The sequence below is a fragment of the Bubalus bubalis genome, chromosome 14 (genome assembly GCF_019923935.1).
Source record: "Bubalus bubalis isolate 160015118507 breed Murrah chromosome 14, NDDB_SH_1, whole genome shotgun sequence".
Lineage (NCBI taxonomy): Eukaryota > Metazoa > Chordata > Mammalia > Artiodactyla > Bovidae > Bubalus > Bubalus bubalis.
Window position 1 is genome coordinate 22,000,873 of NC_059170.1, and position 71,540 is coordinate 22,072,412.

The window sequence follows — 71,540 nt, forward strand, 5'->3', positions numbered from 1 at the left end:
TGAGGTGCCTGTTTAGGTCTTTTGCCCACGTTTTAAATTGGGTTGTTTGTTTCCATATTGTTGAATTTTTAAAGAATTCTTTGTATATTTTGGCTATCAGTCCTTTATCAGGTACGTGTTTTGCAAATATTTTCTCCTAGACTAGAGCTTTTCGTTTTCTTTAAATGTTTTAGAGCAGAGTTTTAATTTTAATAAATTCCAGTTTATCAGTTTTTTTCTTTCATGGAGAATACTTTTGGTGCTGTGCCTATCCCTATGTTTTCATCAGTCTTTCCTGTGACCAAAGGGATAAATCAGAGTGTAGGCTAGTGGGGTTCAGAGGGCAGTGTAAACAGAAAGCAGGTGGGCAGGAATTGATCCCTTGATCTTGTCCATTTAGATTTTGCCTTTTGAGATCATGTCTCAGTCATATATTTCTATAATAAGGCCACATAACAAAACAACCCCAGAACTCAAAGGCTTATAATAATAAGCATTTCCTTCTCTCTCACATGTCCACAGGACAGCTGGGTTTCAGTTGATCAAGGCTGTTCTCAGCTGGGTTTAAATCCAAGCCGCAGGTTGGGTCCAGATCTTTTCCACATGTTGCTCATCTTCATTGGACTTTGTTTGTTTCAGGTCAAAAGGCTAGAGGGCAAGCCTAGCCACACAAGCACATTTCTAGCCTTTGCTTAATCATATCTGCTAACATCCCACTGGCTAAAACAAGTCCATGGCCAAACTCAACATCAATGGGGTAGGGAGGGACGTAAACTCCTCTTATGGATTACTGAACAGCAATCTAATATGCCACCAATCATATTTGCAAATTCCTATCACAGAACCCTGGGCTTTGCTTTCAGAGACCCAAAAACACATTCCCAAACCAGGAAGCAAGAGAGAAATTCAGTTATGAACTACGTAAGTTAAAACATTTTATTTTCCACTGTTCTTACACCCAGTGCCTAAGGTTAGACTCTGAGCTACTCAAGGGTACAGAATCAAGTCGGTACAGGATTCCATGGGACTCTGGTGGGTGCATCACAAAAGGATATAGATCCTTCAGGAGATACAAGAATATAGATGGATGTCACTTGCTCCCCATCCCATGGTCTAACTCTTCCTATCACTCCCTCTACAACAAGGCTAACCACTGGGGACTTTCAACTAAGACAACATGCAGGAAGGCCCCACTGCCTCCTTGTCTTCTCTGCCTCCTTCTTACGTCTCCTCCCACCCCTCCCCTCCTCTGAGAGCTTCCCACTCAGGGTAGAAGATACTTCTCAGCAGCCACATTTCCACTGTAGGACTGTAGGATTCCATCACAATCGTGATGGCTGCTGGACCATGGGAAATGCAGGAGCTATAGGCAGCCCCCAGCCCTGGGGGAGATCCAGACCAACCAACTTGCATAAAAACATGGCTTGGTAGGAGAGTCATTGTCCCAGATCATGAAAAGTCACTCCTGTCATCCTGGCTCATGCAGCTTCTTGGAGACAAAAACCCATCCAGTGTGACAGGTGAATAATAGTGTGCCCCCTCCAAAAAAAAAAAAAAAAAAAGATGCCCACCTTCTAATTCCTGGAACTTGTGAAGATGTTATCTGGTGTGGCAAAAAGGACTTTACAAATGTGATTAAGGAATTGAAGATGGGAAAATTAGTCTGCATTATCCAGGTGAAAGTGAAAGTTGCTCAGTCATGTCTGACTCTTTGCGACCCCATGGACCATACAGTCCATGGAATTCTCCAGGCCAGAATACTGGAGTAGGTAGCCATTCCCTTCTCCAGGGATCAAACCCAGGTCCCCCAAATTGCAGGCGGATTCTTTACCAGCTGAGCCACCAGGGAAGCTCAAGAATACTGGTGTGGTTAGCCTATCCCTTCTCCAGCAGATCTTCCCAACCCAGGAATCGAACTGGGGTCTCCTTCATTGCAGGCAGATTTTTTACCAACTGAGCTATCAGTGAAGCTTATCCAGGTGAGTCTAGTGTAATTACAGGGGTTCTGACAAGTAACAGAGGGAGGCCTCAGAGTCAGAGTCGGAGTCAGAGAAGGAGATGTGATGACAGAAACAGAATTTGGAGTGATGAGCAGAAGGGAAGCAGGAACGTGGGCAGCTTCTAGAAGCTGGAAAAGGCAAGGGAATGATTCACCCCAGGAGCCTCCAGAAAGCACACAGCCCTGCCAACCCATCTCAGACTCTGACCTCTGGAACTGTAAGATGATACATTTGTTTTGTTTCAAGCCACCAAGTTTGTGCTAATTTGTTACAGAAGCCATAGGAAACTAATACAGCCAGCAAGTATTCAGGGGGCAGTTAGAAAACTGGGAGCATTGAACCCCACTTCTCTTTGCTAGTCCTTCCCCCTTTGACTCGTCATCCACCAAAGGCAAATGTTCCAAAACTGGCAAGACAAGAAAAACTAACCTATTAGTAAAACCTTTAGCTGTCAGATCTTTTATTTAAATATTTATTTCATCATTTTAAAAGTTTTCTATCCAAACCACAGCGGTAACTAGAATCCAGCTGTCCCAGGCAATAGAGATGTCAACTGGAAGTGTCCTGAGAATCACAGATTGTGGATTGCCAGAGTCAAAAAGAGAGTGTCCAGTCTGACCCACCCACTTGGCAGATGAGGAATTGTGGCTGGAGAGAGGGTGGGTGTCTGAGAACAGGAAGGGTGAGCTGGGTGCCGGGAGCCACTGCACAGGCATGGCCTCAGTGCCTGGCCCCGCCTGGCCACCCCCATCACGGCTGCTGTTGGTACTGGCTCTCGGTGGCCGTGTAGAAGTCATCCAGCACACTCTGGATGTATTCAAAGGTGGGCCGTTCCTCAGGTCGGTTCTTCCAGCAGCGAGTCATGATGTTGTAGAGCTCTTCCGGGCAGTTGTCTGGTCGAGGCATCCGGTACCCACGCTCCAGTGCACGGATCACCTCGGGGTTTGACATCCCTGAGAAGGAGCCACGGAATTAAAAAGGGAGGGACTGGGGTCAGCCTGGCAGACAGTCACTGCCTCCCCAACAACCATCCCTCCCCACCTCCTCATGGGAGCCAAGCTGCTCCCATGATGCAAGCCAGGCATCCCTTCCCCCACTTCCCCTGCAGTGAGGGCGGGGGCCGGGTGCCCAGTTTTGGCCACACCTTCCTCCTTTCTTTGGACACTGACACAAAGTGGTCTGTGGAGCTGCAGCAGTCATCTGACCACATGGGGAAGACAATCACAGAGGAACCAACCCAGAGACCTGAGAGTCATTGAGCAGCTGAACTGACCTGTCTCCAGTGTCAGGCTCCTTAGTCTGGGTTGTAACAATTTACCTATTGTTTCCACCATTCAGTCTGTTAATTTGTTACTTGCCGCCTGCAGGGTTCCATAACCCCCTGCCTGGTTTTTATTGGTGAAGCCTCAAGATAAAACAAGTCAGGTAGCCGACACAGTGTCACCCTATGAGTGGGAACATTTCTTTGTTCAGTTAAAGTTTATGTTAGTTATCCTCAAGAACAACCATTTAAACATCTATGATCCCCAATTTTATATTACTAGTCTTTCTTTAAAAAATTACTTGGCCATGCTGTATGGCATGTGGGACCTTAGTTCTCTAGCCAGGGATTGAATCCTTGTCCCTTGTATTGGAAGTGGTATTGTTAATCACTGGACCATCAGGGAAGTCCTATATTACCAGTCTTGAACTCCAAACGTATTCATATATTCAAGTGCTTCCTTGAACATCTTGGATGCTATGCTAAGTCACTTCAGTTGTGTCTGACTCTGTGCGACCCTATAGATGGCAGCCCACCAGGCTCCCCCGTCCCTGAGATTCTCCAGGCAAGAACACTGGAGTGGGCTGCCATTTCCTTCTCCAATGCATGCAAGTGAAAAGTGAAAGTGAAGTTGCTCAGTCGTGTCTGACTCTTAGCGACCCCATGGATAAGCCACCACAAATTTAACAGGGCTAAACAGAACTCTTAAATTTTTATCCATAGACCATCAGGCATCCAGTTGCTCAGTCAAAGCCAGGAGACTCATCCTTCATTCTTCTCTCTCCCTCGCTTTCCACATCAGCAAGTCATAGCCTTTCTTCTTTTAAAACACAGCACCAGCTCATCAACTTATCAGGTACCATCACCCCTGTCTGTGCCACAGCTGCAGCTCCCGCCGCCTCCCCAGCCCTGATCCACTCTCCACACTGAACCAAAGCATCACTTGCATGTGGAAATGAGACGATGCCACTTACCCGCCTATAATGCTCCAATAGCTTCTTGACACTTAGACTAACACCCACAGTCTTCACCATGACCATGGATCCCGCCTGATTGAGCCCCTGCCAAGCCCTGCTTCACATACCATCTGCTCTCATTTCTTGTCTGCATCTACCTTGCTTGTTTAATATTCTTCAGATACAACTCAGGCCCTAAGAGCTGGCAGTGCCTTCTATCTGGAATCCTTTCCCTAATCCTCACTCTGCTCACTTTCAGCTCAGATATGACCTGCTCTGACAGTGCTCCATGCCCACAGGAGCCCTGGGTCACTCTCTCTCCTATGCCCCTGCTTCATTTTCTGTTCCAAGTGATCTCCACTGAGAAATGCATCTATTTAGTGTGTGTTCCTTCAGGCTATAATGTGAGCTCCTGCCAAGCAAGGGCTTTGTCTCCTACTGTATACTCCATGTCTAACACACACTAGGAATTTGATACATACTGATGAGTGAACCAAGTGTCTGCACCTTTTATTTCTAATTTTCAGAACCACTTCTGCAAGGTGGTTGACTTCATTACCTATATTTTTTACACAGGAAGAACTGGGGTAGAAGTCAAGTGAATTTCTCAAAGTGTTGATTAAACAGGAACAGGATTAAAGTTCAGGACTATTTACTTATAAAGTCAGAATTCTTTTTATATCCACCTTGCCTCCCGCCCCAGGGTTCTGGCTACAGATACCCTAGGAAACATCCCAACTGAAAAGGAACAGAGAAAAACTTTATCTGTTGAGTCCCAGGCACTCTGCATGCCAGATATATCTTTGTATACCCCATGGTCCACTCAGTGAGAGTGCCGCCCACAGGCATGGGGATAAATTCATCCATTTGACAAATAGTTACTAGGCACCCATTACTGGCCAAGCACAAAGGTAGCAGTCCAGATGCACCAGTAAGGAATACAGACATGATTTCTGGCCTCACAGAGCTCAGAGTTTGATGGAGACAATACCAAACAAATATAGTTATAAATGGTGATAAATGCTGTGAATGAAATGGCAGAGGGTATTGCAAACGAGAAGCACAGGGACGTGTATAGTACTTTAGATGACTGGGTGGTGAGGTATAGCATGACATGAAGGGAGAGGAAAGAAATAGGCAGGGGCTGGATCATGCCGGACCTGCAGGCCACAATTAGGAGTTTGGGATTTTGTCCCAATTATGCTGGGAGGCCTTTAAAAAGTTAGAGGTGGAGAAGGGAAAAGTTCTGATCCACAATTTTAGAAAAATCTCTCTGGCCTCAGGGAGAGAATGGCCTTTAGGAGAGAAGGCAGAGTGCTTAGGAGGCCACTGTACCAGTGAGATAATGGAGGACGTTGGTCTGGTGTGGGTGGAGGCTGTGGAGTTAGAAGTGGACAGACTTGGGATGCTTTGTAGTCCAATGGCTAGAACCCTGTGACTCCTTGAACATGGAAAGGGATGAGAGAAGAGGAAGGGCCAAGCAGGCTTCCAGATTCCAGGCTTAAGAAATTGGATAGATAATGGTGTTAATAACTGAGAGGCTGGGGGTGAGGGTCAAGAACTCACTGAGGGTCAACCAACTCAGGCTGGTGGTTGCCAAGGGGAAGGCAGTTGGGGGAGGGATGGAGTGGAGCAGACATAAACTTTTATGTAGAGAATGGATAAACAATAAGGTCCTACTTTATAGTACAGAGAACTATCTTCAATATCCTATTAATATGTATATATATATATAACCGAATCACTTTGCCATACAGCAGAAATTGATACAACATTGTAAATCAACTGTACTTCATTTAAAATATTGATAAAAAACAAACACAATAACAAACAAACAAAAACTCAGTCTGAATGGACACAATGACAAGAGAAAGGAGCCAGGCTGCCCTGGAAGCAGCCCCAAGCTGATGCCCTCTCTCTTACCTGGGTAAGGGATCCGGCCATAGGTGACAATCTCCATCAGCAGGATACCGAAGGACCAGACATCTGACTTGATGGTGAAGGAGCCAAAGTTGATGGCTTCAGGAGCTGTCCACTTGATGGGGAACTTTGCCCCTGTGGTTTGAACAGAGCAGAGTCAAGGAGAGTCTGGGGAGCAATCAGAGCTAGGTCTCTGCTAGGGGGAGGGAACAGGACATCAGTACAGCTGCCAACATCTGTCCCCTGCAGCACTGTGACTTCCCTCAATCTGGCCCCCGTGGAAGCAAGGAGCATCCATTCTGAGGACCAGTGGCTAAAGTAGGGAGGAGTGAGCCAGGGTACCTGGGGTGTGGCAGGGGATTCGCCCTCTTGGGGCCACCTCATTGATTCAGCTGACGTCCTGATAAACTACAACTCCTGAAGAGTGGAGTCCTAGAGGTCACAGGACCTTTGGGGACAGCAGAAATTCAAGGGACTTTGAGTCCAGGTCATACCTGCTACCTCGACCCCCTAACCCCTGTGGGGGAAGGGAAGATTTCGGTTTCCCCCAGTCACTGGGTGTCTCTCCCTCTGGTCCTCCTCTCCTTCCATCTGGTCTGGGATAGGTTGAGTTAACCTTTAGTGAGTAATTTCTACTGCAATTCCACTGTCATTGGGAATGCAGTGTAAAGGATACATGTTCTTTGGAATTTGTTGAGACTTGCTTTACCATCTAGTACATAGTCAAGTTTTGAAAATTCTTTATGTGTTTCCTGCTCACTGCATCCCTTCCTCCCTTGGGACTGAGAGAGTTTTCTTTATTTCTGCTTATCCTCTCCTGGTTTGGAAATTATACATTCTATTCTTATGCTTTTAGTGGTTCCACTTTTACTGTGTCATACGAACATGAAATAAAATATACAAATCTTTCCTATACAACTAGATGCCTTTTATATATGTATCCCCCCTTGTAATCACCGTTCAGATTAAGATATAGAAAATTTCAGCATCTCAGAAGGCTTCCTCCTGCCTCATCTCAGTCAATACCCCTGCAATCCAGGTTAAGTATTATTCTGACCTTTAGCGCAATAAATGAGTTTTGCCTGTTTTTTTTTAAAGTTTTATTGAGATGCATGCACAGACCATATAATTCAGCCACTTAAAGTATTCAGTTCAATGGTTTTCTTAATATATTCACAAGGTTGTGAATTCTAAAATACTTTCACCCTACCCTTCCCCAGACCATAACAGTCAGTACCCATTTTTTTCTAGCTCCCCACTCCAGCCTTGGCTGGAGTTAATCTACTTTCTGTCTCTATAGATTTGCTTATTCTGGGAATTTCGTATAAATGGAATCATACAATACATGGTCTTTGTGTCTGGCTTCTTTCACTGAACACAATGTTTGCAAAATTTGTCCATGTTTAGGGTATATTAGTACTCCATCCCTTTTATGGTCAAATAATATTCCACCACATGTCTAGATCTCATTTTGTGTATTTGTTTATCAGTTGATGGACTTTTGGGTTACTTCCACTTTTTGGCTGTTAAGAATAATGCTGCTGTCAACCTTCGCACACATGTTTGCCTGTTTCTGAATTTTATATAAGTGGAACTATCCAGCATCTACTTTTTTGGTCTGAGTTCCCTTATTTTGATATTATGTCTGTGAGAGTCATCCATTTTCTTTTGCGTTTGCATGTGTCATTGGTTTGTAACTTCTCATTGCTACATAATATTCTGTGAATAAACCACAATTTAAATATCATTGTACTCTTTATGGACATTTAGATTCTTCCCTATTTTTGTCTATCACACCTAAAGTCGCTCTTGCCCTTACCCTTAATTCTAACATGACTTGACTGACCCAATCTACAATTGATCCCACTTACTGAGGGAGACTGGAGGCCAGAACTCAAGATGGAGCCCCTCCAGCTTAATAACAGCTGATACTGGGACAAACCTTTGCATTTTGATTAATACCACTTTCACAGGTCCTAATGCTCAGTACACACGACCCACCCCAGTGGGCCCCATGGGGCCCTCGACACCATCCCCTACCTTCCCGTGCTGTGTACTCGTTGTCCTCGATGACCCGCGCCAAACCAAAGTCAGCAATCTTGCACACCAGGGATGCAGACACCAAGATGTTGGCAGCTCGAAGGTCTCGGTGGATGTAGTTCCTCCTCTCGATGAAGGCCATGCCTTCTGCGATCTCCACCCAAAACAGAGACACCCTTACCCTCAGATTTGGCCCAGCCCAAGGTGGGTCTCACCCAAAAGCAGAAGACGACTGTCCAAGTGTGAGAAAACTGGAAAATATGTGTGCTGGCCTGGGTCCTGGTCTCAGATTGGCATTTCTCTGTCTACCTAACCAGGTTGGGGGGATCCTCATAGCCTGGGCCAATTTGTAGCTTCTCTAGGGTTCCAAGACTTCCAGAAAACACTTTAAGGAAAAAGCATTATTTCTCCAAGGACCTACACACACACACACACACACACACACACACACACACACACACACACACCCCAGGATACTTTGAAGGGCTTTCATCCCCAATCCCCTTACTGGGAACAACCTAGGTTCACATCACATTTTGTTGTATCTCTTACGCCTGCTTCACTCCCAAGCCTGGGTAGGGAAAATTCCTTTACTCATTCAACAAACATCTACTGAGTGTCTTGTGGGCACCAGACATGTTACTTGGACAGGTCGGGAGCCAGGCAAAGCCCCCACAGGTGGTGATCAGCACCATAAAGAAAGGGGAAAGCAGGTGCTAGGACATGAAGTGTAGAGGGCTGTTTTGGATTGGATGATCAGGAGGTGAAACTTCAGCAAATGCTCTGTCAAAGAAGAGCATTCCTGGCAGAGAAGATCATGTGCAAAGGCCCGGAGGTAGGAAGCAGCTTGGGTACTCATGAAACAGGAGACTGAGCAGAAGTTGCCCAAGGCAAAGTGGGGAGGAGAGAGGAGGTTGTGGGAAAGGCTGCTGATGGGGAAGAACCTTGGAGGTTATGAGAGGGGGTTGGGTTGTATTCTGAGCACAAAGGGAAGTGGGAAGTCTTAGAGCAGGAGAGTGACATGGTCTGATGTATATTTTAATGTCATCAGGGCTTCTGAGTGCATAGTGGACTGTATGGAGAGTTCTTATTCACAATGGGACCTGGGAAGCCCGACAGAAATATGTGGGATTTTTCTGTAAAGACGTTTTCCTCTTACAATAGTTTGTGCATTACCCCTCATAAAGAGGTTTATGATTAACCCTCAGAAACTCAGAAAATAGCATTTATAGTTCATAAACTGGTCTTTGATGTCCTTGAACCAGGTGTTACCACCGTCTCTTTTGTTCAGAGGAGGGACACCTTTGTCAGATCACACCCCCAGGATTTGAATATCCACCCCAAGGGCCTCCGTGCTGCCTTTAATCGCCGAGAACGCCAACACTTTGGAGGACTGCATCTGGCTGCAATCTGGTGAGATTATTTGAGGAGATAAATTGTCTGGCCAGACTAAACCAAGGTCTGTTCAAGGTCTGAGGCAAGTGGATGGTACGCTTGTGGAAAGTGGCCAGCAGGGGGCACCCATGGCCATTAGAACCGAGGTCTGAGCCTCCAGACTTTTCTAACGAAACCAGGAGACTCTGATTTTGCTTGTCATCGCCTGCCAGGAGTGGGTGAGGCAGTCTTGGCCTCATGGGTGTGGAAAATTTATAAGGAGTTCAGATGAACAGTTAACAACAGCCATAACATTAACTGTAGACGTTGTAGCTTATTCATTAATCATAATATGATATTTAATACTTAAATAACATTTGCTCTCTGCTTTGGGGTAGGTACTGTTGCTTCAGCACTATTATTTCACAGGTGATAAAACTGAATCCCAGAGAAGTAACTACCTGGTCCAAGTGGAGACCAGGACTGGAAATCTGACAGCCCTGCTTAGGGTCTGTGTCCATTACCCTACCTGAATTTTTGGCACAGAGCAGGCACTAACGCTGGTAGTTAGCATTTTTCAGTGCTCAGGGGCAGACACTCAAGTTATGGATTTGCACATGAGCACATGGGCTCAAGGGGGCAAGTGGGACTAACCCCACTTAGAAGACAGCAGATAAGAATGCCTAAGTGACTCCTGGGTTGGGCCAGCTCAACTTGAGCCCCACATCTCTGTGATCTCCAAGCAAACTACTTTACCCTCTGTGCCTCACTTTTCTTCTCTGTAGAATGGGACAATAGAATCTTCTTCCGAGGGTTCATGTGATGATTAATACTCTAAATCTACATCAAGTGTTTAGAACAGAGTCTGGCATATAAGTATTCACTTCAACAGTCCCTGTTGAGGAAAGCAGCCCTCAGAAAGGTTAAACTATTTGCTCAAGACTACACAGGCAGCCCTGGGCTCAACAGCAAAACTGTACGATCCCTAAGTCCATGTGTATACAGTGTTGCTTCTCAAGGGTTTGTCAACTGAACGAATAGTGGATAGGTTGGCTGGGTTCAGGGTTGGTCTATAAATTGGGAGTTGATGAGGTGGTGAGATTTCATAAGCACCAGATGGTCTGCCGTGATGTCAGTCATTGGCACATGGGTTTGCTTCTGAGAGAGTACCAGGGAATCACAGAATCAGCTGGAAGGGCCTGTAAGGATATTCCAGCTCAGGGCTCTTCACATTGAATCTGAGGGGCAAAAGAAAGGTCACCCCTTCAATCAGAGCAGCTCTGTTTTAATCTATTTTAAAATGATCAGCTGCTCCATAAGATTCATTTGACCAACATAGTTGTAGCTAAAAAAAAAAAAAAAAGCTTTCAAACTTGAAAAGCACAAAGATGGTCCAGTTCCTTCATTGATAAATGGAGGGACCCAGGGACCCAGAGTGGATCTGAGGTTACACAGCCGGGTGGTGACGGGGCAGTCTCTGCTGCGCCCACCTACCTCTCTAGGACCGGAGGTGAAGACCAGGCCCCAGGGTGGCTCCTTTCTGTCCCTGGGCTCTGAGTCCACCTCTGCTCCTGGATGTACAAGGGCCTGGCACCTCTTTCCCTCCTGTGGTTTCTGTCTTTACCGTTTGTACCACGGGGAGAATTGTTCTTGCCCTGGTCCATGACCCTCCTCCCAGCAAGGTTTCTGCCAGTGTGATGGTTACAATTGAGCAACAGGCCATACTCCTGTTTCACTAGGAAGAAGGGCTCACTGAAGAGAAAATGCCTCTTTGGATTTCCATATGCCTCTGGTATTGGAAGACTCTGAAAGGCAAAGCCTTTTATTATACTCTTCCTTTATTATACCCTTCCCAGGATTTGCATAGTCAAATGAAAATTGACTGAAATAGTCAAATTTCTGCCTTCGGCATCTCCTGAAGGCCCTGCCCTGGGCCCAGGTGCCCCTCCCTCTCCCTTAACACCTTCCAGGCTGCAAGCCACACCCTCTTCATTTTTGCCAGGTTCAGGCTCCAACAGACCAGGTTGAGCTCTGGTTTTGCCCTTTAGACTTTGGCATAGACTGTTTCTTCTGCCTGGAATACCCTTCCCTCTCATCTTCACCTGCCCAACTTCTATTCAGGCCTCAGCCTAGTGACTGCTTCCTCTGGGAAGCCTTCTCTGATTGCTCCTGGACTGGGAGAAGTGCTCCAGCCGTGGGTTCCCACCAGTACCCGTTTCCTCCCCTGTTTTCCCACAGACAGGAGAGAATGAATGAGAGAAGACAGAAGTGAAAAGCACTCAGGCTGGGAGTGAGAAGAGCTCCATAAAGTGAAGGGAAGATGAGAAAGAAAATGGAGTTTTAAGAAGCGTTTCTGTGATTTCTGGACATTATTAATTTTGCTGGATACTGCATTCTTTTGACACTGAGCCAGGACTACTTGGGTCATGGCTCTCTAAGAGATTTAGTTGTTTAATAAGTGTAAACCCTAGGGGATAGCAGTACTTTCCATTTTGTTCACTGCCATATCCCCCCAAAGTAACACAGTCACGTAGGCAAGCTACTTCACCTCCCTGGGCCTCAGTTGCCTCATCTCCTCTTTACTTCCTCTCTAAGCCTTAACTTCCTGTTCTGTAAAATGGGATGACAATTACCCATCTGTGGCCAGACTGTCACATCAGTGGTTCCCTGTGAACCACACCTCCTGGGACTCACGCCTTTTTGCAGTCCCTCCTACACTGACTCTGGGCTAGGTCATGTGACTTGCTTTGACCAACAGGACATTAGCCTGCACAAAGTGAATAGGAGCTTGCTCATGATGGCTTAGTCCCTTGGAAGACTCCCTCTTGGAACCTTTCTGCCATGATGTAAAGGAGCTCAGGTTAGGCTGCTGAATGAGTGATGTGGAGTCACTGGAGACAGACCCAGAGGATGAGCCACCATCCCAGATATTCTAGCCCCAGGGAAGCTCTCAGCAGAATGCATCCTCAAGAGGGGGCTGGGTTTCACCACGCTGAGCAGAGAAATCACCCAACCAACCCCAGTCAACCCCACAGAATCATGGGAAATGATACATTGTTGTTTCAAGCTACTAAACTTTGAGCAGTTGGTTACAAAGGAATAGATAACAAAAATCTCACCCTAGAAGGCTGATGTGAAGACTATATGAGTTAGGACTTGTGTGCATGCTTAGTCGCTCAGTGGTGTCTTGCAGCCCCAGGGACTGCAGCCCCCCAGGCTCTTCAGACCATGGGGATTCTCCAGGCAAGAATATTGGAGTGGGTTGCCATGCCCTCCTCCAGGAGATCTTACCAACTCAGGGATTGAACCCAGGTCTACCCGCTTTGCTGGTGGATTCTTTACCTTCTGAGCCACCAAGGAAGCCCAAGAATACTGGAGTAGGTAGCCTATCCCTTCTCCAGGGGATCTTCCCAACCCAGGAACCGAACTGGGGTCTCCTGCATTGCAGGTGGATTCTTTACCAGCTGAGCTACCAGGAAAGCCCCGAGTTAGGTCATAGAAGGCACAGTTAAAAAGAATACTTTTATCCTGAGCACTCAATATGTGTTAGCTATTATTGTTATTATGATAGCATGTAATCAATAAACACGTGTTGAATAAATAATTGACTTCCCCTTCCCCGACTTCCCCATTAGACTCTCACCTGGGCTGAGAAGTCGATGAGTTTGGGCAGTGGCTGCCTGCTACCCTCTTCACTTTTCAGGAAGTCCAGCAGGCTGCCTGTGTGGGCGTAGGGGGAACAACATTTACTACTCTTATGACTTTAACAAGTGGTTAACACGGTTCATAGTAATGAATTAAATAGAAGTATTTATTTACTGTTCCTAGCATATGAGAAATAGAATCTGAGCATTTTGAGAATGACTTTGTGCTTGTCAGACTGGTTGTTTGATTGAGACAAGCTTTCTGAACCTGGGGGACTGGGGCCATGGTTTTATAAGGCTGGCATAATTGTGTGTTTAGAAAATGATAAAAGCTTTGAAATGTCAAATCCTTCTAAATGGATGTCATGTGAGACGTTTCTGTATGTTGAGAAATGGGCAGGAATTGAACATTATTGAGAAATGATGGCCTAAAAAAATATCCCTGAGACATCCTGGACTGTGTGCCGGCAGGATGGGAGCAGCCTGGAAAGGATGCTTAGCCAATGCATAAGGAATGCTTTGCTGAGTCTCCTGGAGCATTGGTCCACCCAGGGAAGATGGCTGGTGGGGGGCGGGGGTGGTTGAGGGAGTCTCCCCAGCCTCAAGGGCTCATGGTGAACCCATAGAAGGCTCTTCTCCTATCACCCAGAGGGGTTCTGGCCCCACCCCCTCTCCTAGAGGCCCATGTGCTCCCCTTCTCCTGGCATCCCCCTAACATGATTTCACTCCCCTTAACCAGAAGAGTGGGGCAGTCAGATATGAAGGTGCTCAGCGAGTTTATGTCAAAAGAGTTCCTGGCCAGGCTGGGGGCATCTTGAAGGCCAAAGAACCATGTCAGAGTCAACTCTGACTCTGCAGGTGACCAGGAGGAGGCATAGTTGGTACCCCAGCTCCCAGCATGTGGCACCTTTGGCCATGAACTCCGTGATGATGTAGATGGGCTCCTCTGTGACCACAGCGTGCAGCTTCACCAGCTTGTCATGCTGCAGAGTCTTCATCAGGTTGGCTTCTGCCAGGAAGGACTCCACGGACATGCTCCCAGGCTTCATCGTCTTCACGGCCACCTTGGTGTGCTTGTTGTAGGTGGCTGCAGAAGGACAGGAAGCAGAAAAGGTGGTTAGGGCCCACTGCTCTTTCCTCACAGGCCTCAAAGACCTGGCTGCAGACCTGCCTCCTCCAGAGAGCCTTTCATGCCTATCTCAGCCCTTAGAAAAGGAAGGGGAGACATGTGCTTTGCCCTCAGGTAGATGTGGTTTGGAAGGCTGGTCCACCACTTCCTAGCTGTGTGCCCTTGGGCAGGTCACTTAACCTCTCTGAACTATGGTTTCCTCATATGCAAAGGCTCATGCAGGGGTTAAGGGATTAAAACATCACTCTGATTATGCCACTCACTCACACACCTACCTTTGTTTTGTCACACATTCACATACACACCATCTTTGCTTTACATGTTTATTTAATCTTAACACTGCTCTCAAAATAAATATGTCTCATCATGGTCCACAAGGCCCTGCATAAACTGGCCTTGCTCACTTAGCCTTGTCATCCACCAACACCTCTACCCCTTGCCTTTTGTGCACCAACCCGCCTGCATATCATTCAGTCCCTCGAGCAGCCGTCTCCCTCTCCCACCACAGGGACTTCGCTCATGCCATTCCCTCACTTCACCCCACCCCTTCCCTGCTTCATCTTGTTGATCTTGCAAATCTCAGCGTTGCTTGTGTTTCCACTTTTGCCTTGGCTGCCAGGAAGCTCTAACGCAGAGTTGAGGTCTTCCTACAGTAAGAGCCTAAGGCCTTATATAATGTGTGTGTGTGTATGTGTGTGTGTGTGTGTGTTTTCTAACCCCATCAGTCTGATCTGTCTTGCCTTCCTCACCATACACTTTCTCTGCCTTTTCTTCTTCGGTGCCTGACACACAGTAGGCTCTCAATACATATAGTTGAAGTGAGTGGATTTTAAACTTGTGTTTTTCTGGCTGAATTGTTGGCATCTCTGTAAGCTGTCTTCACTCCCATTTGGAACGTGGTGGAGTATAAACAGTGTGGGGGCGCCAGGCACTGGGCCAGGCATTGCGTCTACCCCCACAGTTCTGCAGGGCAGACTTTGCTATTCTTAAGTCATTAGAGGCAGCCCAGCAGGGGTGGGATATGTCTTTTTGAAGCCCTACAATGCCCTAGCATGATGCTGGGCACTCGGCAGGGGCTTAGAACAGCGTGTTCATCAGCTGCCAACATTGAACTCACCTGGAAATCTCCAAGCTACACTTTCCCATTCTTAATTCTCATCATTCTAAGAGATGCTCTGGTTCTCTCAACCCCAGACTGTCCCAGCTCCATGTGAGGGAGCAGATTCCTCATTGAGGACTCCTGCTTCTTAGAAGAAAGTTTTTGACCCCAACAGGCCTGACCTCAAAGATTTGCATGGCAGTGTTTGCATGGCAGGACTATTTGCTTGGCTATCAGAGGAATCACTCCTTTACAGTTATTATTCAAATCTCCCCTCTGCCCTGGGTGGCATTCCCATTTGGCCTTGGGCTGTTCTTGGAAGCAAGGACCTCCCTCTCCCCTATCTCCTCTCCTGGCTTTGGCCCTGGGTCCTTACCCATCCAGACTTCCCCAAACTGCCCAGCTCCAAGTTTCTTCTCCATCTTGAGGGACTCCCGGGGGATCTCCCAGGCATCTTTCTCCCAAGGTTTCTGGGGCTTGGAGGACATGCAGGGCACCGTCAGCTTCTGGCAGAGTCCATCGCTCGCCTCTGGAACAGAGCCCCCTGGTCAGCTGAGGGCAGGCAGCCCCAAGCCAGCCTCAGGCTTCCCCTCCAGGCCTCCCTTCCTGGTCCACTGCATCTGGCCCCTGTTCCAAAGGGCTGCTCCACTGAAGGTATTCCCAAGAGAACAGAGCATGGTGAGATGGCATCTCTGCCCTCCCGCTCAACAGACCAAAGACTTCAGGAGAATCCAAAGCTGGGGGAGGGTCAGGAAGACCTTAGCAGGCCTCAGAGGCAGCAGTGCCCCCTTGACTAGGATTCCCAGGAGAGAGGCCCACCCAGCTGGGCCCCCAGAAGGGAGGCAGCCCCACAGCACTCACTCTTATAGTGGGCCACCAGTTCCTGCAGGCTGCCGAAGGTGCTCCGGGGCGAGATGTAGAAACCCCCATTGTCCAGCGTGCGGATCTTGTAATGTTTCACCGTGTCCCTGTGCTGGGGGTCGTAGTCTCGCACGGACAAAGAGTAGCTCCCTGTGTGGGCCAGAGAGAAACCACCCTGCATGAGCACCCTGACAGCCTGTAAGGCCACTGCTGGCACCATCTTGACATCCGCACAGTGGAGCAGAGGGTAGGAGTGGGTGGTGGAGTCAGGCTGCCTGGGGGCTTGTCAGGCTGTTCCATGTCCTCCTGTGAGACCTTGGAAACGTGACCAAGTCACCTCTCTTTGCCTCAGTTTCCTTATCCGTAGAATGGGATTGGTCATCATATCTCCTCCCCTCAGCACACTGCCTGGTGGTAGAAGAAGTAATGCTTGTACTCAGGATGTAAAAGCTCAGTAATGTTGGCTGTCATTGAGCTCATTATTATTTCTTTTTCTTCCTATTATGTATCTATTTTTCACAAAAACCAAGATACCACACCCAATTTGGTAAAAAAGCAAGGCTGTTTAGTACTATTTACAATAGCTAGGACATGGAAGTAACCTAGATGTCCATCGGCAGATGAATGGATAAGGAAGTTGTGGTACATATACACAATAGAATATTACTCAGCTATAAAAAGGAACGCATTTGAGTCAGTTCTAATGAGGTGGATCTGGAGCCTATTATATAGACTGAAGTAAGTCAGAAAGAGAAAGACAAATACTGTATATTAACACATATATATGGAATTTAGAAAAACGGTACTGATGATCCTACATGCAGGGCATCAGACCAGACACAGATTTAAAGAACAGACTTTAGAACTCAGTGGGAGAAGGCGAGGGTGGGATGATTTGAGAGAATAGCATTGAAACATGTACATTACCATATGTAAAATAGATGACCAGTGCAAGTTCGATGCATGAAGCAAGGCACTCAAGTCCAGTGCTTTGGAACAACCCAGAGGAATAGGGTGGGGAGAGAGGTGGGAGGGGGGTTCAGGATGCGGGGACACATGTATACCTGTGACCGATTCATGTTGATGTATGGCAAAAACCCTCACAATATTGTAAAGTAACTATCCTCCAATCAAAATAAATTAGTTAATTTAAAAAATAAAAATAGATGATTTTATAGTGAAAGCAGTATGGGTATATCCATAGGTTATTTAAATACAAATAAACATTAATTCTGAAAATAAAAGTTAGGCTGTTTAGAAGCAAACAAGCAAAAAGGTTAAAAAAACAAACCAATCCAGTTCAACTGTTACAATAGAAACATTGAAATGTCAGTGTCCCTATTAAATATTGTGGCAGGCTGAGTCGCTGCTGCTGCTGCTGCTGCTGCTAAGTCACTTTAGTCGTGTCCGACTCTGTGCGACTGCATAGATGGCAGCCTACCAGGCTCCTCTGTCCATGGGATTTTCCAGGCAAGAGTACTGGAGTGGGGTGCCATTGCCTTCTCCAGACTGAGTCACGGCCCCCCACAAGGCCACGTCCTAATCCCTGACACCTGTGTGTGCATCACCTCATGTGGTAAAGGGATTCTGCACATGTGATTCAGTTAAGGAGCTGGTGGTGGGGAACTATCCTGGATTCACACAGACCAGAAACACACACGTCTTTCAGTCCATGGCCACGGTTCTGCCTTTTGTGAGCTGTGTGTCCTTGGGCAAGTTATTCGCTTCTCTCCCTCTCAGCTTTCTCCACCACAATAGCACCATGTCATAGGATATGGGGGAGGTTTAAATTGTTGCATGAATTACAGTTGACCATACATGCTGGGGCTTCCCTGGTGCCTCAGATGGTAAAGAATCTGCCTGCAATGGAGGAGACCCAAGTTTGATCCCTGGGTTGGGAAGATCCCCTGGAGAAGGGAATGGGTCCATGGGTCAGAAAGTTGGACACGACTGATCGATTTTCATGCACGCTAGGCTGTTGTGCTTAGTCACTCAGTCATGTCCGACTCTTTGTGAACCCATGGGACTGTAGCCCGCCAGGCTCCTCAGTCCCTGGGGATTCTCCAGGCAAGAATACTGGAGTGGGTGCTATGCCCTCCTCCAGGGGATCTTCCTGACCCAGAGATCGAATCCAGGTCTCCCACACTGCAGGCGGATTCTTTAATGTCTGTTGTTTGTTTGCTCAGTCATGTCCAACTCTTTGTAACCCCATGGACTGCAGCCTGCCAGGCTTCCCTGTCCTTCACTATCTCCTGGAGTTTGCTCAAACTCATGTCCATTGAGTTGATGATGCCATCCAACTATCTCATCCTCTGTCACCCCCTTCACCTCCTGCCCTCAATCTTTCCCAGCATCAGGATCTTTTCAAATGAGTCAGCTCTTGACAATGAATGAATAGGAATAATAAATAATAAACAATGAATGGATAGGAATAATATTCATTATAATGGACTATAGTTATATGCATTATAATAAGCTATATTGTTCATTACAGTGAATGATTAACCCCACAGGTAGAGGTTTTATATCACCATGTTATACGTAAGGAAACTGAGGTCCAGGGAGATGAAGTACCTAACCTGCGGTCACACAGCCTGTAAGTAGCAGAGCTGGGCTTCAAACCCAGGCAGCTGGGACCACACTCTTAATCGCTCTGCCCAGTCAAGGGGAGGCTGACTTGGCTGATGCTGAGCAGGGAAGGGCAGAACCCAGAAAGCAGCAGGATGGGACTCAGGGCACTTGTACTACAAGTTTATTAACTCAGTGAACCCACCTATGCTCACTCTGAGGGCTGTGGGAGTGGCCAGGCTCACCTTCCTCCCCTTGTGTGTAGGATGGCCCAGAGGGAGAAGCCAAGGGCTGTGTATGGCTTTATCTTTTTGTACCATTTCTTTTCTTCTGGGGGCTGGTAGGGAGTTTGTTGGGTGGGAGGAAATAAAGCCCAAACATTCCCTGACCTGAAACACAGATTGTGAGCGCTGTTTCAGCCACATTCAGGCTTCCCCAGTTCAGAAATCAGGGGGCAGGTAGAAGGCCCCCGAACTGATTGTCCAGGGTACTGTGAAGTCATACTTTATACAATTTACTGATTTCTCTGAACCAGGCAGTTTTGAATCTAAACACAGCAGTAAAGGCACACATTGTGTGTGAAATCTGACTGAAATCACAGGACTCCTACTTACAGTCATCCCTTTGGCAAAGCTGGCCTTAGTTGATGCCAGTTTGAGTTATTGGTTGTTTTAGGGCACTACTCTTGCCTCCTATGCAACGACCAGGCACAAAGCCACCCTCACAGCACGAAAGTTTCAGGAAGCAGGTCACCGACATCAAAATATCCAAATATCTCAAAGGAGTTATTTGAAACAGGTCCCAGACAAGGTTGGCTTGGGGTCTCTTCCTACAGCCAGAGCCCATCTCATTTCCTTATGGAAGGAGAGAGGAGTCAGGCTTGTGGACATGATATATTTTGATGGGTATATAAAAGAATCCAAGCTAATGAAGATCAAGTTGAGCAGGTTGTTGTTCTTCAGGGCAGTAACCACTGCATCTTACTTCCACTGACCTAAGTTGGCAGGTCTGGAGGCTGAGAAGGCTTGAACAAAGAGCAGAAGGAAGCCTGGCAGCCCAGGGAGCGGGGCTGGGTGAGTTGTTCAGACAATGGCATATCCCAAGTGAAGAATGGTGTCCGGTCATGTCTGGGGCTCCCCTGTGTGGTGTGGTGGAAACACAGGGCTGGGAGGACTGGCCTCACCTTTGGTGGTCTCGCTGTCCCGGATCATGAAGGAGCCCAGCACGTTGCCAGGGGCCAGGAGTTGGCGCTCTGCATCTTTTCGGCTGATGCCCTTGAAGAACCACCTGGAGGGAAGGGAGGGGGCAGTGTGTAAGCCCGCGGTGGGCAGTCCTGTTTGACTATTGGCACTCTCCCCTGGCATCGGGACTCCAAGGGCCTGGATTCCTCTGGTGTCCGTTTTACTCAGAGATTCTCTGGGGGGAATTTTACCACAAGTGAATCCAGTTCGCTGAGGCTGAAACTTGCAATTTGGGGAGCTTTCTTTAAGAAAAATAATACAGCATTATAAATACTAATACAAAATGTTGCTGGTTATTCCAGTACCACCCAACATGAGGGATAAGGTGATGAGCAAAAAGACTGGGTGGAAAAATACAGCAGTCTTAACCAACTGTGGTCAAAAATCTTCCTTTTGCAGATTTCTCTAGAATGTTTGATCAACCTCTCTCAGTGAGGGCTGAGCTTTGTTACCATCACAGTTCATCTTCCTCTGTAGATGCAGAGTTGAATATAACATCAGCATGAATTTCTAAGCTCAAATGTGAGATTTAAAATAATTTTATACTTGGCACCACATCCCTGGACCTTTCTTCATCCTCCTTGACTATTTGGGATCTTTAGATCCCGCCCCCACCCCCCACCCCCCGCCTCAAAAAAAAATCTAAGGATAACTTTAAGCAGCAGAAACCAAATTTATTCCCTGAGGAGTGGTTCATGCACTGTGATGGAAAAAGCCCCAGACCAGAGGTCAACTGGCCTTGACCCTGCCACAAATCTATGTGTGACTTGGAGCACATTGCTTTCCCTCTCTGGACTTCTGTTTCCTCTGCTATCAACTGGGGAAACAGGCAGTTACCATTTACCAAGCTCTTGTTATCCACCCAACAACTCTATGGAATCATCGCCTTTATTATCCCCATTTTACAGATGAGGAACTCGAGAAACAGAAAGAGCAAGTAACTTGCCTGGCATCACACAGCTAGTAAGTGGTGAAGGCAGGATTCAAAGTCAGGCAGTCTAACTCCAGAGCCAAAGATCCTAATCACCCTGCAACACCCCTGCCTTCCTTGCTTTCATTAGGTAAAGTGATTCAAGCCATGGTAAAATGTTCAAGCAATGTTAAAGGTACACAGTAAGAGCTGTCCTCCTGGCAATCCCACCCCAGGAAGTTATCCCACCGATTTTGCACAGGAAGAAATGACATATACCCAAGGAGACTCGAGGCAGCATGAGACTGGAGACAGCTTAAGTGACCACTGACAAGGGATGGAGGGGCATCTACATGACAGACACTGCAACTGTGAAATGGAGGCACTGTAGGCCCTGCATGGAAAAGCTGAACAAAAGAGGTGGGAGAGTACAGTGTAGAAGCTGCCACTTGCGTAAAACGGAGAGAGGCAATATTCTTTGCAGCATTGTTCACAATAGCCAAGACACAGAAACAAGCTCAACGTCCATCAATAGATGAATGGATCAAGAAGTTGCGGCACTTATATACAATAAATATTGTTGTTGCTATTTACTCATTAAGTCGTGTCTGACTCTTTTGCGACCCCATGGACTGTAGCCCACCAGGCCCCTCTGCCCATGGGATTTCTCAGGCACGAATACTGGAGTGGGAAGTTATTTCCTTCTCCAGGGGATTTTCCCAACCCAGGGATCAAACCTGTGTCTCCTGCATTACAGGTGGATTCTTTACTGCTGAACCACCACAGACATGATAGTGGAATATTAGCCATAAAAAAGAATAACACAATGCCATTTGCAGCAACATGGATGAACCTAGAGATTATCATACTAAGTGAAGTGAGTCAGGAAGGGAAAGACAAATACCAAATGATATCACTTACATGTGGAATCTGAAAAAATTATGCAAGTGAACTTACAAAACAAATAGTGTCACAGATGTAGAAAACGAACTTACAGTTACCAGTGGGGAAAGGGGAGAAGAGGGATAAATTGGGAGACTGAGATTGACACATACATACTACCATACATAGATAACTAATAGGGACCTATAGCACAGGGAATTCAGAGAAGGCAATGGCACCCCACTCCAGTACTCTTGCCTGAAAAATCCCATGGATAGAGGAGCCTGGTGGGCTGCAGTCCATGGGCTCGCTAAGAGTCAGACACGACTGAACGACTTCACTTTCACTTTTCACTTTCATGCATTGGAGAAGGAAATGGCAACCCACTCCAGTGTTCTTGCCTGGAGAATCCTAGGGACGGGGAAGCCTGGTGGGCTGCCGTCTCTGGGGTCACACAGAGTCGGACACGACTGAAGTGACTTAGCAGTAGCAGCAGCACAGGGAACTATATTTAATATTTATAATGACCTCTATGGGAAAAGAATCTAAAAAAGAGTGGATATATCTATATGTATAACAGATTCACTTTGCTGTACAGTTGAAACTAACACAACATTCTAAATCAGCTATACTCCAATTTTTTAACAAATTGGAGGAAGATATATGTAGTTTCTTAATCAAGTATAAAGCATTTGGGAGGACTTACAAAAAACTGATTGCTTCTGGAAGGGAAGTAGCTGGCTGGGGATAGGGTGGGGGGAAGACTTTTCACTCTTTAGTCTATGTCCTTCTGCACCATTTGCATTTTGAAACGTTTGAGAATACTGCCTATTTCAAGGCAAATGAGGAAGTAAGATTCCGTCCCACGCTGATTTCCAGGCCCCAGCTGCTCTCTTCAGAGGCAGTCTCTGTGAGCAGTCTCTTGATGTGGACACAAGAGCCTGGGAGTGCAAGACTCATACAGGTATTCAGGTCAGTGGTTCTCAAGGTGGGTCCCTGGATCAGCAGCATCCACCTCACCTGAGAACTTGTTAGAAATGCCAGTTATGAATTGGACAGTCGAGGAGTGGGGCTCAGAAACCAGCATTTTAACTAACCCTCTAGGTGATGCTGATGCACTCAAGATCGAGAACCAGCCATTAAGTTATCACCCAAATGATAACCCACCATATCTGTCCTCTGCACCTGGCCTTTTCCACTCAGCAGTTATATTGCTTTAAGGAGTAATACCAGCCATGCCTTCTTCAAGGCTGCTGCAAGGTGAGGTATGGTGCAAGAATTCTCTAAGTGTTCAGAGCCTGGAGCAGGGGAGCAGAGCACAGATGCCCCAGGAGAAAGCCTGGAAGGACAGAGAAGCAGCCAACCCCGCCCCCCTTCCTGCCGCCACAGCATGTATGGCATGTGTTGGGGGCATTCCAGGACAGAAGGGTCAGGGCTGGGAGTGAGGGCTTTCTCACGGCCACAGAGTGGAGATTTCACAGGGCAAAGAGGTTTTCTGTGTGCTAGGAAAGGGGTGACTTTAAGATGGGAAGAGCCCGTTTTAACAGGTAAGCATCCCAAACCCTTAACACCATCTAGCCAGAGGGAGGAGGCAAAGGAGGTAAACTGTGGTGACCATCAGGTTTCAACTTTTTGGCTGATTCTGAATTGAATCTATTGCCGCCCTGTAGTGTGGCCATCTTCTTACTTGTCAGTGTCACCCCACACACTGTGAACATCTCCAGGGAGGAAGCCTGCCTGAGTCATCTAGTATTCCTGGAATAAGGACTGGGAGTTCAGTGGATGCTCAAGGGTCTGTGGAATGATTGAGTGGATGGATGGATGGATGGATGGATGGATGGATAAAGTACAACTGTCTGTTTTCTGAGTCAGATCAGATCAGATCAGTCACTCAGTCGTGTCCGACTCTTTGCGACCCCATGAATCGCAACACGCCAGGCCTCCCTGTCCAACACCAACTCCCAGAGTTCACTGAGACTCACGTCCATCGAGTCAGTGACGCCATCCAGCCATCTCATCCTCTGTCATCCCCTTCTCCTCTTGCCCCCAATCCCTCCCAGCATCAGAGTCTTTTCCAATGAGTCAACTCTTCGCATGAGGTGGCCAAAGTACTGGAGTTTCAGCTTTAGCATCATTCCTTCCAAAGAAATCCCAGGGCTGATCTTCAGAATGGACTGGCTGGATCTCCTTGCAGTCCAAGGGACTCTCAAGTAGACACAAAGAGCCCGCAGTAAAGAATGAGGGGTCACAGCGATCTCCTTGAGGGTGGGGGATGTCTCATTGGCTCTGTGGCCCCCAGTTGGCACAGGGCTCAGGGAGGCGCAGGCACAGGCAGGCTGAACGAGTCATGTGAGGAGTGACTGGCCAGGTGCAAGCTGGCTTGCTTCTCAGAGGACCCTCCTTGGCACAACTGTTATACTTCACCCAACAAATATGCATTGAGCACCTACTGCATGCCAGCCTGTGTGGAGGGTGCAGGATGCAGCAGAGGACAGACCATGTCCCTACCCTCATGTGCTCCCATTATAGTGGGGGAAGGCAGACAGTGAACTGGGGACAACCAAAGAAACAAGACTGTTTTTGCTAGTGAGAAGTGTTCAGAAGAAGTAAAGCAGGGAGTCACAGAGTCACAGCAGGGCCCTGCTTGAGACTAAGTGGCCAGGGAAGGCCTCTCTGAGCCCCAAAGGATGAAAAGGAACCAGCCAGGCAAACAGCTCTAGGAAGTGTGTGCCAGGGAGGGGAGACGGTGAGCACAAAGGCCCGGAGGCAGAAGCAAGGCTGGCTCAGCTCATGCTTGCTTCTGGAAGGCAGGGAGATGGAATACTCACTCCTCTGTCTCCAGAGAGTTGACGCGGGCAACGTAGTTGCTTGGGATGTAGCCCTCTTTCCGGGTGGCCAGAGATCGCGCTCTCCACCACTCCCCAGACCTAGGGGGCAGAAGGGAGCAAAGGGGTCAACCCCCCAGCCGTAGCCTAGAATATCCCAACAACAGGAAGCTGGTAAGGTGAAGGGCAGGGCCACTACCGTCCCAGCCCCCAGCCTGCACCCCATGATGAAGGTAAATATTTTTACAACAACCCCGGGGCTAGAATCAAGCCCTGTCCCTACATTCACAGTCCACAGTCCTAGGTCTTTGGCCTCACCCTCATTCCCTGGACTTGTGGCCTTGACCTTACCAACCATATATTAGGCAGGGCCCTGTGCCCGTGGCAGATTCACAGTGTGCTGGCCAGAGGGACTGGGCTCAGGAGTCTGACCAAGCATAAGCAGTCCCAGCACATATTAGATACTCCATCTAGTGATGGTGAGGATTATAGGAGATAGGCGGTAGCAAACTCAGAGATCCACGGATCTGAATGCAAAGTCACCTTAACAGGGTCTGTTCCATAGGTAAGCCTGCCACTTAATCATAGGAGTCCAAGAAAGGCTTTCCTAGGAAAGCACTGTCAGCTGTCCATCCTTGCCTGGATGTACACCATTAGCCAGCACACAAGCCCCTTTACTGTGGCTAAAACCCAGGTTAACAGCAAACCCTTCTTCCTTTATTATGATCACATTCTCATCAGTCATTTACACTCTAGTATAATATAGCCTATCAGGTTCTTTATTGAAACACAAGAGAGAGCAAAATTGAGTATTAGAGATAGCTATGTCTTAGGGATGGGGACTCACTCCTCCAGGACCACCATCTGGTCCCCCTTTTGGAAACTGAGGTCTTCATGGTGAATGGCATCATAATCATACAGGGCAACCACAATAATATCCTCAGAACCTGTTGGGAAGGGAGACACATGGGATGGTGAGGCTTTATCTGAGCACACCCACAGCACTGGGTGTTTCCCACCCCAAGACCTGGCACCCAGCCCTGGACCCCTTGATGTGTGTGTTCATGATACAAGTAAGCATCTTGCCAAAGCGCATTCTTGAGTTCAAAGCTAATGGAGTTATGTTCATGCTGTGAAACAGCGCTATAGAAACACAATGGCCTGTATAAGTACATTGGGGGCAAATTAGGGGATTTTCAAGGGCGGTTTTGACTGTTTTGGGTTTTTGCCTCAAGCTCTCACCAAGCACCTAACCTAATCCTCTACAATCACCAGACTCCACTGCACGTGCCTTCCAGATACTCACCCCGATCACCAGACTCCACTGCACGGGCCTGCCAGTTACTTACCCTCTGTGGACCCTGGTGGGTTGCCGTTGCTACTGTCAGGCCACTGTGGGGAAGAAACGGGAGAAGAAAATGAATCCAACAGTGTGTGTGGAGCCATGGAAGGTTTGTGTCAAAAAAGGATATCCCAACCCCATGTGTCATGGGAGGAGGCCCAGAGGGGGCTGGGGAAGTGCCCAAGGTAACACAGCACATTAGGGGCACAGCTGGTACAAGGATGCAGATCTCTAGGGTTATAGGCTCTGCCTTAGACATAGTGGGGGACACTACTTGTCTCTTCCCCTCAACATACAGTGAGGGGAGTTGGTCCAGATTAGTGTTTTCCAAGCTATGTTTGAAGAAATCCTAGGTCTACCAGCAAGCCCAAGAATAAAGGCTCCACTATATAAAACAGCCTAAGTGTCCATCCAAGGGGAAATCGGCACCAAATTAAGGGAGCTGCTCTAAGCAGCTCTAATAGGAAGGAGGCCACTTCATTCCTGACACAGCGAGACCTCAAAGGGACATTGTTGAGTAAACAAAGCTAGTTCTTCAGAATGGTAAAAATGATACGCTGGTATAAAACACATACTCACACATCCTAAACAGTTTCTGTGGACACATACTATACAGGTGTGAGTAAATTCATGGAAAGAGGTTTGCAAGGTTCCCTGCTGAACTGACAACAGCTGTTATCTCTGGGCTGGGGTGTGGTATTTCTAGGGAGGAGGGCACTGGTCAGCAGACACTATAGTTTTAACTGCAATTTGTGATTTTTATTTTCAAAGAGAATGAATTTGTGTGTCACACATGTAAGTAAATGCTAATTTCAAGAAATAGCTTTGGGAAACACTATATCTTTTTTGGGGAGATGCGTAAAGCCCATTACAAAGATTCATAAAGGCTCTGGGAAGTCCTACGGAAAGGAGTGTGTGGCCTGGTGCTTTGCAAGCTGATTTGACCTGGGAATCCTTTCTCAATTGCTACATTACTGCTAAATCAAAGTTCTGCATGAGCAGAGTAATGAATGGCTGATAATAATGTCCCTTAAACTTGATGTTCAGAGAGAACAGGCAAAAACTGATGGGAGAAAACCTCTACTTCCCACTACGGACAAGTCAGGGGGCCTCAGAGAACCTGAGACTCTGGAGCCCTGGCCACAGAAAGGGCCCCGGGCCACGCAAGTTAGGAGAGAAGCTGACCTGGGAGTGACTTAGGGTTTAGGATGTCACCTCAGGACATCACCAGTGTGGGAAGTTCTTGTAAACTCAGGCTGTAGTAATGGAGGTCAAGTGTCAGAAGATGGGAGGTGCCTATTCCACTCTTCTCCCATTTCTAGAATTAGTCCTGTTCTAGGCATCATGCCTGGAGACGGGCAAGCAGGTAAAGAGAGGGCAGGAACCCATGTTGTGTGAAAGATGATTTGGAAGGAAAGGGTGGGTTGGGATAAGATCTTTGCCTTCCATCTCTACAAGCTCTCACGGGGCAAAGGTAGTAGATGTGTTTGGAGCGGGACTGAGCAGAGAGGTATAGGATCCAGGAGTAAGGGTTATGGGGTAATAGGCCTCCCTTCAACATGAGGAAGAACTTTCTAAGGAGCACCAGGAAGAAGTGCACCCCTGCCTCTGGAGGCTGTGCTTGCTGGGATAGCTTCTGATAAGGGGATGGACAAAAGGAACCCAGAGGAGAGAGAACCCCAGCGTTGAGTTTAGAACGACCCAGCTCTGCTGCCTCCCAGCACTATGAGCCCAGGAAGCCTTTTAACTTTGAGCCTCTGTCACCCTGGCCATAAGAAGCATTAACTCCAGCCTCACGGCTTTTGGTGAGAATTAATGGCCACCTCATGCAAAGAGTTGACTCATTGGAAAAGACCCTGATGCTGGGAGGGATTTGGGGGCAGGAAGAGAAGGGGACGACAGAGGATGAGATAGCTGGATGGCATCACCGACTCGATGGACATGAGTTTGAGTGAACTCCGGGAGTTGGTGATGGACAGGCAGGTCTGGCGTGCTGCGATTCATGGGGTCGCAACGAGTTGGACATGACTGAGCGACTGAACTGAACTGAACTGAACTGAATGGTATAGAAACAGCTCACTCCAGTGCCCAGACCACAGAAGATTTCCAAAGAACAGCAATGCTTGTTACAACTGTTACTGCTGCTCTTGACAGCAGAAACAGCACTGTCAGCCCTGTTACTAGCACCATGACTGGAACCACCACTGACTATTGTTCTTGCTCTTTGAACCACCACAACCATGACTAGCAGGGTGACTTCTGTGGCGACTACCGCCCCCAGGCCCCCACGAATGCCAGCATGACTACTGCTCCTGTCACCAGCAGCTGGCGCTGCCTCTGTTACTTTGTTCCTGCCACTGGGACACTGGAACATGCACTGAGTTTGAATCCCTACTAACCATGTAGCGCTCAGCAAGTCATTTAATGTCTGCGTCTCATCTCTAAAATGGGTATAAAACAAGCTGTGGCCCACAAGAGCACTGTTGTGCGGATTAAAGGTGTTAACAACCATCATGCACTTAGGATGGTACTTGGTTCATCGTAAGCTCTGTATAAGTGTAACAGAAGTGAGCAGATACCTCTGCTAGTATTACCACTTCTCTCAGAGACTCTGTGCTGGAGTTCCTACCTCCATTGCTATTATATTCCCACCAGTATTGTTGTTACTATTATTCCTACCATTGTCGTTACAGCCATCGCCATGATACTGACGCTGTCTGTCATCATTCCCGTCATTTCTTCAACTGCTGTTGTGACTAAGCTGCTCGTTCACTACCCTCAGCACTGATTATGGTACTGGCCGGGTGGGACGGCCGGCTATGCCCCTGGGACCTGGTCACCCAGGCTGAGGGGCCAAGGCGTGTTTCCTGGGGAGTCAGGGTGCTGCTGGTGACTGGTCAGCTGCATTTCACCCCAGACTCACCCTGCTCACCCTTGGGATAACAGGGAACGGTGAGAGCAGTTTGGGGCAGCGTGGGGCAGCCCCGGACAGCCGCCAGCGTCCCCTTTCTTCCCCCACTCACCCGCTTGCCCGAGGACGTGGGATCCGGCACATACAAGGGGCTGTGTGGGTTGGTGTTGGGCTCGGTTTTTGAGACCTTGCCTCCGTTCCGGAGGAACTTGGACTTCACGCATCCCATCCTGTGGTAGAGAGAAGGGAGATGAGCCCAGCTTGCTCTGATCCCCGCAAGGGGGAGTCTTTGATGCTGGGCTTGAGACCCCTGTTGCCAGGCTGGCTCCCCTCCCCATGTCAGGCCCCCTACCTCACCCTCACCTTACAGAGCTCACTCTGCCCTTGTCATCTCTGGGCTTCCCCACATCCACATCTGCCACGCACCCATACAGAGCTGACAAGTTGTCAAAGTCACGCTACCAAGGACCCTGGCGATGGGAAGTTTATTGAGAAAATAAATCGTGATGATCATTGAAATTCAACACACTCTGGGGTCAGAAAGCCTGAGCTGATACTTGGTCCCTCCCCCCTGTCCCCACACTAACTGCTCACTTATCACTCCCCCTGCTCCCTAGTCTCGGTTCCTCATCAGCGAAATGGGGATAATAATACAGCCTACTCTCAGGGTGTTGGGAGGATGAGAAAGTATGTGGGTGGGGAAATAGTCTAGAGTCAGGCTCCGAGCAAACAGTAAGACTATACTTTCATTATATAATAAGTTAATATTTTATATTAAGTGATAGAGATCAGGGCACATACTGTGGCTCAAACAGTCAAGCCACCAGACCCCTCACATCACTTTATAATTGCCTTCTAACAGCTTCCTTCCTTCTTCCCTCCCTCCCTCTTTTTCTTCCTTCCCTTCTTTCTCTCGTGGACTTATTTGGTCATTCATTTGTTCATTCATTTACTGGACAAACATTTACTGAGCACTTTTCTTCCTTTAAATTTTTAGTTATGTATTTATTTTGGCCGCACCACGTGGCATGTGGGGTCTTAGTTCCCCGGTCAGGGATTGAACCCATCCCCCCAGCAGTGGAGGCCTGGGATCAAACCACCAGGAAATTCCCTACTGAGCACTTTGCTAACTCATGACTAAGACAGGCAAGGTCACGGCCCTGTTGGAGCTCACCCTGGAGGTGGATGGGAGACACAGATAAAGATCAGGTAACAAATAATTAACAGGATAAATTTAGCTAGTGAAACGTGGAGGATGCTCAAAGAGGATGTTGATAGGGAACGAGGGCGCGGGGCCTCTCTAGACAGGGTGGTTGGGGAAGGCCTCTCTCAGGAGGTGATGCTGGACCTCGGGCCCAACTGACACAAAGGAGTCAGTTATGTAACACTCTGAGGGAACAGTGTTCTGAGCGAGTGAGTACAAAGGTGAGTGCAAACAGTGAGTGCAGAGGCCCTGAGGCTGGAATGTGCTTGAAGAGAATCAGGTACTGAAAGGAGGCCAGTGTGGCTGGGGATCACAGGCAGGAGGGAGCAGGTAGTATATGACGAAGCTGCCCCATCTGTACACTGGTGAGGAATCTGGATTGCATTCTAAGGCTGATGGGAAACCAGGGCAAGTTTCACGTAGAAGGATGACAGGATTCAATCTACCCTGTCAGCTGTTCAGCTGCTCGGTAGAATATGGCCTTTAGAGAATAGGTCAGAAATCCAGGCTCGAGACGCTTGATGGTGGCCTGGCCTGGGGTGGTGGTTACTGAGGGGGTAAGCAGCAGAAAGGGTCAGGGGACATTTTGGTATCCCTTGCATTATCAACTTACATATTTTGGAGGTAGAGCTGACAGACTTTGCTGATGGATTAATAAAATTTAAAGAAAACACACTGATCCATCAGAGTCAAAACTTCATCGTTAAAGTGGTAGAAATGTTTTATTCTTTTCTCAAAATGTGCACATGTTTGCTGAGAAGTCACACAAGGAAGTAATTGTGTTCCTCATCTCTGCACAATTGCAATTTTCTTCTAAAGCAGTTATATTTATCTTGTTAAAATGAACATGTGTTTGTGGCTTAAGAAAAAAACCCAAACTCCTAGGTTTATGGGAGTTATTTACTTACTTTTTTTAAAAGATTCTTTTCATTTACAAGGATGTTTTTGTCTATCCTTGTGGGAATTGGGAACAGTTTACCACCTCAAGACTTAAGTGGTTTCTGCTTCATTCTCCTTTTGTGAATAAAGTAAGTAACTGATCCAAACTCCTGGAGTGCTGGATCATTAATTTGAAAAATTATTGCAAATAATTACTGTTTTATAACATACTCATATGAACTGAAAATGAAAACCAACACCTCTCTGGCTTGTGATAAATATGTATTACAGTTGTGGGAAATAAAACACTTATTGTGAGGTTTTATATGACAGAAAATCATATTCCTATATATTTTGATTAAGTTAAGGGTGATCTGGGAAGAGGATGGCTGTGGGAGGTAGGGCAGCTCCCTCCACCTCTCTGAGCATGTATTTGGTATTCATCATCAACTTACATATTCAACGTGGCCACAGGGTCTTGAGGGGTAGGTCTCCTAACACATAAACACATGATCCAGGGTGGTGGTGAGCACAGAGTGAGTTGAGACATCTGAAGGCATCTGCCACACAGTTAAGTTCTACAGAAGTGCTAATCATATCATTTCCATTTACTGGCAGACGTAGCCCTGCCCTGGGGGAACACTGTTTGCACGTCCTTTGGCCCTCAAATTTAGAGATCTCATAACACTTGAGAAGTTAACTTCTTAAAATAGGGAATTCCTGTTAGTTCAGCTTTTGCACAATGAAGTATTTTTTTTAAGTGGTATATGGGCAAGAGTCAAATTTGCATAAAATGTGATTTCCCCCTAAACCAAGAGAACCATGCCACTGCTTGGCCTAGGGTGGCCTCTGAAATGCTCATTTTCATGACCACTAGACACAGTAATGTAATGTGAGCCACGTATATAATTTAAAATTTTCCATAGCCGTGTTTTTTCAAAGTAAAAAGAAACAAGGGAATTAATTTTCAGATGTATTTACTTTCCCCAATATGTCAACATTGTTATTAATGTGATCAACATAAAATGATCAATGAGATACTTTATATTCTTTTTTTTTAAATGTTGAGTCTTTATATCTCAGTGTGTGTGTTACGTACAGCCCATCTCAGCTAGGACTTGCCATGTTTCATGTGCTCAAGAGCTGTCTGTGACGACTTCCCTTGTGGTCCAGGTCCACAGTGGCTAAGACACTGTGCTCCTAATGCACGGGGGCCTGGGTTGGAACCTGGCCAGGGAACTAGATCCCACATGCCACAACTGAAGATCCCCACATGCTACCACTAAGATCCTGCATGCTGCAACTAAGACCCGACCAAAGAAATAATATTAAAAAGAGAGTGAGAGACCTGTCTGTGGCTGAAGCTACTCTACTCAGCAGTGCAGATGCAGAACATTGCCATCACAGCAGCACCCCAGAGACTGGTCCTGCTCATGTCTGTGTTCCTTGGTGCTCAGCTCAGCACCTTGCCGGCACACAGTAGGAGTGTAACACATGGTCAGTGAGTAAATGTGTGCCCAAAGCCCATGCTTTCTATAATCAGTCCAAGGTAAAGGCATCTGGACCTGGCTTCTGCTCCAGCTGGGATGCAAAGACTGGGCACACAGAATTACATTTCCAAGGAGCTGTTAGGTATTGGCAAAGACAGTCAGAAACATGCAAAGACTTCTAAAATACTTGTTGAGTGAGAAAAACAACCTGCAAGACATATATAATATCAAGCCATTTTGTGAATCTAATATATATCCAGGTTCTTCCACTAACATATATGTTACTTTGTTCATAGTAAAAACAACCTGTGTATAATAATTGAGCAGTGGGATAATAAATCGAATTTTGAAGAGAGGGAGAGATTTCAATAAAGATTTGGGGGAATTCAAGAATGTTTCATAGAAGCACCATCTTTCAAAGAGAATTTGAGGGAGTTTATGATAGTAAACCACACACAGAGCACTTCAAGACTCAAAAAGGGTTCTGTTGCACCATTTGAAAGGAAGGATGATTGAATCAGAAGTCTGGGTCCCCCATATTGGAGGCAGATTCTTTACCACCTGAACCACAAGGGAAACCCCTATATATTGACAAGTGGTTCCCAAATGGGCTTCCCAAATGGGCTTCACTGATAGCTCAGTTAGTAAAGAATCCGCCTGCAATGCAGGAGATCCCAGTTCGATTCCTGGGTCAGGAGGATCTGCTGGAGAAGGGATAGGCTACCCATTCCAGTATTCTTGGGCTTTCCTTGGTGGCTTAGCTAGTAAAGAATCTGCCTGGGATGTGGGAGACCTGGGTTCGATCCCTGGGTTGGGAAGATCCCCTGGAGAAGGGAAAGGCTGCCCACTCCAGGAATTCTGGCCTGGAGAATTCCATGGACTGTATAGTCCATGGGGCCACAAAGAGTCGGACAGGACTGAGTGACTTTCACTTTTTCCCAAATAGATGATGCTGGTGTTTGGCTGGGTTTCAGAACCATGGGATGGGGTAGGGAGAGGGCGAGGGAGGAAGTTTATATAACCCAGGGCCTCTCTGCAGGGTGGAGACCACAGAGTGACTCGAAGTGAGTTAGAAATGTAACAGAGTGCCTGGCTACTTGGAGAATGGCCAGCATGGAAACCAGCAGCATCATCGTATTTGAACTGTTGGAAATGAGGAACCTCAGGCCCCACCTCCCAAATCAGAATGTATGTTTTTACGAGGCCCAGGTGATTTGTGTGATTATTCTAGTTGAGAACTGGGCATGGTGAATATTTTTTGCTCTTGCTTCCTCAGCTGCTGCTGCTACTGCCAAATCATTTCAGTCGTGTCTGACTCTGTGCGACCCCATAGATGGCAGCCCACCAGGCTTCCCCGTCCCTGGGATTCTCCAGGCAAGAACACTGGAGTGGATTGCCATTTCCTTCTCCAATGCATGAAAGTGAAAAGTGAAAGTGAAGCTGCTCAGTCGTGTCTGACTCTTAGCAACCCCATGGACTGCAGCCTACCAGGCTCCTCCATCCATGGGATTTTCCAGGCAAGAGTACTGGAGTGGGTTGCCATTGCCGTCTCCATGCTTCCTCAGCATCCATCCCTTTTCTCATAACCGTTCCTGGATATTCCTTAGGAACCCAGCCTTCAGTGGGGCTTCTAGGGGGCTAACCCCTCCCTTGTCTTCAGCGATTGACAGCTTGATATAGGACCAGCCCGTTAGGGAATTCCATGTCTTCCTGACAACCAATGGTGGTTGGTTCAGTTATAGGTATGTATGTGATTCTATCTGAGGCAGTCTGCCCTGGGGTTTTGCTGGGAAAATTAGGGAAAAGGTATTCTCTTTCTATAAGCATTGTTGCAGATGTGGGTGTGAATGTGGACATAGCTGTTGATGTGGACATAGGTATAGATGTAGGTATAGATGTGGATGTATGTGGCCATGGATATGAAAATGGTTGTAGATGTAGGTGTAGATTTGAGTATAGATGATGTAGGTGTGAATGTAGAAAACTGGAGCTCTTGGGAGCCATTCTGACATCATGAAGGGAGGGACTGCCTTAGAGGGAAGCCATCACAGAGGACAGCAGAGCTGAGCAATGGGGACAACGAGATTCCTGAAGACATGTTTAAACACCTGGATCCAGCTATGCCTAAAACTTTTCAACCTCGGAATTTTTCTAATTCACGAGCAAGTAAATTCTCAATTTTGCCTAAGCCAGTTTGAGTTGGATTTCTGCCACTTGTACCCAAAGAGTCCTCACTGACTCTTGACTATTCCAGGCAACACTCTGAATTGAATGAACTAGGGTTTCTGGGGATGAAGGCATAGAATCTGCATTTCAAACAATTCTTTAGGAGAGTCTTATCACACTGAAATTTGAGACCCACCAATGTAGTGGAAGGAAGGCCAAGCTTGGAGTCTGAATACTTGGCTTTGGATCCCAGTTCTTCCACTGACTGCTGTGTGACCTTGAGTAAGGCTCTTGCCCTCTCTGAGCCTCATTCTTGCCACCACCACTCCCCCCCCGCCCCCCGCCGCCCTTTTATAATCGGAGGCACTTGCTTCTCAGGCTTGGCCTGAGGTCCTGTGGGACAGGGATTTGAAAGGCTCTTTGAAATTTCTGAAAACACATGTTTCTTGTCTAATCTGACTCAAAACCAGGCTCTGAGAGCAGAAGTGGCTTGCCTGGCCCCACATTAACTTAGAACAGCTGATCCCCAGCAAAGACACTTCCTCAACTCACTGCTGAAACCCCTGGAACCTGGAACCTGAAACCAGCTCCCTGTCCCCTTGGTTTCTGTAGGCACTGCGTGGAAGGGAAACAACAAAGTTCAGCTTACTTGGCCTGTCTGCTTCCCATGGTCACCGTGCTGGCCACAGAGGCCTCAGAGACTCCTCCTGAACTCTCAGAACACTGCCTGAGCAGCCTGTGGAGTGGGCGGGAGGTGGTTTCCTAGGGGCTTTTAGGCTCAAGCAGTGACTTCTGAGGGCTGGAGGCAAGGAGCCCTGGAGTTTAGTCCCACCTCTGCCACAAACTCGCTGTGTAACCTTAGGCAAGGCCCTTTCTCTGGGCCTCAGTTTCCCCAAATATGAGATGAGATGTCAGGTGATTAATTCTCCGAAAGGGACAGCTATAGTTCTTTCTTGTGTAGCAGCTGCTCCTCCTCCTTCTGACAATATCTCCTCAATTTTCTTTGGGAACCACCCCTCTCCCATTCTCAATTCCTGGACTGTGGCAGAGCTGACTTCAACCTCTGGCTGTAGGGATGGGTCTGTGACAAAGTCTGGCCAATCAGACTTGCAGTAATAGAAGCAGAGATGGGCATGTGACTCAGTTCTGGCCAATGAGAATCACCCCTTTGGCTGGAAAATGGGTGTTGTAAAGCAGAGCCTAGTAATGAAGAAATACAGATTCTTCAACTCTGCATAAAGCAGATATGCTCATGGACTTTCCAATATCCTTCTTTTTCTGCTTGAGCCAGTCTGAGTTTCTGTGCCTTTGAACCTCAAAGAGCCCTGCTGAGTGCAAAGGAAATTCTTACAAAGGATTGCAATTCATACTCAGGTGTAAATGGCTTACGGCAAAGATTGCCTTAATAGGAAGTTTTGATAGAAGAAGGTAAAGAGGGTACTAGACCCATTAGAGTGTGTGTGTGTGGGGGGGGTGGGTGTGGAGTATGGAGCTGGTGGCACTGAAGTCATGCCTAGAAAGGGCCTGACATGGATTAGGCTGTCCATATACATGAACCCATTTGTCAGATGGGGAAATGGAGGCCCACAGCAGAGAGGATTCCTAGGTGGTCAGTGGCAGGTAGAGCAAGAACCCAGCTCTCCTGCCTCCCATTCTCCACTGGGTCAGGCTCAGAGGCTACAGCAGGGAAAGTGGGAGGAGAGGGGATGAGTAACCCAAACAGGAAGTTTAGGAAAGCAGATCACCAGGGGCCCAGGGCTCAAGATTGTCCATTTAGAGGAACTTTCCCTTCTCAGAATAGCTCAGCCATGGAGGCAGGGGACAAACCTTCCACTGTCAGGGACCAAGTCCCTGAAGAGTTTTCAGGAACACATAGCTCCCTCTCTTCGGGTTCCTTGACTCTTCTGAATGAACCAGCCAAACCTCCAAGTGACTGCTATCCATGATGGACATTTAGGGGTCACCTCTGACTCTCCATCTCTTCCCTTTTCCAACTGTCAGCTTCTTTCTGATCAAGAGCTCAAAACTTTGATTTTGCAAATACCCAGAGGGGGTGGTCATGCCCTGGTTTACACAACAGCAAGTGACCGAGAAACATAGGAAAGAGGAAGTCAGGTCTTTGGTCATTTGCCTGACTCAGCCAGAAGGTTGACTCTGAGATGTATGTGTTCCAACCACTTGCTCCAAACAAGTAGTAAATTTTTAGCGTGTTCAGTGTTATCTCTGGGTCACCTGATCAACTTCAGAACTCAAGGGCACTTGTAAGCCTCCTTAGAATACTTCTATCTTTAAGGTAGGCAGAGGGCAGGGAAGTTTGGAAAAATATAGGGTCCTGAGGATCCTCTGGAGGAGGGCATGGAAACCCACTCCAGTACTTTTGCCTGGAGAATTCCATGGAGAGTGGAGCCTGGTGGGCTACAGCTGGTGGGATTGCAAAGAGTTGGACATGACTGAGCAACTAACACTTGAAACCAGAAAGAGCTGGTTTGAATGCCCTTTCTGCTTCTTACAGATAAGTGAGCTTTTTAAAATGTAAGTCAGATCACATCCCTCTGCTCAGAATATCCCGGGGCTGCCATCTCGCTTGGAGTAAGAGTCCAAGTCCCCTCTGGCAAGGTTGGCAAGGCTCCATGACCTGGGGTCCCCTCAACCTCACAGTCCCGTCTCCTCCAGCCCTCCCTTGATTTTTTCACTTCAGCCACACTAGCCTCTTGCTATTCCTCAACTCACCAACCATGTTTCTACCTCAGGGCCATTGCACAGGCTGCTTTCTGGAACATTCATCACCCAGAAAGCCTCTTTCTTTTCACCCAGGTCTTCTTGCAGATCTCACTTTCTCAGCAGGGGCTTCTCTTATCACCCTGGCTAAGATAGGAGCACTGTCTCCAACTCCTATCACTTTCTGGCCCCTTCCCAGCTATATTCTTCATGGCTTTAGCCACCGCCTAATATGGATGCTCATCCACAAGGATGAGCCTCTCAGATTTCCAAACGCAGAGAGCAGAATTGACCAGTGGCCCCAGCTGTCATGCTGTGAAGAACATCACTGTTGCCTTGGGCTGCTCCCACCCAGTGACTGACAGTGGCAGAGGTACCAAGGCAGGACCATGCCAGGGGGACCTCTGATGGAACCTCCTTGACAGCCTTGCCAACCTTCCTTAGAACTCCCCTGCAGTTTAAGACGTTTCTACCTTCCTTTCCTTGCTTCTTCCCTTCCTTCCTCTCTCCTTCTTTCATTTGGAGTCAGACATGCCTTGCTAGGTATTCATGTGAGAGCTGGACCATAAAGAAGGCAAGCCCCGAAGAATTTATGCTTTTGAACTGTGGTGTTGGAGAAGACTCCTGAGAATCCCTCGGACAGCAAGGAGATCAAACCAGTCAATCCTAAAGAAAATCAACACTGAATATTCATTGGAAGGACTGATGCTGAAGCTGAAGCTCCAATACTTTGGCCACCTGATGCCAAGAACTGACTCATTGGAAAAGACCCTGATGCTGGGAAAGATTGAAGGCAAAAGGAGAAGGGGACAACAGAGGATGAGATGGTTGGATGGCATCGCTGACTCAATGGACATGACTTTGATCAAGCTCCAGGTGATAGTGAAGGACAGGGAAGCCTGGCGTGCTGCAGTCCATGGGGTCGCAAAGAGTCAGACACGACCAAGTGACTGAACAACAGCGCCTTAACTATCTTATCTGATGCCTCTCGTAACCTCTCCTAGCTGCTTCTACAGGCATTCCCCTTAATCAGTTTCTGAGAGTCACCTTCTCCAAGGATGTGACTAACTGAATGAAATGCCCTTAGCTGCCAGGGTGCCCTAGATTTCTCCTTTTAAACAATAGTCACAAATGTGTGTTTAAACTGAGAAGGACTGTCCATGTTTGTTTATCTTTGCTTGGAGACGAACAAAGTCTTTCCTTGATTGGAACTGAGTGAAGGTGACCCCCTTCCAAAAGGACGTGGTGGCCAGTTTGCCCAAGGGACAATTTTTCACTTCAACCTCCCACCGTGCTCCAAGGTCAGCTGCCCCTAAATCTGACCCCCTCAAATGGAAACTTCAAAGTTTCCATCGTGTGCTCTGACCCTTTTACACTTTCTTTTTTATTGTTGACAGAACCAGTTCTTTTCTGTTATGGAGGGTATGCATTTTTGTTTTTAAAATTACCTTTCATCACCTAGTAAGACACTACATTGTCCTTGTTAAAAATGAAAATAATAAAGCTAAATCTAAGGCACCTTTGGAATAAGGCCGGTAAGATACCCTTTCCAGGTCCTCCATGGCCACCCCTCCATTCACCACCCCCTCCCAGGTAGCCTCTTCTTGTACATTTGCATATTATATTAAAGCAGATATGTCAGTGCCCCGCCCCTTGGTCAGCTGTTCACCCTTCTGAACACTCGCTGGACGTCCAACTGCCAGGACCTGCATCTCTTCATCTAGGAGATTTCTCTGTGGTCCTTGGCACCTGCTCTGCCCATGAGCCTGGCAAGTGGAAGTGCTAGAGGATTGTCAGCCCGCGGGAGCCGATCTCATCCCCATCAGCTGTGACTGACAGGATCAGGCAGATAAGTATCCCAGTTCCTCTGCCTCTTGAGCTGGCTTGGCGGCTCCCAGCACTCCCAGTAGAACTGAGCTCCAGGAGCTGACAATGGGATTGACTTGATCACATCTTTATTGTCTGCTGACCTGGGTTCGATCCCTGGGTTGGGAAGATCCCCTGGAGAAGGGAAAGGCTACCCACTCCAGTATTCTGGCCTGGAGAATTCCATGGCCATAACACACTGTGTTATGTGTTAACATAAAAGGAATACTGTTTTGCATGAACTGTGAGGCAGTAGTCATCTTATCCTTATTTTTTAGATGAGGAAATTGAGACTCAGAGAGTGAAAGAATTTGGTGCGTCACAACTTGTATGAAGCAATGTTGGCACTCAAACTCAGGCCTCCTATGCTCTGTCTGCATGCATGTGTGCTAAGTAACTTCGGTCGTGACCGACTCTTTGCAACACTATAGGACTGTAGCCCACCAGGCTCCTCTGTCCATAGGATTCTCCAGGCAAGAATACTGGAGTGGGTGGCCATTTCCTTCTCCGGTGCTCTGTCTATGGTTCTTCATTTCTCTGGCAGAGTTGAGGGAGGGTCTTCTATTCTCTTGGCTGCACTAAGTCTCCTGGACCAAAGGATTTCATGGTGATGGTGGGAGCTCAGGTAGGTGTCGTAGGTCAGGATGAGGACTGTCACAAGGCCCAGTGCAGGGCAGGGCCACCCAGAGGGTGCAGCCTGTGTGGCCACAGCCATTGGCCAAGAACAGGACACATTTTACATTCAAGCAAGGGTTTCTTCTCTGTCATTACCCATGCCTCTGGAATTACACACTACAACTCCCAGTCCTGGGGTGGAGGAAACTGGAGAAATGGCATGGGGCATCAAAGTGCTGTGGTGGGGGTGGCTTAGAAAGACAGGCTAAGAGATTGTACCATTAACTTACTCTGTAACTTTGGGAAAGTTACTTACCCCCTCTGGGCCTGACATTTCTTTTCTATAAAAAGGGAGACCTTGTCATGATTTTAGGACTGGGTTTGAAAACTCAGATAAGCTATAGGGGCCCACAGGGCTATCCACATGGGGCAGGTAGTCCAGGCAAGGGTGCTGCAAACTGGACAGTTCGGGGGCAGTCTACAGGGCAAACCCACTCAGCATCACCCACATGAGTGAAGAGCAGCAGAGCACAGGAGACCAAGGTTCCAGTCCCAGCTCTTTTAGTTGTTCAAGAGAAGACAGAAATTCACATTACTATGAGCTCTCTTGACTTTAAATATTAGCGCATATTTAAGAAGAATCATTGTGTGAGGCCAGAGAAGGCAAGGGCACCCCACTCCAATATTCTTGCCTGGAAAATCTAATGGATGGAGGAGCCTGGTAGGCTGCAGTCCACGGGGTCGTTACAAGTCGCACACGTCTGAGCAACTTCACGTTCACTTTTCACTTTCATGAATTGGAGAAGGAAATGGCAACCCACTCCAGTGTTCTTGCCTGGAGAATCCCAGGGACGGGGGAGCCTGGTGGGCTGCCATCTATGGGGTTGCACAGAGTTGGACACGACTGAAGTGACTTAGCAACAGCATTGTGTGAGGCCAACTGAAACAAACATATTTGCTGAAATATCTCAGGCAAAGGAGGGGACGGAGTGTTCAACACCCCTCAATTCTGTATTTTTGAGGCCCTACTATGTCTCATTCCTACAAATGGAATGAAAAAGTAGGAAGTCAAGAAACACCTGGAATAACAGGCAAATTTGGCCTTGGAATACGGAATGAAGCAGGGCAAAGGCTAATAGAGTTTTGTCAAGAGAATGCACTTGTCATAGCAAACACCCTCTTCCAACAACACAAGAAAAGACTCTACACGTGGACATCACCAGATGGTCAACACCGAAATCAGATTGATCATATTCTTTGCAGCCAAAGATGAAGAAGCTCTATACAGTCAACAAAACAAGACCAGGAGCTGACTGTGGCTCAGATCATGAACTCCTTATTGCCAAATTCAAATTTAAATTGAAGAAAGTAGGGAAAACCACTAGACCATTCAGGTATGACCTAAATCAAATCCCTTATGATTATACAGTGGAAGTGAGAAATAGATTTAAGGGCCTAGATCTGATAGATAGAATGCCTGATGAACTATGGACTGAGGTTCATGACGTTGTACAGGAGACAGGGATCAAGACCATCCCCATGGGAAAGAAATGCAAAAAAGCAAAATGGCTGTCTGAGGAGGCCTTACAAATAGCTGTGAAAAGAAGAGAAGTGAAAAGCAAAGGAGAAAAGGAAAGATATAAGCATTTGAATGCAGAGTTCCAAAGAATAGCCAGGAGAGATAAGAAAGCCTTCCTCAGTGATCAATGCAAAGAAATAGAGGAAAACAACAGAATGGGAAAGACTAGAGATCTCTTCAAGAAAATTAGAGATACCAAGGGAACATTTCATACAAAGATGGGCTCAATAAAGGACAGAAATGGTATGGACTTAACAGAAGCAGAAGATATTAAGAAGAGGTGGCAAGAATACACAGAAGAACTGTACAAAAAAGATCTTCGCGACCCAGATAATCACAATGGTGTGATCACTCACCTAGAGCCAGACATCCTGGAATGTGAAGTCAAGTGAGCCTTAGAAAGCATCACTACAAACAAAGCTAGTGAAGGTGATGGAATTCCAGTTGAGGTATTTCAAATCCTGAAAGTTGATGCTATGAAAGTGCTGCACTCAATATGCCAGCAAATTTGGAAAACTCAGCAGTGGCCACAGGACTGGAAAAGGTCAGTTTTCATTCCAGTCCCAAAGAAAGGCAATGCTAAAGAATGCTCAAACTACTGCACAATTGCACTCATCTCACATGCTAGTAAAGTAATGCTCAAAATTCTCCAAGCCAGGCTTCAGCAATACGTGAACTGTGAACTTCCAGATGTTCAAGTTTTAGGAAAGGCAGAGGAACCAGAGATCAAATTGCCAACATCTGCTGGATCATGGAAAAAGCAAGAGTTCCAGAAAAACATCTATTTCTGCTTTATTGACTATGCCAAAGCCTTTGACTGTGTGGATTACAATAAACTGTGGAAAATTCTGAAAGAGATGGGAATGCCAGACTGCCTGACCTGCCTCTTGAGAGACCTATATGCAGGTCAGGAAGCAACAGTTAGAACTGGACATGGAACAACATACTGGTTCCAAATAGGAAAAGGAGTACGTCAAGGCTGTATATTGTCACCCTGCTTATTTAACTTATATGCAGATTACATCATGAGAAATGCTGGGCTGGAAGAAGCACAAGCTGGAATCAAGATTGCTAGGAGAAATATCAATAACCTCAGATACGCAGATGACACCATCCTTATGGCAGAAAGGGAAGAGGAACTCAAAAGCCTCTTGATGAAAGTGAAAGAGGAGAGTGAAAAAGTTGGCTTAAAGCTCAACATTCAGAAAACAGATCATGGCATCTGGTCCCATCACTTCATGGGAAATAGATGGGGAAACAGTGGAAATAGTGTCAGACTTTATTTTGGGGGGCTCCAAAGTCACTGCAGATGGTGATTGCAGCCATAAAATTAAAAGACACTTACTCCTTGGAAGGAAAGTTATGACCAACTTAGATAGCATATTGAAAAGCAGAGACATTACTTTGCCAACAAAGGTTCGTCTAGTCAAGGCTATGGTTTTTCCTGTGGTCATGTATGGATGTGAGAGTTGGACTGTGAAGAAAGCTGAGTGCCGAAGGATTGATGCTTTTGAACTGTGGTGTTGGAGAAGACTCTTGAGAGTCCCTTGGACTGCAAGGAGGTCCAACCAGTCCATCCTAAAGGAGACCAGTCCTGGGTGTTCATTGAAAGGACTGATGCTGAGGCTGAAACTCCAATACTTTGGCCACCTCATGCGAGGAGTTGACTCACTGGAAAAGATTCTGATGCTGGGAGGGATTGGGGGCAGGAGGAGAAGGGGACGACAGAGGATGAGATGGCTGATTGGCATCACCGACTCGATGGACATGAGTTTGGGTGAACTCCGGGGGTTGGTGATGGACAGGGAGGCCTGGTGTGCTGCAATTCATGAGGTCACAAAGAGTCAGACACGACTGAGCGACTGAACTGAACTGAACTATGTCTCAGGTGCCAGGGGTAAAGATACAGTAGTTTTGGAGACAGACATGTCTGTGCCCTCATGGGACTTACTTTCTAAAAGAGTTTAAAGTCCAAGCCCTGACCAGTCCTCTGAATGCAGACAACTCTCTCCTCACCCTCTGGGGTAAGAGGCCTCCAGAGAGCAGCCTTGTTGAGGTGAGATTGAGACTCATGCTTAATGAATGATGGTTTTAATAATAATTTTTGATAAGGAAAATAGCAAGTGTCGACCACAGGGTGGAGAAACTGGAACTCTTGTACATTGCTGGTAGGAATGTAAAGTACTGGAATATAATTTGGTGATTCTTCAAAAGTTAAACATGGAGTTACTATATGACCCAGAAATTCTACTCCTAAGTATATACCCAAGGGAACTGAAAACAGGTGCTTAAATACATGTACATGCATGCTCATAGCATTGCCATTCACAGTAGTCAAAAGGTGGAAACAACCTAAATTTCCATCTACAGATGAGTGGATAAACAAATCATAGAATATACATACAATGAAATACTATTCAGCCATAAAAGGAATTAAATGTGTTAGTATTTAATGTGGATGAACCTTGAAAGAAGCCAGTCACAAAAGGTCACATATTATGTAATTCCATTTATATGAAACATCTAGAATAAATTAATCCATTGATACAAAATGCAGGTTGGTGGCTGCCAAGGGCTGAGGGGTGGGAGGAAGAGGAATAACTGACCATGGTGTTTCCTTCTGGGATGATGAAAATGTTTTAGAACTACACAGAGGTGCTGATCACACGACGCTGTGAACGTACTGAATGCCCCACTGCATTGTTCACTTAAAAATGGTTCATTTTATAACGTTATATGAATTTCACCTAAAAAAGTTTTAAAAATTGAAGACTATGGACTTCCTTGGCAGCCCAGTGGTTAAAACTTCACTTTCCAATGCAGGGGGTGCAGGTTTGGGAAGCTAAGATCCACATGCCTCACTGCCAAAAAACCAAAACACAAAACAGAAGCAATAGTGTAAGAAGTTTAATAAAGAATTTTAAAATGGCCCACATGAAAATATATTTTAAAAATTGCAAGCTACCTAAAAGTGCTTTGCTAGCATGGTTAAAACAAATTATAGTGCCTCCAAACAGTGGACTATTACTCAGTCATTAAAAATTTGAGGATGTTTTAATGACATGGAAAAATGCTTGCAATGTAATACTAAGCAAATAAGTGGGATAAAAATTGTATATGCAGCATTTTATTAATTATGTTAAATAAAACATGCACAGAAAAGAAGACTATAAAAATAAACTAAAACATTTGCTACCCAAACATTTTTTTAAAGGATTCATGCTTCTGGGAATTTCCTGGCTATCTGTTGGTTAGGACTCTGTGCTTTCACTGTTGAGGGCCCAGGTTCAATACCTGGTTGGGGGACTAAAATTGCTCAAGCTGTGAGGGGAGGCAAAAAGAAAACCAAAAAAACTGAAAAGCGAAACAAAACAAAAAAAGATGCATGCTCCTATTGTTGGAGCATATACTAAATGTCAGGCGCAGTGAATAAGGCGGAGGAGAATCTTTGCCCTCCTGCAGCTGAGAACAGGTGACAGGGGCCCTGGATCTAGAGGGAGCTGGAAGGTCAGCAGAGCCGATTCTTTCTTCTCTCTTCTCTGCCCCAGACCCCCTGGCTGACATTTCCACGCCTCAGTCCTCCTCATACACAAAAGCTGCCCCTTGGGAGAGCCACTCAGCCTCTCGGTGTTTCCCCCTAGAAACACCTGTACATGAGCCCAAGACCACACGTCCAGGCTGGCCCCAGCAGTACTCTTTGTTGTCATGAAGCCCTGGATCAACCTGAATGTTCAACATCAGGGGGAATGAGAAGTAGGGCAGGATGGTACGCTCCTGGAATCCTCCACTTAGAATAAAGTAGAGCTCTGTATCTTATTCTGCCTAGATTCTGACAACTTAATGATAACAAGGCAGGGAAAATGAAACTGCCGCAGAATCTCACAGTTAGACAGCATTTATGTAGATCTTTAAAACACGAAAGACAATTTTATGTATTGTTTATGCACCCACATATATATGTAATGCATTTTTAAAGGCACAGACATGAAGAGCTATAATTCATGACAGAGATTGTCTCTGGAGAGGGAGAGAAACAAAACTAAGATGGATACTGGGTGGGGAGGCTTCAATGTTATCTGTTACTTTTAGTAATTTTATTTTTCAAAAAAACTGAAACAAATGTGACAAAATGCGAACATTTGTTAATTCTGGGTGCTGGGTTCCTGGGATATTTAGTATATTACTCTCTTCACTTTTCTGTATTTAACACCTCCCCCCCCAAAAAAAGGATAGTGCAGAGAAAGCAGTGATGAGAACTGATATCTTTTGAGGCCTTTCTCTGTGCTGGCCAAAGTGGTTCTCAAAGTGTGGCCCTTGAACCAGCAGCAACAGCATCATCTGGGAATAAAAATTCTTTAGGTCCTGTGCCAGATCTATTGAATCACAAACTCTGGGGTCAAGACCCCAAAATCTGTGTTTCAACAAGCTTTCCAGGTGATTCTTACGTACTGTTTAAGTTTGAGAACCACCAGGCTAGACTGTAATAGCTATAGTGAAAGTGAAGTCGCTCAGTCGTGTCTGACCCTCAGCAACCCCATGGACTGCAGCCTTCCAGGCTCCTCCGTCCATGGTATTTTCCAGGCAAGAGTACTGGAGTGGGGTGCCATTGCCTTCTCCGTGTAATAGCTATGACCGTTGTTAATGGATATTAAGCAGTTAGACCTGTTAGGCAATAAGCAGTTAGACCTGTCAGTAACTCAATCTAATCTTCAAAGCAACCCTATGGGGACTTCCCTGGTGGTCCAATGGCTAAGACTCTGAGCTCCCGATGCATGGGGCATGGGTTTGATCCTTGGTCAGGGAACTAGATCCCACACGCTGCAACTAAGACCCAGCGCGGTCAAATAAATACATTTTTTAAAAAGATCCTCTGAAGTAGCCATTATTTCAAATATCCCCATTCTACAGTTGTGGAAACGGAGGCACAGAATGGCCACATCCTCTGCCCAAGGTCCAACAGGCAGGCTGGCCACCCAAAACCCCTTACTCAGCCACTGCACTAAACTGTCACTTGAGTGCATGCTCAGTCGCTTCAGTTGTGTCCAGCTCTGTGCGACCCAGTGGACTATAGCCTGCCAGGCTCCTCTGTCCATGTGATTCTCCAGGCAAAAATACTGGAGGGGGTTGCAATGCCCTCCTCCACCCTCCTCCAGGGATCTTCCTGATCCAGGGAGCAAACCCAGGTCTCATGTCTCCTGCACTGGCAGTCAGTTCTTTACCACTAGCGCCACCTGGGAGGCCCAAACTCACTTACATGACCTCTAATATACTCTATCTCATCACAGTCTTGGAAGACAGACCTAATAACCCTCTTTGACAGATGAGGAAATTGGAATTTAAAGAGGGAGAGTGAGTGACTTGTCCAAGGTCTCACAGGAGGAAAATGAGGGGCCAGGCATCCTGCTGTAGTCTGTCCAGGAGGTTTCAGGGTCCGACCTAGACCGCCTGGGGATCAGGGCGCAGCTGGGAGGAGGAGGGAACCCAGCGAGCGAACCGACCCAGCTGCAACCTTGCCTGGGTGTGGCTCGCGCTGTCACGCCTACGGCCAGCTGTCCCCTTCCCCACCATGGCTGCCAAGCCGCCGTGACCGTGACCGTCACCCAGCCCCATCAGTAACCGTAAGGGCTTCTCCCCTCTCGGGCTCCTTGAAGCTCCCCTCCTTTTTTTTGTCTCTTGCAGAAGAGGAACCTGGACGGCCCAGGGAAGTGGCGGCTCAGGCAGAAAGTCACCCTCCGTGTTCCCAGGTTTGCAGCCGGGTCATTCGGCTGTTCATGCAGACATCCTTCCCCGCGGGTCGGTCCCCGCATCCCGCCGCCTGTCCGCCGCTCCCCCGACGGTCCCTTTCCGCTGCGCCCCAGCCTACGCGGCTCACCACCCTGGGTGCCCTCAGCAGCCCGAAGACCCGACCGTCAGGCCGAGTTCGAGGGCCGGTGTCCCCTGACCCCCGGGGCCGAAGCACTCACCTGGGCGCCCGCTCCTCTTCCGGCGGGCAGCCCGGATCCTCGCAGCTCGAGCGCCCCCCCAGCTCGGTAGTCCCCGGGGTCCCGGGGCGCTCGAGAGCTAGGGGAAGATGGATTGACTTTCAAGAAGAGGCTGGGGATGCCCTCCGCGGGGCTTCGGTGCCGTGCGTCTTTAGGGGAGGGGGCCCTCTGGCGCTGGACTGTCCGCGTCCCCTTCCACTCGCCCCTAGGCCTCGGCGGTGCGTCCCCGCCGGAACCAGGGACTCGGTGGCGCCCACAGACCATCTGGGCGCCTTAGCCGCGCCCGGGGCGATGCTAACCCCGCCCCCAAGTGTCCTAAACCCGCCCCGGAGATTCTGACCCCACCCCAGGGACTCCAATCTCTGTCCCCACCTACCAAGATCCTAATCCCGCTGCCTAAGGATTTTTTTAAACACCGCCCATCCAAGGTTTCTAACTCTGCCTCTAAGAATCCTTACCTCGTCCCCGAAGGGCAACCCGCTCCCAAGAATTTTAACCAGTCCTTCCAAGGTCCTAATCCCCAAATAAACTAACACCTCCTCCAATGTATTCTAATCCCGCCTTCCAGTGCCCTAACCGTGTCCCAAACGATTCTAAACCCCACCCTCCCGAGAATCCCAGCACCCCATCTTCTCCTCCTGAGATCTTAATTCTGCCCCAAAGGATTTTGAATCTCACCTATGAAGGAATTTTAACCTCACCTACCAGAGGTTTCTAATTCTGCCCCCAGGATTTTAATCCAGCAAGTGAAGGATCCTAGTCTCTTTCATAAAAAGATTCTAACCCAGCCCTCAAGATTTGTTAACCTAATCCTAGGGATTCTATTCTAATCTCACTCCTGGGTGATCCCAACCTGTTCACATAGGATTTTAATCCGCCTCTCCCCTCAGGATTCTAATCCAGCCCATTCAGAGATTCAACCCCTGCTTTCCAGGTTTCTGATCCCACAAGTCAAAGGATTCTAAACCGGTTTGGGAGGATCCTAAGCCTACCTTCCTCGTTCTCACAGGACTCTACCCCTCCTCCCCCAAGAATTCCGACCCATTTCCCCACCATTCCAGTCGCCTCCTTCTAGCCCAGTCCCCTCCCCAACACCACGTCCCAAGCCTGCCCGGCCCTTCTGTGGTCTGCGGTTTCCATTCCTCAGGCCCTGGCTATTCAAACTCCATGCAAAGTTTTTGCCCGCAGGAACCAGCCTGACTCACTCCTGGCCAGTTTCCCAGTAGCTCAGAGGAGCTTGAAAATTGAGGGGGCAGTAAATAGCGCTGGAGGGTACAGTTTGAGGCCGCAGATGAATGAGAGGTGCCCAGGGCCAGACAAGAGCAGAGCCCATCTCGTCCTGGAAATGGACTGTCACCCTAAATCCTGCTGAACACACCTCCAAAAATGTACAGAAACACTACAGTGTCTCTGTAGCCCCACCCACTCCCACCATCTCTCATTCACTCATTCATTCACTATGCTGGGGCTGAGCTACATAGAACTTTTCAACCTCAGCACCATTGATTGACATTTGTGTGCCTGCTCAGTCGCTCATTCTTGTTCGACTCTTTGCGATCCCATAGACTGTAAGCCTGCCAGACTCCTCTGTCCATGGGATTATCCAGGCAAGAATACTGGGGTGGGTTGCCATTTCCTCCTCCAGGAGATCTTCCGCACCCAGGGGTGGAACCGGCAGATGGATTTTTTACCACGGAGCCACCTGGGCAGCCCCACTATTGACATTTAGGTCTTGAAATTTTTTGTTGTCGGGATCTGTTCTGTGCATAGCAGGGGTTTGAACAAAATTCCCAGATGTCATCCACTCGATGCCAGTAGCAGCTCCATTCCTCAGTTGTGATAGCCAAAAATGTTTCCAGACATGACCAAAGGTCCCCTGTGGCGGGGAGGGGGCATGGCAGGTGGTGATGGAGGGGGACAGAACCATGAATAAGAAAGAGAATGACCCTGCTCTTATGTGTTTGGTTTATGTGCTTAAATACATGTATGGCCTTTTAAAAAGCAGATATTGTTTTAATTGTGTGTTTAATTTTCTTGGATAGCACCTCAATTTTGTACTTTTTTTTTCACTCCATCACTAGATACTATTTATATCTAGCCATGTTCTGAAGGTCATTGTCTATATTCCCCATAGTCTATTTATCCATTCCGCTAGTCACAGACACCCAGATGGCACACAGCTTCACCCTACCATAAGCAGTGCCACTGTGAACATCCTGATATGAGTCCCCTTATGAACCTATGTGAGCATTTTATTAAGACTTGGCTTTGCCAAGAATGACAGAAACTTACCAAATGGCTGCTGCTTGGATTCCTCTCCACCATTTCCCCGTATCTTGACTGTACCTTAGGTATCGTCTGCTGGTCTTAATCTGAGTCCCACAGAAGTAGACCCTAGACACAGATTAAAGTGAAAGTTGGTTATTTAGAAGATGCAGAAAACACAGGTAAAGGAGTGAGTGAATGAGAAGGGAAGAGAGCCACTCAAGAAAGCATTACTAAGCAAGCTCCAACTGGGGGCTCCTGGAGCTCAATCACGCCTGGGGAGTGAACCCACACAGAGTTATCCCACCTGAGACATGAGGTAGTCCGGGCATTTATACACCAGCTCCTGTCAGACATTGGATGAGGGCTGCTCCTGCTGCTATTTAGTCACTACATAGTGCCTGACTCTTTGCAACCCCATGGCTGCTCTGGGTGGGGCTGGATATTAATTCTCCAACATTTCTGGCCTGCCCCATGCATGCTCTAGTCACCAGAGAGAGCCTCTAAGAAGACAGATGCAAGTTCTGGGGATGTTAGAGTGTCATTGCCAGTATCAGCTACATCTTCTGAGTTTGCCACTCTGGTGGCAAAGGACCAATGATAGCAGAAACATTCTCCTTTTAATAGCCAATTTCTCCAATTTCTTTTTTTGCTATTAAAGTAATGCTGCAATGAAAATCACGTATGTGTTCCCAAAGCCTCTATCAACTTTACTGCAGCATAATTTTATAAATAAAGTGCACCATTTCAAATACTCAGCTTGATGAGTTTTGGCAACTGTAGACATCCATGTAACTACCACACTAATCAAGATATAAAGTATTTTTATCACTCCAAGAAGTTCCTTTATACCCTGATACATTCAACTTCCCCACTCATTTCCTCAGGTAACAATTGTTTGGCTTGTTGTCACTATAGATTGTCTTTTCTAGAATTTCACATAAATGCAATCATACAATATGTTTCTTTTTGTGAGTAAAATGGGCCTTCATTTTACTCACATATTGCTTTTAAGACTTTCCATGTTGTTTCATATTCTAGTATGTTTTCCTTTTACTGTGCTGAGTAGTATTCCATAGTACAAATGTATCACTATTTGTTCATTCATTTACTTGCTGGTGAATATTTGGGTTGCTTCTGTTATATGAATAAAGCTGCTATGAACATTCATGTACAAGTCTTGGCGTGGATACATTTTCATGTCTCTTGGTTAAATGGTTTGGACTGGAATTGCTGGATCATATAGTAAGTACATGTTTAACTAAGTTTCCCACTAGGTGGCTCAGACAGTAAAGAATCCACCTGCAATGCAGGAGACCCGGGTTTGATCCCTGGGTCGGTAACTTTATAATACAAAACTAAAGTGCTTTTCAAAGTAATTATACCACCTTGCATTCCCACCAGTGATGGAAATCACTATGGTTTCCAGTTTTACCATGTCCTTGTCAATTTTGTATTGTTGTTCTTTGTGATTAAAAAAATATTTCCCCTCTAACTCATATTAGCATGAAAGAACATTGATACAATTACAAATTTTACCCCAAAACACTGCCTTACTAGTATTTGGGATAGCAAACATTTTGTCTACTCAGGCATTCATTCATTCATTGTCATGGGGAGTAGAGCTGACCACAAGAAATGGTGCTAAATACTGCATCTTTGAAGTCAGACTAGAGTTCAAACCCTGACACTGCCATTTATTAGCTCAGTGATCTTGCACATACTGAGTTACCTCTTGGAGCCCATCTCCTCATCTATCAAGTGGGAATAGTAATAGTATTTGCATCAGTGAATCATTGTGAGAGTCAACTGACATCTTATGTCTGAGGATGGAAAGGATTATAAGAAAAATAAAGCAAAGCAAGCGGCAAGGTAGCAGGGGTGGGGAAGGAGTGATGGTGTGACCCAAGACGGAGTGGCAGGGAAGCCCTCTCTGAAGAGGGAGCATGTATGCAGATACCTGCTGAATTGGGGGAGTGAGTAACAGAATAGTCTGGGGAAATGTGTTCCAGGCAGAAGGAATAGTAATGGCTAAGGTCCTGAGGTGCGACTGCACTTGATGTGTTTAAGGAACACAAGGAAGTCAGTGTAGTTGGAATAGGATGGGCACAGAAGAGAATGATGGAGAGGATGTTGGAAAGGGTGTGAGGTCAGACTGTAAGGCCACGAACATCCTGATATTAAACTTTAATTGACACAGGTTGGAGCAATCAGAGGGTTCTGAGCAGAGGAATAAGCCACAACTGGCTTGTATTTTAATGGGATCTCTCTGGCTGCTTGGAGGAGAATGAATTAGAGGGACCAGGGGGAAGCAGGGAATCCAATCAGCAGGCTGAGGCTATGCTCCAAAGGTGAGATGATGGTGGCACGGGCCAGGGTAGTGGCAATCGACAGTTGTAGATATTTTCTCAATCATTTTCAGATGCCTTAAACTTCATGTATATGCACAAGAAAAGTCATTGCAGCACCACTTTTTACCAGGAAAGAATTGGAAATAAGCTAAATGCCTATCATTTGAGGGCTGGGAAAAAATGATAATACAATAATGGAGGGCCCAGAAATTGTCAAAGGAATAATGATGTTTAAAAACTACACACTGGCAGTGAACAAACTGAAAATAAAGCTAAGAAAACAATTTCACTTACAATATTAATGAAAAGAATAAAATACTTGGGAATCAGTTTAACAAAAGAAGTGCAAGATACTTGGAAAACCAAGAAACATTCTGGAAAGAAGCTTAAGAAGACCTAAATAAAGTCATCTCATGGGATGGAAAAGACATCCCTTTGTGGACTAGAAGACTTAATATTAAGATGGTGATACTCTCCCAAATGGTCAACCAAATCCCTATCAAAACCCCAGGTATCTTTTTTAAAAAATAAAAATAGACAAGTTCACCCTAAAATTTGCATAGAAATGCAAGGAACCCAGAACAGCCAAAACAATCTTGAAAAAGTAAACACTGAAGGACTCACTCTTTTTAACTGAAAAATTAACTACAGTAATCAAGATAGTGTGGTTACTGGCATAAAGGTAGAAATATAGATCAATGGAACAGAATTAACAGTCCAAAAGTAAATCCTCACATTGACTGCCAATTGATTTTCAACAAGGGTACTGAGATAATTCAATGGGAAGAAAAAATAGTCTTTTCAACAAATGGTTTTGGAACAATTGGATATCCCCATGCAAAATAATTAAGTTGAATCCCTACCTCACACCACCCACAAAATTTAGTTCAAAATGGATCATAGACCTAAGTGTATGAGCCAAAACTATAAAACTCTTAGAATTAAATCTTCATGACCTTAGGTTAGGCAAAGCAATCTTAGATGTGGCATAAGTGATAAAAGAAAAAATAGATAAACTGGACTTCATCAAAAGTAAAAACTTGTATTGCAAATGATACAACCAAGAAGATGAAAAGACAACACACAGAAAGGGAGAAAAGATTTGCAAGTCATACATCTGATAAGGTACTGGTAGCCTAAATATATAAGCAACATAATTCAATAATAAAAAGACAACATACTTGAAAAGTGGGCAAAAGATCTAAATAGGTATTTCTCCAAAGAAGCTATACAAGTAGCTAATAAGCACATAAAAACACTTAGTAACATTAGCCATTCAGTTCAGTTCAGTCGCTCAGTCGTGTCCGACTCTCTGCGACCCCATGAATCGCAGCACACCAGGCCTCCCTGTCCATCACCAGCTCCCAGAGTTCACTCAGACTCACGTCCATCGAGTCGGTGATGCCATCTAGCCATCTCATCCTCTGTCGTCCCCTTCTCCTCCTGCCCCCAATCCCTACATTAGCCATTAGGGAACTACAAATTAAACCACAATGAGATGCCATTTCACATCCATTAGACTGGCTTATAAGAATAAACACATAATAGCAACAGTTGATAAGACCACGAAGAAATTAGAACCTTTACGTATGTATCATGGTGGAAATGTAAAACGGTGCAGCCCCTTTGGAAAGTGGTGTGGCAGATCCTTAAAAAGTTACCATGGAGTTACCATGGAACCACTTCCAGGTGGTCTCACTTCCAGGGTGTCTACCAAAAAGTACTGAAATGTATATCTACACCAAAATTTGTAAATGAAATTTTCATAGCAGCATTATTCATAAAAAATAGCCCCAAAGTGGAAACAACTCTGATGTCCATCAGTGGATAAATAAAATGTGCTATATCCATTCAATGGACTATTATTTGACAATAAAATGGTATGAAGTATTGATAATAAAATGGTATGAAGTATTGATATATGCTACCACATGAACTTTGAATATTTGTTAAATGAAAGAAGTTGGTCACAAAATATCACACATTGTATAATTCCATTTATATGAAATATCCAAAATAGGCAAATTTACAGAAACAGAAAGTAGGTTAGTGATTGTCTAGGGCAGGAGTGGAAAGAAACAAGGACTGACTGCTAATGGGTACAGGGCTTTTTGTTGGGGGCGAGTAGGTAATGAAAATGTCTTAATGGCTGCACAACTCTGAGAACATATGAAATATTACTAGATTGTACATTTAAATGGATGACTGTGGATTATAATTCAATAATACTTTTTTAAAATGAAGAAAGTTCTATGTACTAATAGGGAACAAGTGTGTAAGTGGAGGGGAGTGAGGTGCACAGCAGCTTCTATTATGTTTTTCTATGTGTGTAGAACAAGAAAACAAAGATATGGGAATTTACCAGCACATGCCAGGGCTGAGTCAGGAAGGGCACATGTAAGAAACAGCCCCTGTGGTTTCTTCCAGGGAAGGGAACTATGTAGCTGGATGAGAAAGGAGAGAGGGAGGCTTATTGGTCCTAGTATACCCTTGGTACTCTTGAATTTTGAACCACCTGAATATATTAATTATTCAAAAGTAAAGTCATTTAAAATATCAGAGATTTCATGGACAAGATAGAATTGAGGCTGGGTAGGATTTTTAGGGGATGAAGAGTCCCAAAAGGTTCTGTCTGTGCACTTGACACTGGGGCCAGCAGGGCAGGAATGATGGAAGCAAAGGCACTTGAGACTGGACTGACTGCTTCTCACTAGCTGTGACTTTGGTCAAGTTATGCAACTCCTCTCTGTCCATGTTTCTTCATCTGTGAAGTGGAATGGTAAGAGTGCTGACCTCACCAGGTCACTGAATCATTGCATTTCAAGCTCATTACTGTGCCCTCACTTGCATCATCTCATTTAATCTCTTTGAAACAGGGATGATTATAAGAGGATGGCTCAGAGGGGTAAAGACACTTGTCCAAGGTCACACAGCCAAGAACAAATTTGAACCCAGGTCTTTGAGCCTCCAGTGTGCCTCCAAAAGCTGTGCTTGTAACAACTACACAAACTTCGTAAGTGTGCCCTGGACACTGAAGAGCAGAGAGCGAGAGACGCTGATGGCAGGACATGACACAGGGCTCAGTCTTAGAGGACAATGCAGGCTTCACTTTACAGAGGGTCAGAGGGCTGCTGTTTCAGAAATATATTTTCCTATTTCCAGGAATATTTGCATTTTATTTATTTCAGATGCTTTGGGAACTGCTGATTATTCTACATTCAAAGCAGGATAGGGGATGGGGAAGAGAGCCACAATGATTATTTCAGGGCCCAGATATTTCCCCTTTTAGTTGCCAAGTAGCCAGTGTTCGTTTCACAGCTACACCCTCCCAGGCAGGAGATCACTGTTGCCCTCATTTTCCAAGAGAGGCAAATGAAAATCTGAGAAGTTTAGCCCATGAGAACTTCACAACAGCCCCTAGCAGGTCCTTGACTTCTCTTCTTAAAAAACTCCTCCAGTCTCCACCTTCTCTAGCTGCCCCTGCCAAGCCCACCTCTGCCCCTGCCCTGGCTTATTTTTCTCCAGGGAACTTGTCACCACCAGGCACTCTAATATATATCTGTGTTAACCTGTTTGTTGTCTATCTCTTCTACATTTTTTTGGCATGTTCCATGCAGATACTATTCATGTACACTGTTTTATAGATGGAGAAACTGAATGAATGAAACAAATAGAATGATGAATGACAGTGCCTAGGATCCAAACCCATTCATTGATTAATTCTATTAATATTTATTAAGGGCTTACTATGTGTAGCTTCCAGGCTTATCTTTACTTATTTACATACAAATATAGGTAGGTGGCACAGTGGTAAAGAATCTGCCTGCCTATGCCGAAGCTGCAGGCAATGTGGATTTGATCCCTGGGTGAGAAATATTCCCTGGAGGAGGAAAAGGCAAGGCACTCCAGTATTCTTGCCTGGAGAATTCCATGGACAGAGGAGCCTGGCGGGTTACAGTCCACAGGGTCATACAGTCACCCACCACTGAGTGACTGAGCATGCACACACACATAGGTAAAAAAAAATAACCATGTTATATTTTTTAAAAATGAATGTACTCTCTGTACTATTCTACAAGCTTGTTTTACAGCTCTCTCTATGTTAATTCACCTGAGCAAGGCTGGGGCCCATGTCCTTTAATCTCTCCAAAAGCAGCCAGGAGCTGGGAGGACAAAAGTTTACAAGATAATCTTGGCCCTCAAGCAATTCAGTTAGGGAGACAGAAACTTAGACCAATAACTTAGACACAGAAGTGGAAAATTCTGTGGTAGAGAGGCACATGACATTGTAGAACCAAGTAGGAGGGACACTGGTTCTGCCTGGGGTGCATCATGGAGAACTTCTTGGAGAAGGTGATCCTTTGAGGTTTAAAGGATAACAGTGGAAGGTCATGGCAAAGGGTCCTCCAGACAGAAACTACAGCCTTTCAAAGACTGGAGACTGGCCTGTTTGAGGAACCACAAACCTTCTTTTTGTTGGTGTCTGAATGAAACTCCAATACTTTGGCCACCTCATGCGAAGAGTTGACTCATTGGAAAAGACTCTGATGTTGGGAGGGATTGGGGGCAGGAGAAGGGGACGACAGAGGATGAGATGGCTGGATGGCATCACCGACTCGATGGACGTGAGTCTGAGTGAACTCCGGGAGTTGGTGATGGACAGGGAGGCCTGGCGTGCTGCGATTCATGGGGTCGCAAAGAGTCAGACACGACTGAGCGACTGAACTGAACTGAAGCCCTAGGCAAGAGAAGGCACATTCGGAGGCTGGAGATGGCAGCAGCAGCGGATAAGGAGCTGGGACTTTCTCATGAGGGTGACCAGGGAGATTGCCCTATGCGGGTCTTGGAAGCTCACCTACCCCAGGTACTACCCTAGCGGCAGCCGACCTCCTTCCTGCTCAGGGGTGTGGCGGAGCAGAACGGGGACGGGGGTGGTGGGGGTGTCCACGGAGTTGTTTTTCTGCCCCCAGCTGCGTGGCCACCTCCAGCTGAAGGATCTCCCCCGGGGAGGAGGGGTAGGGGACAGTTCGGTTTCACAACCCTACTCCCTTCCCCCCGTGTCTCCGGAGGCCAACAAAAGAGGAAGCGCTACGCGGACTTCCTCCTAGGTCCGGGTGCGCGGGAACCCAGGGCGCTCCTTCGGTAGGGCGGAGGGATGGGCGGAGGGATGGGCGGAGGGATGGGCGGAGGGATGGGCGGAGGGATGGGCGGAGGGATGGGAGGGGAGATGGGAGGGGAGATGGGAGGGGCAGAGCATGACCTGCCCGCCAACCCGCGCTCAGCCTGGTCTAGCCCCGCCCCCTTCACTAGGTGGCCGAGCTACGGCTGGGTGAGTCCAGGACCCCGGGGAGGAGGTTCGCCTCCTGGCAGTCCTAACTCACTATTCCTAAAAAAGACCTCTTTTCTGAGACTCACATCTTGAATGAGAGGGTACATCCTACCCAGAAATTTAAAACTGAGGCGTTGTGTATGAATTAACATGGAGAGAGCCCCAATATACGCTTTCAGAATAGTATAGAGAGCATTATTCATTAAAAAAAAAAAAAAAAAAAAAAACGGGAAACACATTGTTTTGTGTCTACCTATATACACAGCCGACAAGAACAGAGATAGTCACTGAAGAAGAGTGCACCATGGGACCAGAGAATTTAACAAATTCCCTCTATTTGTTAAAACTAGACTGTATTTGTTTTTATTTGTGTAATTAAAATAATGATAAATGAGAGGATTGGTATGTATGGTTATGGAGGGTCCTTTCCCTAAAGTTTCTTATTGCGAAACTTCCCCCAAATACATCAAAACTGAAAGACTTTTACAACAAAACCCCTATACTCACCACCTGCATCTACCATGAACATTCTACTTGCTTTATCACAAGTCTATCCATCTAACTGTGCATCAATTCCTCTTTAAAAAGTATTTCAGAGTGAATTAGTTCAATCTTTGTTTACAATTTTTTGATATAAAATATATGTACAACAAACTGCATAAGATTAAGTGTTCATTTGCTGAATTTTTGCAAATGGATTGTACATTTATGTAAGTTCAACCCCATTAAAATAGACATTGCCATCAATCCTGAAAGTTCCCCTTTGTCCTATTTTAATTGCCAGCATTCTGTGAGTCAGCATTTCCTCACACAGGGCCAGGTATATAGTAAGTGCTCAATAAATGTTGGTTGAAGGATGAATGTGCACATGGCCTTCTCCCCTGAGGGCAGGATCATGTCTTTTTTTCTTGTACTCCCCACAGAATGGATACACAGTATAGCTCAGATGGTAAAGAATCTGCCTGCAATGCAGGAGACCTGGGTTAGATCCCTGGTTGGGAAGATGCCCTTGACAAGGGAATGCTACCCACTCCAGTATTCTTGCCTGGAGAATTTCAGGGACAGAGGAGCCTGGCAGGTTACAGTCCAAGGGGTCGCAGAAAGTCAGATATGACTGACATACTTTCTTACCTTACTAGATGCTTAATAAAGACCATTGACTGTACTATTTACACGTTATGCTAATACTATGCTAAGTCACTTCAGTCGTGTCCGACTCTGTGCGACCCCATAGACGGCAGCCCACCAGGCTTCCCCGTCCCTGGGATTCTCCAGGCAAGAACACTGGAGTGGGTTGCCGTTTCCTTCTCCAATGCATGAAAGTGAAAAGTGAAAGGGAAGTCGCTCAGTCATGTCCGACTCTTAGTGACCCCATGGATTGCAGCCTAACAGGCTTCTCCATCCATGGGATTTTCCAAGCAAGAGTACTGGAGTGGGGTGCCATTGTCTGCTGTGTAACAAATTGCCCCTAAATTTAACAGCTTAAAACATTATAAACTGTTGTCTCATACAGTTTCTGTGGTCAGGAATCTGGAAGCCACTTAGCTTAGTGGCTCTGGCTTGGGGTCTCTCTGAAATAGGCAAGGTAAACCTGGTCTACAGTCAAATGAAGTATTGACTGGGGCTGAAGAGCCATTTCCAGGATGATTCACTCATACAGCTGTTGGCAGGAGGCCCAGAAGCTCACTACGTGAACCCCCCCATAAGGTTGCCTGAGTGTGCATATGACATGGTGGCTGGCTTCCCCTAGAGCAAGTGATTGGAGAGAGGAGGTGATGCATCACGCTGGTCACACAGGTCATCTCCATTCCATGTGGGAGTGGTCCACACAAGAGCAGGAATGCCAGGAGGTGAAACTACTTGGGGGCTTCTTGGAGAAGGAAGTCATTATGAATATGGATTCAGATTCTCTGAGCACTTGCTTTGTGTTGGATGCTGTGTTGGGCTCCAGGAGGGAGTATAAGTCACAACCAGTTCTTCCCATCCCCCTCACAAGATCAAGTTCTGTGTGTGTGTGCATGTGTTGGAGATGGAGATGGGGAGGTCAGGTAGACATTGAAACACATGGGGTTGTAGAGTATGATAAATACTGCAATAACAGGTTTTTACTTGTTTTTCTGTAATTCATATTCATGGCACAAATTTTAAGATACATCATGAAAAGAGAGTTTCTTTTCCTCCATATTTTACAACTGTACATTCCTCCAGCTCAGAGACAACAACTATTACCTATCTTGTATATCCTTCCAGAACTATGTATTCCATGCGGAGACACAAAGACATTCTCTGCCCTCTTTAAAGAAAAGGATAGCACCATCCAAAGTGCATTATTCTGCATCTTGCTTTTCTTTTTTCCAGTTACTTTATCCTGGAAACAATTCCACATCAGTACACAGAGAGCTGGGCTTCCCTGATAGCTCAGCGGTAAAGAATCTGCCTGCCAATGCAGGAGACGCAAATTTGATGCCTGGGCTGGGAAGGAAATGGGAGGAAATGGCAACCCACTCCAATATTCTTGCCTGGGAAATCCCATGGACAGAGGAACCTGGCAGGCTACAGTCCAGGAGGTCGCAAAGAAGTCAGACATGACTGAGCAACTAAACGACAACACCACTACTACTTCATTCTTATTTGTGGCTGCATGGTATTCAGTTGTCTGCACGAGTCCCAGTTTATTTAATCAGTTCTCTATCACTGAACATTCGATTTGTTTCTAATCTCTTGTCCTTAGAAGCAAAGCTGCAGTGACTTTCCTTGTATATTCATTATTTCCATGTTGTGAGTATGAATGCAGGAGACCTTCCTGGCAGTGAAACCGTTGCATCGGAGGGTTTGTGCATTTAAAATATTGATAGATATTGTTAAGTAGGGTTTATACCAACTCGCCCTCCCACCCAAAACGTGTGAGTGTCTGTTTCCTCATACCTATCCACACTGTAAGTTGTCAGACTTTCCAAACTCTGCCAGTCTAGTAACTGAAAAAAAAAGACTTCTCAATGCAGTTTTAATTTGCATTTTTCTTATTAGAGTGAGGTTGAGCATTGTGTCACAAGTTTCAGAACCAATTATCCTTTCTGTGAACTGAAAAAAATAATTTGCCTATTTTTCTGTTGGGTTATGGGTCCTTATTATTTATTTGAATGTTCTCTTTATACATCAAAGACACTGTCTGCGTGATAAGCTTCAAAAATAATGTTTTGGAACAATTTGCTTCGAGACAGAAATGAGAAGTTTCTACCCCATGAGCTGCCAGGTTCTTCTGTCCATGGGATTTCCCAGGCAAGAATACCGAATGGGTTGCCGTTTCCTTCTCCAGGAGATCTTCCTGACCCAGGGATCAAACCTGGGTCTCCTGCATTGCAGGCAGCTTTTTTACTGTCTGAGCCACCAGGAAAGCCTGAAGTTTCTACAGGTCACATCATTTTCTGTGCATCACTGCAGGGCCACCTAAGGGTTAAGGGAGCAGCCATGCCATGTAGTGTTCTAGAAGGTGACGCTAAGACCCGGTGGTGGGGTTGCGGGGAGAAGGGTGGGCTAGGAGGCAGTTGTGAGCCCTTGTCCTAGATGGAAAGAGCTGTCTCAGAAGACAGCAAGCTCTCCAATGCAAGAAGTAGACAAGACAGGCTGGCTTGGCACTAAAACATTTTGCCCTTCATCTGGAATGTCTGCGAATAGACAAGTCAGAAATGGGAGGACACAAAAGTGCGTGCATATGTGGTAAGTCGCTTCAGTCATGTCCAACTCTTTGTGACCCCATGGACTGTAGCCCGCCAGGCTCCTCTGTCCATGGGATTCTCCAGGCAAGAATATTGGAGTGGTTTGCCATGCCCTCTCCAGGACACAGCAGTGGGGCTGTCAATTTCTGATCATTTGCTGGTTACTGCATCTGGAACATTAATAGCAATATGAACTCCTTAGAGAGGAAGCCCCATGAGGCCAATGTTCAAGTGCTAAATAAACAGTTGTAAAGAATGAATGAAGGAGGGAATGAGTGAGTCTAATCAAAGGATATGAGATATTACTGTCTCTCAGCTGATAGGAAGCCGTCTTCCCCTCCCTCCTTTGAACCTGCCCTCCCTTCTTCCTTCCTTTTACCGCATCTGAGCCAGTTCTTAGCATCTCTCCTCTGGTCCTTGTCCCAGCCCTCTCCCTAGGGCCCCAGGGCCCAGGTTTTTCTCCCCTCTAAGCAGCTAGATTCATTTTGAGAAAATGCAAGCCCATTAGCTCACTCCCCACTGCCTATACTTCCCAGCCTGCCCTTCTAGGGCCATCTCAGCCTGTCCACTTCTCTGATTTCCTCCCCTACAAGCCCTGCCCCTCACTGCACATACCCCATGTACCTCCCAAATAAATCATGGTCACATTGATTAAGCACTTACTAGATGCTTTTGGGGTTTTCCTGATAGCTCAACTGGTAAAGAATCTGCCTGCAATGCGGGAGACCCCAGTTCGATTCCTGGGTTGGAAAGATCCCCTGGAAGAGGGCAAGGCAAACCACTCCAGTATTCTTGCCTAGAGAATCCCATGGACAGAGGAGCCTGGCGGGCTACAGTCCCTAGGGTCACACAGAGTCAGACAGGACTGAGCGACCAAGCAGCAGCCGCAGGTGCACTTTTACGTGGATTATCTTGTTCACGCCTCACAGCAATCTACGAGACCTATGAGGCCAATGCTATTATTGCCCCACGTTATAGATGAGGAAAAAAAGACCTTTAGGGGCTTACCCCAAGGTCACCCAACTGCAGATGACAGAGTTGGGACTCAAAACCACAAGTCTGACCCTGGAGCCAGAGTGTTTAAGTGTCTCAGAGGGTTCCATATCCCCCTGCCTACACTCATGCTGGGCCCACCTGGAGGGCTCTCCCTGCTCTTGTCAACCTGCCAAAACCCACCTTGTCCTTCAAGGTCTCACTCGTAGGTCACCTCCTCCACGAAGCTTTTTCCAGCTTCCCCAGAAAGAGCCGGTTTTTCACTCTTTGATTTTACAGTTGAGAATTTTGTGTAGTGATCATTTGGGGACCATCAGCCTAGGAGCCCCCAGCAGGCAGAGATTATTCTGTATCTCCCTCTAGTGTCTAGCACAATGCCTGGCACAGAGTGGGGGCTCTCTAAATGACAGTGACTGGATGGCAGTGGTACCAGATCCCATCCCCAACACGCAGTTGCAAAGGATTGCTGGGAGTCTCCAGGGCCCCAGGTGGGAGGGACTTCAGTGGCAGTGCCAGTTGGAGACATTTGTACTGCCTGGCACTCGTCCACGGGGCAGGAGTGTCCTCAGGGGATCCAGCTGGCCGGGGAGTTCCATCCTTACACCACCCCTGCAGGTCTTTGGGAATCAGCTGTCCCTGCCCAGGGGGGTTTCCTGTCTTGCAGTGCCAGGAACTGAACAATGATGGGAAGTGACCCTGGCAGGATTTCTGAAGGCTACAGGAGGAAGTGTGGCCAGAGTCCCCATGCTCAGAGCCTGGGTCACCCCAGCCCTCAGAAACCAAAGGGTTACATGGCTTTAGTAAGAGGATAGTTCCGGGGTGGCTAGGGACTTCCTCAGGGTATGAGGGGAAGTTGCTCCATCCTCAGAGCTGTGGGGTAAGAGCTGTCTCAGTGCCTCTCAGCAGTCCTGACTCTGTGCCAGGCTAGGACTGTGGCCAATTTCCAAGCCCGATCCTTTTGCAAAGCCCTCAGGCCTTTAAGAGGGACCCCTATCTCTTTGGTCTCTGCCCCTTGTCAATGGACTTCCCCCTCGTGGCTGCCTCATTCAGGAACTTACCAGGACACCTCATGGCCTCAGGTCTAAATACTTCAGCCTCTGATCAATGTATCCCAAAAATAGGTAGACAGGATAGCAGAGCCAGTAGGAGCCTGGGCTCTGGGGTGAGCCAGATATGGGTCCAGATCCCAGCTCGCTGTGGATCTTGGGGGTCATTCACTTCACCACTTTGAGCTCCAGTTCCCTCATCCATAAAATGAAGACAAATAAATTTGAAAATACCGACATTAAAAATTTGTTCAGAGGAAGATACCACATACCAGTGGTTTGCAGTGTGGTCCTTGAATCATCACCATCATCCAAGTACTTGTTAAAAACAGAAGTTCTTGAACTTCCCTGGTGGTACAGTGGATAAGAATCCGCCTGCCAATGCAGGAGACATGGGTTTGATTCCTGGTCTGAGAAGATTGCACATTCCACAGAACAACTAAGCCTTGCACCTTGAGTACCGAGCCCCAGCTCTGGAGCCCATGAGCCACAACTCCGAGCCTGTGTATTGCAACTACTGAAGCCCGCGAGGCCTGGAGCCTGTGTTCCACAACAAGAGAGGGCACTGCAATGAGAAGTCTGTGCACAGCAACGAAGAGGAGCCCCCATTTGCCGCCACTAGAGTGAGCCCATGCCCACCAGCAAAGACCCAGTGCAGCCAAAAATAAATAAATATTTTTAAAAGCCACAAGTTCTTAGGGCATTCCTGGTGATCCAGTGGTTAAGACTTTGCCTTCCAGGGCACAGGGTGTGAGCTCAATCCCTGGTTGAGAGCTAAGATCCCACAGGCCTCGTGGCCAAAAACCCAAAATGTAAATCAGAAACAATATTGTAAAAAAATCCAATAAAGATAAAAAAAAATATTAAATAGGTAAATGCTAAAAACACACAAACACACACAAGTACTTGGGCCCCATCTCTGTTCTATTGAGTCAGAAACTCTGGGGTGGGGATCAGCAATCTGTGTTTTACAGAGCCTTCCAGGAGATTCTGATGCATGCTAAGGTTTGGGAACCACTGCCATAAATAAACTTAATAGATGGGCAAGGGACTAGGAGAAGATGTTTATAACAATATCCAACAAGGGATTAAAATCTAAAAGGTATAAACTACTCCTGCAAATCAACAAGAAAAAGACAGGGAACCCAAATGATAATGGGAAAAAGATATGAGCAGACAATACTGAAGGGGAAGCCTAAATGCCTGACAACTATAGGAGGAGGTTCTGAATCTCAGGGTCAATAGAGAAACGCAACTTAAAGCAACCTGATGCCACCTTACACCCAAATAGGCAAAAGGTTAGAAAATCAGATGATGGAAAAGTCGCTGATAACATGGGGAGACAGTATCCTTCACACACTACTGGTGTAGCCATTCTAGCGAATTTTAGCGAAAATGAAAACATATATACCCTATGATCTACTCTTGGGTCTAGAGCCCAAAGAAATTTTCACACAGCCCCACAAGGGTCATGCACAAAGATTTTCATCACAGTGTGGTTTATGGTAAGAGGAAATTAGAAGCAACCTGAGTGTCCATCAGTGGATACTCAGCTTGGAATATTTTGCAGTGGTTGGATGTAATAAGTTAAGTTTTTACACAGGAAGGAAACAACAGAATGAGTTTGTTACATAATACCATTTATATAATGTAAACACACACACAAGACATTATACATTTTATGTCCGGGGACATATATCAACACATAGAGATGGGTACCCATGGTGGGGAGGAGAAGGATTGTGGGGATGTGTGGATGAAGTCTGGGGAATATAAAACGAAGTAAGACATCAGTTCAGTTCAGTCAGTTGTGTCCGACTCTTTGCGATCCCATGGACTGCAGCACGCCAGGCTTCCCTGTCCATCACCAACTCCCGGAGCTTGCTCAAACTCATGTCCATAGAGTCGGTGATCAGAAGGGCCTTTTGTGGGTCAGTTATGACGGGATAGTCATTTGCCATGAACTGAGTATGAATCAGGGAACTTGCTGAATCCAAGCCCTAGTAATAATAATGATGTTACTTTAACAATGGTGATAATAGTACCTACCTCATGGTAAGTATCTTGTGTCTGGCCACGTAAAGTTCTACAGATAAATTTTAGCTCTTCTAGGCAATTCTCTTGCCTCTTCTGAGGGCTTCTTTCAGCCTCTGAGCCTTTCCTGAGGCTGTGCAAGTCCTGTCTTTATGCTGACTTTTCTCCCCCTCCAATTCTGTCTTTGGATTTCTTTGACTACTTGAGATGCGATGGCTGGTCTGCAGAATCTTTTCATTTGAACTTTGAGCATGGATGGAGTCGGGCTGTAATAGAGCTGTGAGGGGCAAGTCCTATTTTCTCCTCCCAAACTGTGAGTTCCCTGAGGGTCTTCCTACATCTCACCCTCACCTCAGTTCGTGTCCCATTGCACACAGCTAAAGACAGGTAAACTGAGTCAGAAAGTGTTCGATGTGGAAGGGAACAGCATTTATTGATCACTTACCACGTGTTAGACCTAGCACTAAAGTCTTGACCTTCAGTAATCCCTATGACCCCCTTGTGAGGTGGGTGGGGTCAGAAGAAAAAATGGGAGAGGCAGAGAGGCTAGGACACCTATCAGACAGGGAGCCCAGCCTGTCCTGCTCCAACTGCAAGATCTGAACAAGCAACTTGTTCATAGCCTTAGGGTGGGGGCTGGGACCCAGATCATGCACCTCTGGGTCGACTCTTGGTAGAAAGAAACCTCTATCCCACACTAAAGATCTAAGTCCATCTGCAAAGGGGAGACCCTGCCTCTTAGAGCTTCAGAAAGACCCTTTGCACGATTTAGTATGGCCAGCGTGAGGTAATATCTAAGGGGAATCAGGAGACTCCCTCCAGTTTCTTCTCTGGAACCTCAGTTTCTCAAACTGTAAAATAGGAAAAGAGGTCTTCAGGCTCGGGGAATTCTTTTCTCAACCGGCCAGCAGGTGGAGCACACTCCCCATCACTCGCTTGGCCTCCAAAAAGTTGCGGAGTCTCGAGAGTACGTCCAGAGGCCTAACCTTCGGGCTATGGAGACAGAGAAGTTCGCCGCCCTCCCTGACCGGCAGAGGGAGCTACTGAGCCCCGCTTAGGGTCCCGCCCCTGCAGGACATTCTCGTTACTGCAGGGACCCGGGGCAGGGGACCGGTAGGGACAGACCCCCGCCCCCGGAGCGCGGAGCCCCGGGTTGGGGTCTGGGGAGGAGATCCTGGGGATGGATCACACATACGCACAGACAAGGGCGCAAGAGACTCAGAGGCGGGAGTGCGGAGCCACCCGCTTGCCCGCCCTCTGCATGGATGGCAGCACAGGCTACAGGTAGTTGTCCTCGGCCGCGTCGCCCCCGCCCGGGGAGTCCCGGGCCTCTTCATCCGTGCTTTCGTCATCGTCGGGGGCCAGCGCCTCGATGTCGTGCGTTATGTCTGTCAGCAGCCGGTGGAAGGCCTGCGCCTCCGGCCTCTGGGCGCCGTCATAGCTGCGCACCGCTGACGCCGACGTGGAGCTCATGCTGCGCTTGATGCGGCCGAAGCTGTCGGTGAGGATGCCGCCCTCGCGGATGCCCACGCCCTCCAGGAAGCCTTCGAAGTAGCCGATGTCCTGGTCCGGAATGAAGGGCCTCATCCCTGCAGGTCGAGGGCCAGGGTGATTCCTCGGGGTCAGCCCTTCCCCTCCCACCTTCGCTGGAGGGCGGAGTTCAGATCCCCGGCCCTGCCACTCGCTGGCTGTGTGGCTTGCACAACTCTCTGAGCTGGAGAATAATGGTACAGTGCCCCGTACACATTTAAATGCTCACTGCATGTTAGCTTATTCTTGTTATCATTATTATTTCGATGGTTATATTCCTATTTATTCGTTATGTGCTGTGCTTAGTCGCTCAGTTGTGTCCCACTCTTTGCGACCCCATGGACTCAATGCTGCTGCTGCTAAGTCGTTTCAGTCGTGTCCAACTCTGTGCGACCGCATAGACGGCAGCCCACCAGGCCCCGCCGTCCCTGGGATTCTCCAGGCAAGAACACTGGAGTGGGTTGCCATTTCCTCCTCCAATGCATGAAAGTGAAAGTGAAGTCGCTCAGTCGTGTCTGACTCTTAGCGACCCCATGGACTGCAGCCTACCAGGCTCCTCCGTCCATGGCAGGAGGAGCATTTTCATTTCCTCCGTCCATTTTCTAGGCAAGAATACTGGAGTGGGTTGCCATTGCCTTCTCGGATGGACTCAATAAGTATTCTGAGCTTTACTGTCCTCACCTGTAAAGCGGAGGTAATTGCACCTATTCTCCCAGGCTGTAAGGATTAAATAAGGTTCTTAGCACACACTGGGCAGCCCATTTGACTTCTGTTTTACTTCTGTCACTACTTACTAGCTTTATGACTTATGTACTTTGTTTCTCTAAGCCTCAGTTTTCTCATCTGCAAAATGGAGGCAAGTCATAGTTTCAACTTTCAGTACCGAGCGCCTTCAACCAGATGATCCTTTGGCACATGCTAACAGCCAAGTACATGTTAGCTTATTAAAATGATCATTCCTGGGACTTCCCTGGTAGTCCAGTGGTTAAGGCTTGGCCTTCCAATCAAAGGAGTGCAGATTCAATTCCTGGTCTAGGAGCTAATATCCCATATGCCTCAGGGCCAACAAAACCAAAACATAGAAGAGAAGCAATATTATAACAAGTTGAATAAAAACTTAAAGAAAAAAAGGATGATATTCCTCTTACTGTTATCATTAGCCCTGTTCACTAGCTCCATGACCTTGGACGAGTTCCTTAGCCTCTCTGAATTTCGGATGCCTCGTGGGGTAAAATGGGAAGTGTCATGCCCTCTTGCAGCTTTGCTGTGAAGGTGAAATGGTAACACCTGTGCTCTCTTTTCTGGCTCTGTGACTGCAGACAAGTCCCTTCCCCTCTCCGCACTTTGGTTTCCTTGTTTGTCTCGTGGTTCTCATGATGTGGCTTTCAGTTCAGTTCAGTTCAGTCGCTCAGTCGTGTCTGACTCTTTGCGACCCCATGAATCGCAGCACGCCAGGCCTCCCTGTCCATCACCAACTCCTGGAGATCACTCAGACTCACGTCCATCGAGTCAGTGATGCCATCCAGCCATCTCATCCTCTGTCGTCCCCTTCTCCTCCTGCCCCCAATCCCTCCCAGCATCAGAGTATTTTCCAATGAGTCAACTCTTCGAATGAGGTGGCCAAAGTACTGGAGTTTCAGCTTTAGCATCATTCCTTCCAAAGAAATCCCAGGGCTGATCTCCTTCAGAATGGACTGGTTGGATCTCCTTGCAGTCCAAGGGACTCTCCAGAGTCTTCTCCAACACCACAGTTCAAAAGCATCAATTCTTCGGCGTTCAGCCTTCTTCACAGTCCAACTCTCACATCCATACATGACCACAGGAAATATCATAGCCTTGACTAGACGAACCTTTCTTGGCAAAGTAATGTCTCTGCTTTTCAATATGCTATCTAGGTTGGTCATAACTTTCTTTCCAAGGAGTAAGCGCCTTTTAATTTCATGGCTGCAGTCACCATCTGCAGTGATTTTGAAGCCCAGAAAAATAAAGTCTGACACTATTTCCACTGTTTCCCCATCTATTTCCCATGAAGTGATGGGACCAGATGCCATGATCTTTGTTTTCTGAATGTTGAGCTTTAAGCCAACTTTTTCACTCTCCTCTTTCACTTTCATCAAGAGGCTTTTGAGTTCCTCTTCCCTTTCTGCCATAAGGATGGTGTCATCTGCGTATCTGAGGTTATTGATATTTCTCCTAGCAATCTTGATTCCAGCTTGTGCTTCTTCCAGCCCAGCATTTCTCATGATGTACTCTGCATATAAGTTAAATAAGCAGGGTGACAATATACAGCCTTGACGTACTCCTTTTCCTATTTGGAACCAGTCTGTTGTTCCATGTCCAGTTCTAACTGTTGCTTCCTGACCTGCATACAGATTTCTCAAGAGGCAGATCAGGCGGTCTGGTATTCCCATCTCTTGAAGAATTTCCCACAGTTTATTGTGATCCACACAGTCAAAGGCTTTGGCATAGTCAATAAAGCAAAAATAGATGTTTTTCTGGAACTCTCTTGCTTTTTCCATGATCCAGTGGATGTTGGCAATTTGATCTCTGGTTCCTCTGCCTTTTCTAAAACCAGCTTGAACATCAGGAAGTTCATGGTTCACATATTGCTGAAGCCTGACTTGGAGAATTTTGAGCATTACTTTACTAGCGTGTGAGATGAGTGCAATCGTGTGGTAGTTTGAGCATTCTTTGGCATTGCCTTTCTTTGGGATTGGAATGAAAACTGACCTTTTCCAGTCCTGAGGCCACTGCTGAGTTTTCCAAATTTGCTGGCATATTGAGTGCAGCACTTTCACAGCATCATCTTTCAGGATTTGAAATAGCTCAACTGGCTTCCATCACCTCCACTAGCTTTGTTCATAGTGATGCTTTCTAAGGCCCACTTGACTTCACATTCCAGGATGTCTGGCTCTAGGTCAGTGATCACACCATCGTGATTATCCAGGTCGTGAAAATCTTTTTTGTACAGTTCTTCTGTGTATTCTTGCCATCTCTTCTTAATATCTTCTGCTTCTGTTAGGTCCATACCATTTCTGTCCTTTATCGAGCCCATCTTTGCATGAAATGTTCCCTTGGTATCTCTAATTTTCTTGAAGAGATCGCTAGTCTTTCCCATTCTGTTGTTTTCCTCAATTTCTTTGCATTGATCGCTGAGGAAGGCTTTCTTGTCTCTTCTTGCTATTCTTTGGAACTCTGCATTCAAATGCTTATATCTTTCCTTTTCTCCTTTGCTTTTCGCTTCTCTTCTTTTCACAGCTATTTGTAAGGCCTCCCCAGACAGCCATTTTGCTTTTTTGCATTTCTTTTCCATGGGGATAGTCTTGATCCCTGTCTCCTGTACAATGTCATGAACCTCTGTCCATAGTTCATCAGGCACTCTATCAGATCTAGGCCCTTAAATCTATTTCTCACTTCCACTGTATAATCATAAGGGATTTGACTGAGGTCATACCTGAATGGTCTAGTGGTTTTCCCTACTTTCTTCAATTTAAGTCTGAATTTGGCAATAAGGAGTTCATGATCTGAGCCACAGTCAGCTCCTGGTCTTGTTTTTGCTGACTGTATAGAGCTTCTCCATCTTTGGCTGCAAAGAATATAATCAATCTGATTTCAGTGTTGACCATCTGGTGATGTCCAAATGTAGAGTCTTCTCTTGTGTTGTTGGAAGACAGTGTTTGTTATGACCAGTGCATTTTCTTGGCAAAACTCTATTAGTCTTTGCCCTGCTTCATTCTGTATTCCAAGGCCAAATTTGCCTGTTACTTCAGGTGTTTCTTGACTTCCTACTTTTGCATTCCAGTCCCCTATAATGAGAAGGACATCTTTTTTGGGTGTTAGTTCTAAAAGGTCTTGTAGGTCTTCATAGAACCATTCAACTTCAGCTTCTTCAGCATTACTGGTTGGGGCATAGACTTGGATTACTGTGATATTGAATGGTTTGCCTTGGAAACGAACAGAGATCATTCTGTCGTTTTTGAGATTGCATCCAAGTACTGCATTTTGGACTCTTTTGTTGACCATGATGGCTACTCCATTTCTTCTGAGGGATTCCTGCCCGCAGTAGTAGATATAATGGTCATCTGAGTTAAATTCACCCATTCCAGTCCATTTCAGTTCGCTGATTCCTAGAATGTCGACATTCACTCTTGCCATCTCTTGTTTGACCACTTCCAATTTGCCTTGATTCATGGACCTGACATTCCAGGTTCCTATGCAATATTGCTCTTTACAGCATCGGACCTTGCTTCTATCACCAGTCACATCCACAGCTGGGTATTGTTTTTGCTTTGGCTCCATCCCTTCATTCTTTCTGGAGTTATTTCTCCACTGATCTCCAGTAGCATATTGGGCACCTACTGACCTGGGGAGTTCCTCTTTCAGTATCCTATCATTTTGCCTTTTCATACTGTTCATGGGGTTCTCAAGGCAAGAATACTGAAGTGGTTTGCCATTCCCTTCTCCAGTGGACCACATTCTGTCAGATCTCTCCACCATGACCTGCCCATCTTGGGTTGCCCCACGGGCATGGCTTAGTTTCATTGAGTCGGACAAGGCTGTGGTCCTAGTGTGATTAGATTGACTAGTTTTCTGTGAGTATGGTTTCAGTATGTCTGCCCTCTGATGCCCTCTCGCAACACCTACCGTCTTACTTGGGTTTCTTTTACCTTGGGCATGGGGTATCTCTTCACGGCTGCTCCAGCAAAGCGCAGCCGCTGCTCCTTACCTTGGATAAGGGGTATCTCCTCACTGCCGCCCTTCCTGACCTTCAACGTGGGATAGCTCCTCTAGGCCCTCCTGTGCCCGCGCAGCCACGGCTCCTTGGACGTGGGGTTG

General features: G+C 46.7%; 2 protein-coding genes across 9 annotated transcripts in view; both read right to left on the reverse strand.

Annotated features, from left to right (window-relative positions):
* Nucleotides 1-2,422: 2,422 nt before the first annotated feature.
* HCK (HCK proto-oncogene, Src family tyrosine kinase) lies at nucleotides 2,423-47,752 on the reverse strand. 6 transcript variants are annotated; one of them, XM_025263680.2, is made up of 14 exons: nucleotides 47,423-47,529; nucleotides 29,306-29,412; nucleotides 29,055-29,172; nucleotides 26,039-26,081; nucleotides 25,537-25,636; nucleotides 24,693-24,791; nucleotides 20,015-20,118; nucleotides 16,264-16,413; nucleotides 15,779-15,931; nucleotides 14,082-14,261; nucleotides 13,174-13,250; nucleotides 8,157-8,310; nucleotides 6,120-6,251; nucleotides 2,423-2,932 (listed from the first exon to the last, which is right to left on the reverse strand). In XM_025263680.2, the coding sequence occupies exons 3-14, from the start codon at nucleotides 29,169-29,171 to the stop codon at nucleotides 2,730-2,732; spliced, it is 1,512 nt and encodes a 503-aa protein (XP_025119465.1). In that variant the 5' UTR covers nucleotide 29,172; nucleotides 29,306-29,412; nucleotides 47,423-47,529; the 3' UTR covers nucleotides 2,423-2,729. The 6 variants fall into 6 exon arrangements, with proteins under 6 accessions (XP_025119465.1, XP_025119466.1, XP_006064480.1 ...); XM_025263681.2 differs by having other exon boundaries at nucleotides 25,996-26,081; XM_006064418.3 differs by lacking the exon at nucleotides 29,306-29,412 and having other exon boundaries at nucleotides 47,423-47,560.
* A 17,011-nt stretch (nucleotides 47,753-64,763) lies between these two features.
* CCM2L (CCM2 like scaffold protein) overlaps nucleotides 64,764-71,540 on the reverse strand; it is a 21,319-nt gene continuing 14,542 nt past the window's right edge. For 2 of the 3 annotated variants that reach the window (XM_045162654.1, XM_044927749.2), the window contains exon 10: nucleotides 64,764-66,763. In XM_045162654.1, coding sequence (XP_045018589.1) covers nucleotides 66,453-66,763 — 311 coding nt within the window. In that variant the 3' untranslated portion in view covers nucleotides 64,764-66,452. The remainder of the gene's footprint in view (nucleotides 66,764-71,540) is intronic. The other variant, XM_045162655.1, reaches the window with a different exon arrangement.

Coding starts and splice junctions, on each gene's coding strand:
- HCK (XM_006064416.3), bottom strand. CDS start 47,704: ATGGTCTGTGGGCGCCACCGAGTCCCTGGTTCCGGCGGGGACGCACCG. Junction 24,792..25,536: donor CAGATGGTGGTCCTGGAGGA/GTGAGTCCCCAT, acceptor TCTGCCCCCTAG/GTCTGGGGAGTGGTGGAGAG. Junction 8,311..13,173: donor TCATCGACTTCTCAGCCCAG/GTGAGAGTCTAA, acceptor TTTTGGGTGGAG/ATCGCAGAAGGCATGGCCTT.